General features: G+C 40.5%; 4 protein-coding genes and 1 non-coding gene across 5 annotated transcripts; 1 reads left to right on the forward strand and 4 right to left on the reverse strand.

Annotated features, from left to right (window-relative positions):
- Positions 1-9,017: 9,017 nt before the first annotated feature.
- On the reverse strand, positions 9,018-9,909 carry LOC122668504. Its single transcript, XM_043865060.1, has 2 exons — positions 9,539-9,909; positions 9,018-9,414 (listed from the first exon to the last, which is right to left on the reverse strand). Exons 1-2 carry the CDS (start codon positions 9,907-9,909, stop codon positions 9,018-9,020), a joined length of 768 nt encoding a protein of 255 aa, XP_043720995.1.
- A 2,416-nt stretch (positions 9,910-12,325) lies between these two features.
- On the reverse strand, positions 12,326-14,551 carry LOC122668505 (disease resistance protein RPS5-like). The gene has a single exon (XM_043865061.1). The coding sequence runs from the start codon at positions 14,549-14,551 to the stop codon at positions 12,326-12,328; it is 2,226 nt and encodes a 741-aa protein (XP_043720996.1).
- Positions 14,552-31,357: 16,806 nt separating this feature from the next.
- Positions 31,358-31,439, forward strand: TRNAS-UGA. The gene has a single exon. It is a non-coding gene; the product is annotated as a tRNA-Ser (tRNA).
- A 1,967-nt stretch (positions 31,440-33,406) lies between these two features.
- LOC122668827 (glutathione S-transferase F13-like) lies at positions 33,407-34,293 on the reverse strand. The gene is made up of 2 exons (XM_043865367.1): positions 34,089-34,293; positions 33,407-33,960 (listed from the first exon to the last, which is right to left on the reverse strand). The coding sequence occupies exons 1-2, from the start codon at positions 34,233-34,235 to the stop codon at positions 33,445-33,447; spliced, it is 663 nt and encodes a 220-aa protein (XP_043721302.1). The 5' UTR covers positions 34,236-34,293; the 3' UTR covers positions 33,407-33,444.
- Positions 34,294-39,453: 5,160 nt separating this feature from the next.
- LOC122668828 (autophagy-related protein 18a-like) lies at positions 39,454-59,002 on the reverse strand. The gene is made up of 4 exons (XM_043865368.1): positions 57,727-59,002; positions 40,613-40,820; positions 40,177-40,303; positions 39,454-39,686 (listed from the first exon to the last, which is right to left on the reverse strand). Exons 1-4 carry the CDS (start codon positions 58,945-58,947, stop codon positions 39,596-39,598), a joined length of 1,647 nt encoding a protein of 548 aa, XP_043721303.1. The 5' UTR covers positions 58,948-59,002; the 3' UTR covers positions 39,454-39,595.
- Positions 59,003-72,089: the final 13,087 nt, after the last annotated feature.

A 72,089-nucleotide genomic window follows, 5' to 3' on the forward strand; every position in this document is an offset into this window, starting at 1 on the left:
ACCACGTCATGGCTGCTTGTGTAAGACTTGATAAGTCTTATTGAGGATTAATTACCACCTAAATTGCCCCCTAAATATATGTTAATTAAGTGACCTATTGTGGTGCCAAGATTTACCCTTGATGCCCTCAAAACCCCCCTTATTGTCCTAAGGGACTTGTGACCTCAACCTAGAAATGGGAAAGCCCTAAGGTGATTCCAAACCCTTGAATCCCCAAGACTAATGCCTAGGCTAGGCCATGGTAGCCTTGTTGGACCTTGAAGTGATCCTTTTTGGATCCTATGGTTCCAATACCTTTAAAGATGAAGAATGGAAAAGAGAGGCTTAAGAATTTCTTGTTCAAGCCTGAACGAATCCAGGAATGGACCTAGGCTATTGCCTCCACTCCTTAGTCCATTGGTATTGTGTTTTGCTATACACAATAGTAACACTTGGGGACTGCTAATGGGATCCCTCCACACATATTCTAACACTTGCTCTCGCACCTTTAGGCTGTCAAGCTCGTACGGGAGAGCGGGTACCAAAGCAAACATTAATAGACACCTCGAACATTACACGAATCATTGGTGAGTGGGGGTTGGATTTTGTTTGATCACTGATTTATTCTATGTTTAAATGCTATGTTTTGTTCCAATCAAGTTACTTGTCATACTTTATGCATAACGCATATTTGCATTATTTACTTATGATTATGTTCATATGTATGTTGATTGATAGATATACGTTGTGATTGTGTTGAAAATGGATGAAATGATAATATAGCTGTTTAATGTTCTTATCATTTGTTATATTTGGTCTATCATGTGCCGTGTCATGCTGGTACCCGGGTGATAGATGGAATGGGATGTTGATGCACCCGGAATACCTCTCGATATGATAGATTCATATAGCATTTTGTATATTGGATTTGTAATTTATGTTAAAGGGACATGGGAGGTAGATGTGTAAGTTTCTACACCGTGATCGCCTTATTGATAATCCAACCTGGGGATCGAGGGTGTGTTTCAGTACCGTGGTTGGGATGATCAGAGGTTTGCTAGAAGACTGTTGGTGTGTTCCAGAACCGGTAGGCTTCCACTAACGTAGTTAGGGTTATATCGTTGGGGATTGAGGGTAAGTTCTAGTATCAGAGATATGGCTCTACTATGTCATAGATTAATGATGTTGTATCGTTGGGGATCGAGGGTAAGTTCCGATACCAGGGATACAATTCCATTACTCTACATAGCATAGCATTCATGCATACATTACATCTCATCATCATCATTCATCATTATTCATATTACATATCATACTGTTGTGTATGTTGCATGACTATAAATCGGATCTGATGTGCGAGTCATCATTGGTGGTATAGGATGTCAAGGATGTTCGTTCATCAGGTTTGGCTTGCAGTCTCATATTTGTTGTGTGTGTGTGGTTCAATTTCCTGCTCATTGGGCTAGAGGAAGCTCACTCCTCGGGAAACCCTTCTTTATAGATTGTGATGCAGGTTGTACAGTGCCAGTGGACCATAAAGGACCCGGTACAGGATATGGATGCAAAAGTTGGTCTATGACCGTTGATACTTCTTTTCTTTTTATTATTTTAATATTGTACTTCCATGATGTATGTTTCCTTCCTTTCTCCTTAGTATCCAACAACTTTTATTGTAATAATTTTTAAATTTAAGGATAATCCACCTTATGTATCTGTTATCATCATAGTTATTTTCCTAAATGAGAATCAGCAGTATTTATTACGAGTCTTCCGCTATTTTGATATTAGTTCTGATTCTCATTTGTGGGACTGTGAGGTAAGCCACTGCATCGAGATCTTGGTAGTGGTTAGGATGTTGGAAAGCATCCTAGTCATACCCCTTTTAGAGTATTTTATCCCTTGTTGGGATGGGGGTGTGACACATCATTTTTCTTGGGAAGCGTATCCGAGGTGACCCTTAGCTTCTCCTTGAAGTTTCTCCTTCCACTTCTTACATATAGAGGTGGGGGGCTCTTTCATTCTTCACTTGGAGGTCTTGGGTGCTTTTCTTCTCTGGTACTCTGGTCATCTTTGCTCTGCTCATCCTTATTCTAGTCGACCAAGTTCTGCTCATTTTGTTCTAGTCGGCCAAGCTCTTCTCAGCTGAGTTCTATTTGGCTAAGCTCGGTCTAATTTGCTTTTGCTCCGTCCGGCTAAGTAATAAGTAAATCATATTTTCTTTGCTTATTTTATGGCCTCTAGTAGCTCGTCTCCCTTTGTTCTTCAGGACCCTTAGAGAGTTTGTCCTCTAGTTCTGATTCTAATGACTTGTCTTCGAATGCATCCGATGATTTGGGTTTGTTGTTTGAGCCATCGCCTGCTCCCACTGCCGGTGGGTGTGAAGCGAAAGATTTCAATGAGTCATGTGCTACGGTCGCAGTGTTTACCGACCCTTTATTTGAGGTTGTGGCTAGGGACATCCCTTCTTGCCTCAGGGGAGCTGATTTGGTCAGACTTAGGGATCTGTATGACATCCCCAATTATTTCACTATTAGGGCGGCTAAGGAAGGGGAGAGGGCCAGCTTCAGGAATCGATATGAGATGTGCCTTTATAGGGATCATTTGGAGGCTGGTCTTCGTCTGACTTTTCGTGGCTTCTACACCATGTATTTTCGCTACTACAAGTTAGCTCCTGCCCAGTTTGCTCCCAATGTCTAGCGCCTGGTGATTGCCTTTCTCCTATTCTTCTCCCATCATAGAAGGAGGGTGCACATGAATCTGTTTGTTCATTGTTTCACGTTGTATAGCCTTCCCGAAGGTGATGGTTGGCATTACTTTCGTCAATGGGAGGGGATAAGGATTCTTGGTAAGCTCAAGTCATCTGTCCATGGGTGGAAGAGAAGGTTTTTCATTGTGAGATAAGAGTGGGTTTCCTTTTAGTACTTTGTGGGGCGCCGTGGTCTGTGCCAAGGTGAATGAGAGGAGGTTCCTTGATGCCAAGGACAAAACTTCGCTTGCCTTGGCTAGGGCTGGTGGTGGACAGTGCCTTCGATCATACGAGATTGAGGATGAGTCCCTATTAGTCCTATTTGGGCTGAGCCCCGGTGAGCTTTTTAGGATCTCCTTCGTTGTATACCTTTTTGATATTGGTGTTGTTCTAACCATTTGTTTTTCTAATTCTCGCAGTGGTCCTCGACTCAGACAAGTACCTCAGCATGGTGAATGCCCGTCAAGCGAAGAAAGGTAGGAAGCGGGTACGTATCGATGACCCAGCCATCGAGGAGAGTTCTCTTCCACGTACCCTCTCGCTCCATGCCTCGTCCAACGGTCCTCTCACTTCCTGTTCACTGTTCAACTTCGAGTGGTGGCACGACACAGCTGTCGTGGGCTGAGGCACCTCAATCCATGAGTAACGAGGTGATCTTCACCCTGGGTTGGGTTGTGAAAAATGATGACACCACCTTAGGAGATCCTAGGGTGGCCCGGGAGATCATTCTTGGGAGTCATCTTCCAAGGGACGTCAAAGTTTTGAAGGGCAATACAAACGATACTGCCACTACCTGGGCATATTCTGCAATGGCCGGGGTGAGTTCTCTCCTCTTCGGTTCTGTTTGCACTTTTTTGTCACTTTTCCTAACTTCGCTACTGTGACTGCTTTGCTGCAAGCTTTGTTGCACACCACGGATGTGACCTCCCGCCTTAAGGAGATGATCATTTTGTATGACCGTTCGACTGAGGAGAAACTTACCCTTGCTAAGGAACGGGATGAGCAGGGGAAGAAGAATGGGTCCTTGGAAAAAGAGATGAGGAAGCGATAGAAAGACTTCGAGAGGCAGTTGAGGGAGCTTTCTGGAAAGGCAGTGGAAGACCAAGAAGCTGCAGCGCGAGCAGCGGTTGAAGATTTCAAGAATTCTGAGCGTTTTCCCAGCTGGTCGCGGAGGAAGGGGCCGAAACCTTCTTGCAAGGAGGCACATTCGTACGGGAGTGGACTCTTGCATCCTACCCTAATATTAACTATGACGAGTGTCCGATGTTTCGTGTGCCGGACAATGATCAGGATGAGGTCGAGGATGAAGACCTACCAGCCGCTGGAGATCCCACAGCCGATAACCCTGAGGGTCATGCCCTTCCTCCTACTCCCGGCCAAGGGATGTGAACCACTTCTTGTTTTGAGGCAGTTTTTTTTGTCGTTCTTATTTTTTGTTCTTCTTGTAGGGCCTTGTGCCAAAAATCTTTATGTGGCTATTGACTTTCTGTAGGGCCGAGCGCCCATTATGCTTTCTCTAGGACCAAGCGCCCCTTGTGTTATTGGTAATGGACTTGTTTTATTTTCGCTTGTTGATATCCGTCTTTGGTGTGTGTGGTATGCCTTGGGATGGCGAGGCATATTGGGCCTATGGTATATCTTGCTTTGGGTGTAACCGAGGTAGCCTGCTGGCCAATTCTGCCCGTTCGAGGGCATGGTCGAGGTAACCTACTCGACGTATTCTACCCGTTCGAGGGCATGGACGAGGTAACCTGCTCGGCGTATTCTTCCCATTCAAGGTCATGGACGATGTAACCTACTTGGCATATTCTACCCATTCGAGGGCATGGCCGAGGTAACCTACTCGACGTATTCTGCCCATTTGAGGGCATGGCCGAGGTAACCTGCGCAACGTATTCTGGCCGTTCGAGGATATGGCCGAGGTAACCTACGCGACGTATTCTGCCCGTTTGAGGGCATGGTCGAGTTAACCTCCGCGGCATATTCTTCCCGTTCGAGGGCATGTCCGAGGTAACCTGCTTAGCATATTTTGCCCGTTTGAGGGCATGGCCGAGGTAACCTACACGGCGTATTACTTCTTTAGTTGATTGGAGCACATCTCATCCAAAAAATTTTACTTCACTTCTGATGAAAACAATATGGGCATACAATTGTGTGAGCAGAGTTATGAATCAAATACTTGAAAGGGAAAAAAGCAAAAACATAAGGAGCATGGATGACGCTACTAGTAGTACTTCCCGAGGTTCTCCGAGTTCTAGGAGCGGGGTATTTCCTTTCCCCTAGAGTTTCCAAGTGGTAGGTGCCAGGCCTGACGACTTTGTTAACTCTATAGGGTCCTTCCTAGTTTGGTGCTAGCTTTCCTTGGTGCCTTGGATCTAAAACCTCTGCCTTTCTAAGTACAAGGTCTCCAGGCTGAAACACCTTCTCTTTGATGCGAGAGTAGTAGTACTTGGAAACCCTCTATTGGTATGCTTGCATCTTGAGTTAGGATCTTTCACGTACTTCTTCAATGGTATCCAGGTTCGCTCGCAGATCCTCGTTGTTTACCTCCTTAGCGTAGTTGGTTATTCGGGGCGATGGGAGCCCGATTTCTACGGGTATCACTATTTTTGTGTCATATGTCAGCCTGAACAGGGTCTCTCCCATTGCGGCCCTGACGGTTGTCTTGTAGGCCCATAGAATGCTGAGTAGTTCTTCTGCCCAAAGCCCTTTGGCATTGTCTAATTTCTTTTTTATTCCATCCAGGATGATCCTGTTGGTCACTTCGGTTTGGCCGTTTGCTTGCAGGTACTCAACCGAGGTATTTCTATGTTCGATTTCGTAAGTGCTATAGAAATTATTGAACTCATCGTTGTCAAACTGCTTACCATTGTCCGTGACCAACGCCTGGGGTATGCCAAATCGGTATATTATCGATTCACGAAAGAACTTCTTCGCATTTTTTTCAGTGATGGTGGCCAGGGGTTCGGCCTCCACCCATTTTGTGAAGTAGTCGATGGTGACTATCACAAATTTTCTCTGTCGGGATGCTACAGGAAAGGGGCGGAGGATCATTCCCCAGATTGTGAAGTGTACCGGGCACGTGATCGACCTAAGTTGAGTTGCAGGCTGGTGTGACATTGGCGCATACATTTGGCATTTTGCGCATTTTCTGACGAACTCCATTACGCTCTATAGTAGGTGTGGCCAATGGTAACCATGCCTTATAATCTTCGGTGCCAGGGTTCTGTCCCCCAGACGCTGCCCGTAGATCCCCTCGTGTACTTCTCTCAAGGCATATTCAGCTTCGGATGGCCTCAGGCACCTGAGGTAGGGTAGGGTGTGGCCCCTCTTGTATAAGGTTCCATCTATCAACGTGTAACAGACTACTCAAACCCTGACCCTCTTTGCTTCTTCTCTACTCTCTGGTAGGGTGCCCCCTTGTAGATAGCTGATGATTGGATCCATCCAGCACGGTTCTTCTGGAATTGGCAGAACTTCTGGTACTTCTTCAATGCTTGGATGTGGAAGTAATTTGATGTACACCATTCGACCTAAGTGAGCGAAGTCGGATGTTGCCAGTTTGGATAGAGCATCGGTGCTTCCATTTTCTTCCCTGGAGATTTGGAGGATCTGGAATTCTTCAAAGTCTTCCATTCATTTTTTTGCCATTTTCAAATATTCCTCCATTCTAGGCTCATTGGCCTCATATTTCCCATTCACCTGCCTTACAACGAGCTGGGAGTCGTTGTAGGTAACTAACCTCCTGACCATTAGCGACTTAGCCAGTCTCATTCCCGCGAGCAGTGCCTCGTACTCCGCCTCGTTGGATTCTGAAAAGGCAAATCGCAGGGCGTATTCTACCTTGAACTCTTCTGGGCTGGTCAAAATTAGCCCTGTTCCGCTTCCTAAAGAATTTGATGCCCCGTCGACGAAGAGGGTCCAAGCCGCTATTAGTTCCTCCTCCTCTCCATCTTTCTCTGGTAGAGTGCTTTCGACCAAGAAGTCTGCCAATGCTTGGGCTTTGATGGCGGTCCTTAGTTTGTAGTGGACGTCAAACTCACCCAGCTCAACGGCCCAGTTCACTAGTCTCCCGAAGAGTTCAGGTTTTTATAGGATCTTCTTTAAGGGCTGCTCGGTGAGCACCACGATAGTGTGTGCCTGAAAGTATGTGCAGAGCTTCTGAGCAGCCACGACAAGTGCATATGCAATTTTCTCTATCTTTTGGTACCTGGTTCTTGGTTTCTGCATCCAGCAATACACGACTAACATAGTACACTAGTCTTTGGGTTTTCTTCTCCTCTCGGATGAGAACTGCGCTTACTGCTACTGGGGAGACCGCCAGATATATTTGTAGTTCTTCCCCCATTTCGGGCTTCACCAACATTGGTGGCGACGATAGGTATTCCTTGAGTTGTTGGAAGGCCTCCTCACACTCGTCCGTCCACTCGAACTGCTTGGCATGCTTCAAGGTCTTGAAGAATGGTAGGCTTATCAGCCGACTTGGACATGAATCAGCCCAGCACGGCTATGCGTCCTGTCAGCTTTTGCACCTCTTTGATTATCCGAGGGGAAGTCATTCCTTGGATTGCCTCGATCTTGGAAGGATTTGCTTCAATCCCCCGTTTCGACACCATGAACCTAGGAACTTGCCTGAGGTGACTCCAAAGACACATTTTGTGGGGTTCAATTTCATGCTATATTTTCTCAGGACCTGAAAGGCTTCCTCGAGGTCGCTTATGTGCTTCTCTTGCTCTATGCTCTTCACCAGCATGTCGTCGACGTATACCTCCATGTTCCGCCCGATCTAATCTTTAAAGATGTTGTTCACCAGTCGCTGGTAGGTCGCACCTACGTTCTTCAACTCGAATGGCATAACCCTGTAGCAGTATTGGTTATCGCTGGTACAGAATACCATTTTTGGGATGTCTTGCTCATACATCTTTATCTGGTTGTACCCCGAATAGGCATCCATGAATGACAGCAGCTCATGACCCGTAGTGGCGTCTATCAACTGGTCTGTCCTCGGCAGTAGGTTTGGACAGGCTTTATTAAGGTCGGTGTAGTCAATACATATTCTCCACTTCCCGTTTGCCTTGGGCACCATGACTACATTGGCAAGCCACTCGGGGTAGACGATTTCCTTGATGAACTTGGCTTCCAGCAATTTATCGACCTCCTCCTTGATCTTCAATTGTCGCTCGGGGGGCGAAGTTCCTTCCCTTTTTCCTCATTAGCTTTCTAATTAGATCGACACTTAGCTTGTGTTTGATCACACTCCCGGGGATCCCAGGCCTATCTGCGGTGGACCAGGCAAAGATGTCTGAGTTTGATCGCAGGAAATCAATCATCTCATCACGTTGGGTGCCTTGGATGTGTGACCCAATTTTGACTTGTCTGCTGTCATCTCCCTCTGTAATGTCAATAAGGGCTAGATCCTCAGCTGGTTGGCTTTGGGTATTTTCATCTCTTAGGTCTTCGATGGGGAGTGCTTCTCTTGCTTTCCCCTTCCCTCGCAGTACGATCGCGTAGCAGTTCCACGACACTTGCTGGTCTCCTTTACATTCACCCACTCCCTCGCTGGTGAGGAACTACATCTTGAGGTGGGGCATAGACACCATTGCTCTCAGTGCGTTGAGCCCTACTTATCCGAGAATGGCATTATATACGGAAGGCACGTCGACCACCAGGAAGGTGACAATCACGGTGGTTTGTTGGTCTCCAACTCCTGCCATGAGTAGCAAGTCAATCGAACCTTCTACATTCACGGTTGCCCCTGTGAAACCTTGTAGGGGGTAGACGACCCTCTTCAACCTCTCTCTGCCCTTCATCCGATCGCAGGCTTCTGTGAAAAGAATGTTGGCCGAACTCCCATTATCAATGAGGATCCTTTTCACATCAAAGTTTACCACCCGCATTGTTACTACCAGGGCATCATCGTGTGGAGACTGGATTCCAACTAGGTCATCGTCAAAGAACGAGATGACCTGGCCGGTCTTTGCCTTCTTGCTCAGAATTTCAATTAAGTTGACCCTTCGAGCGTAGGCTTTCACTCGCCTGGATGACTTCAAACTTTCTACCACTGCTGGGCCTCCATATATGGTGGAAATAACTCCTTTTGAAGCATTCCAATTTTCCTGGTCGTTCTGCCTAGGGCGTTCGACCGATGCGGGGCGCCTCTGATTTGTACCACGTCTTCTGCCCTGGTCACTCTCTTCTCGACAACCATGCTATTCATTCCCTGATTCCTTTTACGGTAATTAGGGTGGTCACGGTCTCGTCGGTCATGGATGTAACGCCCTAGGTAGGCCCTCTAGATCAGGCTCTCGATCTCTCCTTTGAGGTACTTGCATTCATCGGTGTGGTGACCGGTCCCATTATGGAAGCGGCAGAACTTGTCACCGTTCTTCTTGTTTGGGTTGTTGCCTATTTTTGCCTGCCATTTGATGTACCTCTCTCTTTGGATCTGCATCAGGATTTTTGAGCAGGATCGATTGAGCGGTGTGTACCGTTCAAAATGCTTTAGAGGGGTTCTGCTCCTGCATCGCCGCTTCTTCCTGTCGTCTTCACAGTCTCGCCTTTCATCTCTCTCGGTTCTCTTTTTCTCTGTCCTACCATCCTGAGCATCCATCTTTGCGTCTAGGGTCTCGACCGTCGTCATGTACTCCTCACATCTAGCCTGGAGTTCCATCAGATTACTGGGATTACTCCTGCAAAGTTCCCAGTTGAGGTCCTTGTCACAGATCCCAGCCAGTAGAGCAGTGTACGTACTCTACCATGGGATCAAGGTCCTCTACTTCCAACTTGACCTGGTTGAACCAAGTTAGGTAGGACCTCAATGTTTCGCCAATTTTCTGCTTCACAGTAGTAAGGCTCACCGGTGTTTTTCTATAACTCCGACTGCTCATGAAAGCAGAGGCGAAGGCCATGCTGAGCTGCTTAAGTTCGTGAATAGAGCCCGGCTCTAGGTGAGTGAAACAAGTCCTGGTGGCTTTCCTCACTGTTGGAGGAAAGGCGCGACACATGATTGCATCAAAGGCCCCACAAAATGCCATTATTGAGTTAAAGCCTTCCAAGTGCTGAGCGGGATCGGTGGTGCCGTCATAGTACTCGAACGCCGACATCTTAAATTCTTTAGGGAAGGGGACTGCTATGACTTCGTCCAAGAGTGCTGTCTTCCCTGAGAAGATAGGTTTTTCGGGCATCGGCTATCTTTCAGCCATCCTCTGGATCTGCTCCCGGAGGACCTTTAATTGCTTGTTAAGATTGTTCTCTGCGGGGGCTTTTTCGAGGGCATCCTTGGGCTATTTCCCACTTGCGTGAGTAGAGCCAGAACTGCTCTTCTGGTTCTCCTAATTGCGAGTCCGCAGAGGAGGGGGAGGTGGAGTGTTCCCATGAGAGGCAGTGTGAATAAGGGCCCTCGAGTTCTGTTCAAGAGCTTGAATCAGCCTCTCAAACTGTTGCTGCAGAGTCATGAACTGACCTTGGGTTATCGGCGCTTGGGGATCTGGTGGGGCAGATCCCATCTCGTTTGACTCTGTTGTTGCTACGTCCTTCGGATTCCGCCCCTGGGGGCCCTCCCGCTGCGGTTCGCGTTCGGCTGCGCTAGGTGTTGATCTTCAGGAGGGGGTGTGTTGGCACGACTAGGGTTACTCTTGTTCGCAGCCTTCTGGTTTGATGTCGTTCGATGGGTGTTTCTAGTATTCACCATTGTGGACTCTACTCTTCCATTTCCCACAGACGGCGCTAATCTGTTGCCGCCGGAATGCCGCTGCCTGACGTGGAGATCTGCAAAGAGAAGTGGACACAGAAGAGGCCCGAAGTGGACTCCGAGGGGGGACTCTTCGATGCTAAAGTCAGTCCGGCAGAATAATAAGAGAAGGGTACTGGAAGAGTCAGAGTTAGAAAAGTGAATGTACCACTTCGTGGTCCCTCGTTGTCTTTATATAGGGTTTACGCTTACCGAGATGATGAAGACTTCTATTTCTGTATGCCTCTCACCTGACCCCTTAGTTGGGTTCCATGCTCCCCACGTTTAGGGGTCGTTCCTAATGCGATAGCATCAGCGATCAGAGTCCCACTTGGAGTGTGGTACATCGCGTTGGGAGTCATGCAGCACAAGTTATTGTCCACGTGTCTGCTTCCCATTAGTGGGCCATTATGTGGTATAACATAGGGGATGCCACATATATGGAGAGAGAGTAGGAGAGGAGAAATAATACAGCCAATAAATCCCCAATAGAAATCCGTACATTTAGATTCCAAATTCCACATAATTAAAAAGCAAGCCATATATTGTCACCAAATCTAATTTACCCAAGTATAGTCATATTCTAGAAAAGAATTTGAATTTACATCTCCGTAACAAATGATTTTCCATAACCAGAAACTTGTGTTGCGTTGCATTCGGGGGGTTCTTAAATGATAATCCTTCTCCAATGAGTGTGTTACTGAAGTCCAATTGCATCTCATACAAGAAAAAGAGCCTATTGGGATCAGAAACTGCAAAGAAAGATATATATATAGTGCTGATTAATAAATAACTAAAATAAAAGTAATGGAGTCATAGGGGTTTCTTTTCCCTCCAAGGGATAGATAGTTCAGTGAGTTTCATAGATCAAATTTTTTTACCTTTCTGTCATACCTAGTCCTAGCACTAAAGATGAAGTTTTTCTTCTTGTTCTTCATTACATTAATTGTCATCTTTTTCCTCATCCTCTTCTTCTTGTTCTTCTTCATTGTCATCATTTTCCTCCTCCTCTAGTCTCTTTCTACGCTCTTCGTCCTGCAAACATTGAACTCTACAATTATAACGTAGAAGGCTGGGGTTTTCATATAACATTAAAAAATAATAATAATAATAATTAGAGAGAGAGTGAGAGACTTTGAAGGAAACGCAGTAACCTAGTGGAGGAGAGCCATGATTCATTAATTATTCTGGGTTTTGAAAAACCATCCTTCATAAACTGATTAACCAAGAAAGGACACTTTTTTATAAAAAAATATTTTAAAGACTTTTTAAAATAATTAATGACTTAGGTAATTACCTCTCTCTTTTGGTCAAGATAGTCTTTTGTCATTTGGCTGTCTTCCATTTCATCATGTAACAATATATCTGCTGCACTTTGGGCTCCAAACAGAGGTCTCCTCAACTTAGGACAACGATAAACATGCGCTGTAGACAGAGATGCCCAATTCATCATCAAATCCAAATCCAAATCCAAATCCAGATGATGGTTGTTGCTGCTGCTGCTGCTGCATATGGCTGTCAATTCCGGTAGCTCACATAACCAAATTCCCTCCAAACTTGGAAATAATGAATTAATGATGGATTCCATTTCCAAGTCTTCCTCCTCATCATCATCTGATACTTCAATAAGGTTCACCAATTGAGGGCATCTATATACAATTAAATATTTCAACTTGTTTAGCAGCCGTGTTACACCAATATTGAAAAGTAGCTTCAGATTGGAGCAATCCATTATTTTTATATTTTGCAGATTAGAAAAGCATCCAGTTGGCTGTTGGGGAACCACCCCATTGCATATTGTCTCCAATTCATCTAATCCATCAACTTCCAACTCATATAACCTTTCAAAACCAATCCCCTTATTATTATTATTATTTCCTTTCATCACCGGCTTCCACCTCTTCTTCCTCCTCCTCTCCGATCACTAGTAGTGTCTTGAGATCTGGACAATCTCGAATAGTTAGCGATCCATAACCATAATGAGTTGGAACATGTGTCGTCGTCAAACCCTCATATGACTCCAACACCACGAATATATCAAGTTTTGGAAAGTCTTCTACAAGTTCCGGCAAAGCTAAAGGATCGATATCACAATTCCACAAGTGTAAACTACATATGCGCTTAGCTAATGGCTTCAACAATTGTGATGACACATTCACTTCCATTAATTCAATGTTAATAGAAGTCAAGCGAGTCAATTGGGACAATTCCATTATGCCATTTTCATTCCATTTCAACCCGCTTCCAACAGTGTCTAGCTCCTCTAGCTTATCCAATACCCCATCTGGTATCCTCTTAAGCTTTTCTGAATCAGAGATGTCCAGACGCCTTAAATTGTTCAACTTTTCAATCTCCACCGGTAGTTTCCTTAAGCTCTCGCAATCTGACAAGTCTAACGATATGAGCTGAACCATCGATCCAATTTCAGGCGGTAATTCTTTTAGGTTCGGCAATTTTTCTATCCCAGTCTCGCTCAAATCTAATACCCGAAGTGCAGACAAGTGCTCCAAGAAGTGCACTTGGGGGATGTCTTTCATACCTTTACATCCTTCAAGTAGCAATGTGTGGAGTAGTGGACATTGATCTCGCAATTCAGGAAGAGATTCTATCCCCTCATTCTCCATCAATGAAATCTTAGTTGCTTTGCACCATTTTGAGGCCTCAGGTGCCTCAGTTATTCTAGCATCTGCCATTGCAATATACTTATGGGACCACTCGTACTTATTCGATGTAGTAGTAAGAGATGCGATCCACAGAGCCATTTCACGCATTACATCATGCATTTTCATTGTTTCATCGTCATCATCATCATCGTACTCAAGCATGGATGAATTCCGAAGCTTTCCAACCAAAACATCAATTTTATTTCTCACATCTTCAAGTTTATGCATTTCAACCCACAGTGTTTCTTCACCAATGGCAAAATCCAAAAATTCTTCTTGGCCAAACCTCCAATCCTCAGGAAATAGACAACAATACAAGAAGAGGGATTGTTGAATTGGTTCCAATTGTTCAAAACTAAAAATGAGTTTTGAAAATACCTCTTCTTCTATGCCGTCAACATTTGAAGTTGAATGTTGTTCCAATTCGCGTACAGCATCTTTCCATTGTCCCTCTGTTTCCTGTGTTGACATTGTACCACCGATAACAACAATGGCCAGCGGCAGTCCATCACACTTTCTAAGAACCTCTTTAGCTAGGGGTTCTATTGTTGGATTGGATGTAATATCCTCACCAACTTTTTGTACAAAAAGAGTCCAAGCTTCATCTGGTGTCAGTTTTTCCACTAGAATTAATTCAAGAGAATGTTTTGCCGCAAAGCGAGTTGCAAACCTCGTAACCACTGATACTGATCGAGATGCCATTAATATTTTGCAGCCGTTATCCTTCTTTGGTGAAGGAATATTGCAGATTTCATGAAGATCAATAATAGGCTCCCACATGTCGTCTAATATCAACATATATTTCCTTCTTTCGAAAAGACGAGACAATTTTTCTTTCAAAACCTCATCATCTTTGAATTTGTCTAGATCCCACCCCAAGCCTTTGGCAATTTGTTTTCGTATTTCTACAAAATTTGGTGTGGCTGACAGAGTGGTGAAAATTACAGATTCGAAGTGCTCGGTATTTATGAAGTGGTTATTGATGTGTCGGAGGAGTGTTGTTTTGCCAACACCACCCATACCGTGCAACCCAACAACAACATACCTATCGTCGAGCACCGCTTCGATGATCTCATCCATCAGTTCATCTGTTGTTGTTTGGTCCTTGATAGAAACGGTGTCCAGCTTCCTCCCTTTCTGCGAGGTATTAGGAGCCACAGTCCAACCAGATTTTGGTTCCTCTTCGTACAACATATCAACATCTTGCTTGAGCTTGAACATTCGTTTGCTCAGCTGAAAACGTGACCAGCAGAACCAGGTTGAACAATGTCCTCTTCTTTGCTCCTCGTACTCGGTTCGTAGACTGTTGGAGTCGGATACGGCTTTGTTGACTCGACTCAACCAAAGATTTGCCTGTGCTGATGCTTCAACCCCTTCCTGCTTCTTTGCTTCTTCTAGTTTTCTTTGTTCGTCCGTTCTCCTCGCATCCAGCATCTCTGTTGTCTTTTCTAATTCTTCAACGATCTCCTTATGTTTTCCCAAGATCCAAAACCTAGCTCTCAAGGGATCGATTATATATTTGGGCATCCATCCTAGTATTGGACTTACAAACTCCATAACTCACACGCCCAAACAGAGAGAGAGAGAGAGCGAGATTTTGCAGGGGCAAGAAGAACTTAAGCTTCGCAATACATTTTGAAGGGTATAGCAATTCTTCAATTTTGAGGAATTCGATTATTCGCCCTTTTATCTTTTATCTTAGATTTTTTTTTGGGGGTAGAATCTTTATCAAAGGTTTTTGAGCTGCAGAGGAGGGTACACTAACACGCTCTTTGTATAATTGTATGAGGAAAAAGTTCTCTGTCCGGGAGTGTTCCCATGAGTTTATCTCTCTCCTCCCCATGTGAAAAGACACCTCTACCCCCTTGTTTTAAGGAGGAGAGAGATAGACACATGAGAGTGCTAGCGTAGGCCACACTCCCGTACAGAAACTACTTCCCAATTATATCTATTTTTCTTCTCTCAAGTCTTAACATGAAATGACTTCATTGTCCTCTCATGTACGATAGTATTGTCTCACCTCATTGATACACTACTCTACACTGCTTGCTCAGAGAACCCTCTCCTCTTGTTAAAAATGATATCAGGCATGGTTCGTGATCTCGGTATCGACTGGATCGGATTGGCCAATATGGATTTGGATCGCCCAAACTCAGGCAAATGACACTTTTGTCCCTGTTTTCTTACAAAAAAAACTAATTTTTTTTACATTTTTACCCGTACAACTGGATTGGATCAGTATCGGGATCGGTCTCGACTGATACCGATCCGATCCGATCCGATACCTCCAACCATGATCTCGGGAGATAGAATATTGCCTGATCACGTTGCCCCCACACCAGCATGGGCCAATAAGGGGACTCCGTAGAGGCATTGTCCCCCCTTGTGTGTGGACGCGAAGGAACGCAACCAAGCAGTCTTTTCTCCAATGCTCTCGTTGCTTTCCTATGTACAAATCCTATATGTTGTTTGTTTAAGGGTTGTCAATCAGTTGGCTCTCCTATGAAAGAAAATCGATTGATTTAATCCGATATCGATCGGATTTAATCGATTTCGATTTGTTATTGGGTCAATCTGAAACCAAGCCACTAACAAAGTTTTAGTTTCGAGCTGGTTTCTTATCAGTTTTTATTATCCAATAAGGGGACTCCGTAGAGGCATTGTCCCCCCTTGTGTGTGGGCACGAAGGAACGCAACCAAGCAGTGATCTTTTCTCCAATGCTCTCGTTGCTTTCCTATGTACAAATCCTATATGTTGTTTGTTTAAGGGTTGTCAATCAGTTGGCTCTCCTATGAAAGAAAATCGATTGATTTAATCCGATATCGATCGGATTTAATCGATTTCGATTTGTTATTGGGTCAATCTGAAACCAAGCCACTAACAAAGTTTTAGTTTCGAGCTGGTTTCTTATCAGTTTTTATTATCCAATAAGGGGACTCCGTAGAGGCATTGTCCCCCCTTGTGTGTGGGCCCGAAGGAACGCAACCAAGCAGTGATCTTTTCTCCAATGCTCTCGTTGCTTTCCTATGTACAAATCCTATATGTTGTTTGTTTAAGGGTTGTCAATCAGTTGGCTCTCCTATGAAAGAAAATCGATTGATTTAATCCGATATCGATCGGATTTAATCGATTTCGATTTGTTATTGGGTCAATCTGAAACCAAGCCACTAACAAAGTTTTAGTTTCGAGCTGGTTTCTTATCAGTTTTTATTATCCAATAAGGGGACTCCGTAGAGGCATTGTCCCCCCTTGTGTGTGGGCGCGAAGGAACGCAACCAAGCAGTGATCTTTTCTCCAATGCTCTCGTTGCTTTCCTATGTACAAATCCTATATGTTGTTTGTTTAAGGGTTGTCAATCAGTTGGCTCTCCTATGAAAGAAAATCGATTGATTTAATCCGATATCGATCGGATTTAATCGATTTCGATTTGTTATTGGGTCAATCTGAAACCAAGCCACTAACAAAGTTTTAGTTTCGAGCTGGTTTCTTATCAGTTTTTATTATCAATTTGTAATCGAATTACCATCGAGTTCAATCTAGTCTAGTTTCAGCTGTATAGGAAAAAACAAGGGAAAATATCATCCCCCTCTCCTCTAAGTTTGCCTAATATCATCCAGTACCCAAATTTTGAAAAATATCTTTCCCCTCCCCTATTTTATAAAGTTACTATCAACCGTACCCTAACTCTGTAACGCTGTTAAAAAAAATATATAAAGGCAAAATTACCCTTTTTAAAAATACTGTAGAACCCTTTAACAAATTTAACAATTCAGTATGCCTCTCGGAACACCAGTGGTTCCTCTGAATGCATCTGTAACTCCGCGCCACCCAGCCCTGTAAACCTGCCCCAAAATCCCACCATCACCACCTATTCCGCCTCCTAACCCCATACCCTCCCTTCCCTGCCAACTGCTCCGCCATTCCTTAGTTCCCTGAACTCTGATATTTCCATCTCAAATTCATCTTTCTTCAATTCTTCTACTCTCTTTCTCTCTCTCCCCTTTTACCTCTCTATTTGTTATTCTCACACTCTCTCTGGTGGGTCATTCAGAAAATTAAAAATCTATTACAAGCGAAAAAAAGGGTTTTTTTGATTCATCAATAATCCTCCGATAGCCCCTGTTACTGTTTGTTTCCTTCGTTTTACACTACTAGTACCGATTAGCTTTTTGTTTTGTTGCTTCCTGAACCTTATCCTTGTTGAAACAGAGACCCATGGCTAAGTACACCCGGAATTTACTATTTCAAGAGCGAAGAACAGATCTAATTTTTTGGAGGATTCGTGTACTGTGAATGCTTCAACGAGAACCCAGATCAGATTTCAGAGCAGAAATTGATATTGAAGATGAAAAAGAAATGGGATGCTGGATACCCCATTGCTTCATCAGTCTGAGACTCAAGAACTGGACCCTGACATCACAGCCAATCGTGGCGGCCGTCGGAGAGATGAAAATAATAAATCAAAAAACAAAAAGATGAATATTTTAGAAAGAAACCAATTTGGGATTCTGATATTGGGATCAAATTTCAGGCACTAAAGTTGATTGTAAAGGAGAGATCAGGAACTGGCACATGAGCACATCGGAGACTTAGAACAGATGCAAAAAAACAAAAAGGGAAAAATTAATGGAAAGTAATTGAAACTACAAGTGAGGGTTTTATTTTAGAACAGGAAGGAAGAGGGGGAGAGAGCGCGAGAGAGAGAGAGAGATGGAAAAGAGGCAAAAGGATTGCAGACTTGCTGTACACAAATGCCACACTGCACCAAACCCGTCAATAATGTACTGTTTACTTCTAGGAAGAAGAAGTGGTGATGATGGTGGTGCTGGCCGAGGAAGAAGACAAAGAAGAAGAAAGAAGCAAAAGGGAAAGTAGGGGAGGGCAAAATTGAAATATACTTATACTAAGGGCATTTTAGGGTTTTATAAATTTTGTATATGCCACATCATCACTTAATGGAGTTTTTTAACGGTTAACGTACGGTTGATAGAATCTTTATAAAGTAAAGGAAGGGGTAGATATTTTTCAAAACTTTGGTACTAGATTGATATTACGTAAACTTAGAGAGGAGGGGGATGATATTTTCCCTGGGGGTGCGGTGTTTGGTTACTTGTTGCCTTATTGGGGTGCTAATGGGCCAATCTCAAATTTATTATTATTTTTAATCAATTTCAATTGATGCATTCAATCAATCCGGATTGGTTTAAGTTCTACTAGTTTCATAAAGATTCAATACGAAACCAAACCAATAAAAGTTTGACTCCGATTCAATCCAATCCAATCAATTTTGATCAATCTGACATATTGAAGCTGAACTTTGACACCCTCCTGCTCGGACATAATTTTGATGCTACAATTGTAGTAGGAATGTTCTTGCTACAAGACTAGCAGCCAAGGAAATAAAATAATTCACTCTCTTTTTTGGGTTCATAAATATCCTCATAGATTTTAGTATTTTCTAAAATATCCTTTAAGATCTCATTTCCTTGGCTGTCAATGAAACATTCCTGTTACAAGTATTGCAGTAAAATTTAAACTTTAAAAACTTTACAGTACAGAATGTGAGAATCACCGTCAGCTTGGAATAGTCAAAAGCAGCGGACCAAAATGATCAATAAAGCAATTTTATCGTGACTTTTTTTTTTTTTTTGTGGGTGCAAAGCACTTTAGAAGACAAACCATGGAATAATAAAAAGGGAAAGGGGGGTGGGTTTAATGACTTCGATCATTGTTATATTATTAAAAGAACAAAAAATTTCAGTTTACGAATTTGATAAAGAAGAATGCCTAAACCTCATTACATCACCACTAAAAAGGATTACCGAATCGACTGTTTATACATTTTTTAAAGTTATTTTACTTATTAGAAATATCCCTTTGTTTACTTCAAATTTTATTTAAATTCCATCACAGGTGTCACCAGAAGTCTCTCATTTAAGCATGGATTTTCATCCTCTCAAATGCGATGCACTGCCTAGTGCACCACACTTAAAAATTCAATTAACCTTTCACCAATACTTGAGAGGATAAAAAGACATCACCGCCCATATTGGATTCTTAAGGGTGGTTCATTGGATGATTCACCACACCACACTTGAGAGGATAAATTTTCCTTAAGTATGGTGTTCTTGTATGTTTGGATCAAATTTGTATATAAGAGAAAAGAAGCTCTCAAAACACTTAGTGCATCACACTTAAGAATTCAAACCCTAAAAACATGTGCAGTGGTGTTTTTTTATTAAAAAAAAAAAAAAAAAAAAAAATCTCACCAAAGTTTGAAAAGGAGAATAAGAACGACCTACGTGAAAGAATGGAATAAAAGGAAAAGTGGGCACGATGCCCTAAGGCTCAATTTAGTTGTAAGGGAAATTAAAGGGAAGGGAAGAGAAATTTTTGTAATCATTACCCCATGTGATTGTATAAATTACTTAAATTTCTTACCATATCTAGTAAAGATACATTTTACATGTAATATTTATTTTACATTTTAAACCAAAGGAAAATAGATGCAAAGTAAAATGAAATTTAATAACCAAATATGTAATGATTTGGAGTTAGATATATTGTCACATGGTGTCACCTGGGGTAATGATTAAAAAAATTCTTTTTTTAAATATGAAAATTTCACTTCATTTTCCTTTAATTTCCCTTGCAACCTAACGGATCCTAAGAGAATTAAAGAAAAGAAAAAGCAAAAGCAAAAGCGACAATCGCCCAGAAGAAGGAAAGGGGTGTGTAATTGTGTATGCTACACTTTTTTTTTCTTCTTTCTTTTCTTAGTAGCCACATGTGTTTTTTGTTTTCTGAGTCAGTTTTGTACCAAAAAAATCTGATTTAAAAGAGTGATATGAAGATTTGATATGAAGATTAAGGCTGCGTTTGGTAATGTTCTTCAAGAATGAAGTGTTTTTTACCAGAAACGTTTTTTGCTATTCTTGACCTGGAACAATGTTCTTTGTTTGTAAAACCGTTTGAGAACTGTTTTGACTATGGCATTTGGTAAAACCTGTGGTTGCACCCTGTGGGGCTTTCTCATGAGACCCATTTGAGTGATTTTTTTATCCAATTAGAGGAGCATTTTGAAGCGTGTTTTTCAGATGAAACCCAACTGAGAAATTTATATGCTTTACTCTTCTACTGAACCGAGAGGTGCTCGGATGAAAACCAGTGGAGACATTAATGGGTTTCAGCGCTGGAAAGGTTCCGGCGGTTTCTTGACAGCAGAAACCAGATAGGCTTCTGAATTTAAATCCATTGAGGCTTTCCAAACGTATTGGGTGAAACCCATTTGAGAGCAATTGGGTTTTCATGCTCTGAAAGTGTTGAAAGTATTGGGGAATCGGGATGAAACCCTAAAAACCAAGGGGAGAGCACGACTCTTTGCAGAATTATATTTTGGAACAGGCATCTAAGAACAGGAAATATAATTTTCAACACGGAAGTGCAATATTTGAAACAAAATCTAAGACAATATTAATATACAATACCTCAATTTGACGACTAAATTGAGGAATTAGACACAAAAACTATGGGAACAAGTTTGGCCTTGTTGGCCCGAATCCGCCTTGGCCCGCCCTGAGTCCGAACAGGGCCTGGGCTAAAGATTTCTACCCCTGAGGGCTGGTTAGGGTTAGAAATGTCTGGCCCTAAGTCAGGGTCGGGTCCGGGTTGAGGCCTTGGGCTCAGCTCGACCCTGATTTTGGCCCTAATGGTTTACCCTAATTTTGGCCTTGATTTTGACCCTGAACTTGGCCCTGAACTTGGCCCTGATCTTGACCCTGATCTGGACCCTGATTTTGAACCTGATTATGTATAATGATAATATGATATTATATTATATAAGAAATTATTAATATAACAAATAACAACTAACAAGGGTTCATAAATTAGACTTTTAAGTACATTATATATATTATATAATCTATAATCAGGATTGGGAAGGATTAATGTGTAAATTCATTGAACAAATAAAAGGTTGAGAGAGTGAGTGACAGAGAGGTATTAGAGGTCTGAGGGGGTCATAAGAAAAAATTTGACCTCTTAAGTACAAATGCCAATCTCCACATTCAAGGGAGTACTCTTTAGTTTTTCCCATTTGAAGAATTGTTGAGTCAAAATTTGGCATCTTTTGTATGCGATCTATCTTGAAATGTTTGTTTATTGTTGGAGATATTACATTGATGGAACTTTTTTAATGTGAAAACTCGATACTTATTAAATGTTGACAAGTAGGTTTGATATTAATTAGCTTTGTCGTGAGTAATGGGATAAATTTTGCAGTTGGAGCAAGTGTCATTGTTAGTATTTGTTATTATGTTGATCATTCATTTGACAACAACAATATTTTTTGTTGGAAATTTTCATTATTTGATTGTTATAGTTATAGTTATAAAAGTATTAGCAGTTGGAGTTTGGTTTACTTTCATTAAATTTGTTTTTCTATACTAGTTAACAGGTAATGCATGTTGTTATTTGATAATGAAAAATTTTTAACTTTATATCATAAAATGAGAGAGTGCTACCTGCTTGTGTGAAAGCATACGTGGGTCATGGCTTATAGATATAGTATGTTTGCACTCTATACAATGAAAGCATATAGTCTATTAGGGTGAGGGTCAGGGTCAGGGCCAGGGTCAGGGCCAATCAGGGCTAGCTTGGGCTGGGCCTGGCCCGCCAGGGTCAGGGTTTTTAGGCCCTGAGTCAGGGTTAGGGAGGGTCTGGGCAGAGCTAAGGGGACTCAGGGTTGGGCTAGGGTTTTAAAAAACCCAACCCAACCCGACCCTGTTGTAGCCCTAAAAAAAACTATCACCATCTACGCATGATGAGGTGTAGGATGAGGAAGCTTCAGACTGATAGTTTGAGTTGTGAGCGACAAGCAGAAATTGTATGGCCTAGAAGAGAGAGAGAGAACCATTTTGTCAAACATCATTTGCCCATTTTTCTGTTCTCATAGAATGAAAGAACGGAAAAACATGTTCCACAGAATATTACCAAACGTAGCCCAAGTATTTTTAAATTTTTTTTACGTTCAGACGTAGTAGAAATGGCAGATTGGCTAGATTCCATTCCATTGGTATAGATTATGTAGGTCATGTAAAAATCAATAGTGATCAAATTCTTTGAATTTGATAGTGGGCACAGGCATAGATCGGGTAAATCATATGCTGGTGAAGGGTTCAAGTTTCTCTATAAAACGCTTCAATGGCCATAATGACTTCACATTAGGGAAAGAACAGGTGAAGAATATCCTTATGTGAGAGGAGATTGTCAAGGCTCTAAAGAAGAAATAAAAAAAGTTGTATTTTATAGATAACACTTTTCATGCGGTCATCAAGTTGGCAAATCTAAAGGAAGTCTGGGCAAAGCTTTAGAGCAAGTACAAGTCCAAATCATTAACAAATCGGATGTTTTTTAAGATATTGTTATATGTCTTTCAGTTGTTAGAGAGAGAGAAATTTGAGGTACATTGGATGAGTTCATCAGGATATTAACGAAATTAGGATCCGGATCCTCTTACTTCCAAAGCTTGTAATTCCATCGTACTTTCATGAGCTCCCAGTGCGCCACCTGGCCTAACATGCATCCAATGGTTGAGATTAAAAAATTCAAATTTTTTTGAAAACCTCATGACATCCTATTTGAACCACCTTAGACCCCACACCAAACCCACCTGATCGGTTCGGCTCATCAATCTAAACCCATTTCACTCAAACTAAACCTAAACCTCTCATCAACCTAGGGTTTCACTTCCATGATCTCTCACCACCGCCACAGCCAAAGTGCAGGTTAATTAATTACAACCAATCACAACTAAAGCCCTAACCTGTTATGCTCTGCTTTGATCCCTCTGTTGTTCATCCTCCTCTACTTCCACTAGCAAAAAGAAAACAGAAGACCAGACCACAAATTAGGTCATTAAATTGTGTTTCAGAAATGACTTTTGGTACAACAGAGAGCAGCGATGTCCTTCCACAAGATTCTGTACTGGATATGAATGAGTTCTTTAATCCTTCCTCACCGAATTCTCAAGAACTACATGTCCTTGTCGTTGACGATAGTCTCGTCGATCGAAAAGTAACCGAACGGTTGCTCAAGATCTCCTCTTATAAAGGTCGATTCCCAATTCTTGTTATTTAATTAGACTCCTAGCAAAGGTCGTTGTTATGTGCCTAGTGGGGCCCATTCTAGTGTATAGGGGCTAAATTGGGCCAGCCTAATATGGGATAGGTTAAAGCGCTTGATGTAATGTGTTCCATCAGCTTCAAAGCTTTTGGCGTATCGGTCAAGTACCTAACAGTCGATTCCCAAATGGGTGGGATTGGTAAGGCTTGATTTAACGTGTTCCATCAGTTTCAGAGTTTTTGGCGTATCAGTCAAGTACCTAATGGTCGATTCCCAAATGGGTGGGTTTGGTTTGAAACTCATCAACCCCAAATCATCTTTTTCTTAATCTCTGCTACAACGGACTCAGACTCAGTCATGTGAGAGGCGAACCACAGTAGCCATGGAGGACAACAGATCATAATTCAGATTTTGGAATAGATTTTCAGAATGAGAGAGATTAAATTATGCCGTAATAGTAAAGAAAATTATGAGATTATGAAATATAGTGTGCCACCCACTTATAATGATCCTTTTCGGTGCCACCGTTGTCGATGATTGCTCCAGTGATATCATCTTCTTCATGGGATTCTAAAACCCTAGGCAGATGAGAGGTTTGGGTTTAGTTTGAGTGAAATGGGTTTGGCTTGAGGAGTCAAACCGGTCGGATGGGATTGGTTTGAGGTTTAAGGTGGTTCAAACAAGATGTCATGAGGTTTTCAAAATATTTTGAATTTTTTAATCCCAACCGTTGGATGCATGTCAGGCCAGGTGGCACACTGTGAGCTCATGAAAGTAGGATGAAAGTACGAGGTTTGGAAGTAGAAGATCCGGATCCATGAAATTATCATCTATAGATGTTAAGATCGAAGAGAAGGACAAGATACTTCTCATGTTGGCTTTACTTGAATGAGTCCAAACGTTTGTTGTTGCGTCCAAACGTTTGTTGTTGCATAGGTTGGAGTTATGGCCATGTTGGCCTCATCCATCCAACGTCTTTTTTAGTGATCCCGTATGGGGAGGGAAGTGGAGAGTTTTAAGGGGACGATTCCTAATGGATAGGAACTCCGTTATTCTCCAACGGAAACATGATGGAGTCTATAAATAGTAGATTCTGGAATAAATCTTTATCCATTACTGTGGAGCCCAAAATCGCCATACTCTTCTAGTCTTTGAACTTCTCTTCTCTTCTCCCTCTCTCTCTCTCTGTGTTATATTTGGTTTGTAGGTGCTTACCTTATCAGCACATCGACTTGCTCATAAAAATCACTGCGCTCCGAGATTGGTATCAGAGCCGGTTGGGGAATTCCACCGTCTTCGAGCTCCCTAAGCTCCTATCATGATCTGCATCAAGGCTTTCTCCATTGTTGATTTGAAAACTCTTGTTGGCGTTTTTTTTTCTTGCCAAACAAACTACAAGCAAGAATCCTCTTTTATTTCTTTACTAATTGCTTTCTACCCATCGTCAGAAGTAAGTAGAATTTTAACTTCTCTATTAAATAATCTTGCCTCATTATTATCCTGAAGAAAGCAATTGAAAAGTCATCGAATGCATTGATTGTAGAGAAAAAACAATTGAAAAGTCATTGAATACATTGATTGTAGAGAAAGCAATTGAAATATTATATATATTTTTAATGATTGCTTATATTCTGACTTATTGAGTAAGTTTTTCACATTGCATAGTTTTCTACATGCTTTAAATAATTTATTTTTGACAACTCACGCTTAGATAGAGTTCTCTAGCCTATTCTATGAGTCTAATTCTGCCATCTATGCTATGCTATTTTTTCTCTTATTGGTAAACGCAATTTGCAATCTATGCTAGCCTATTTTGTAAGCCTAAGCCTATATTGCATTTTATAACTTTACATTGAAAGTAACTTATTAATACTTTTTCCATCCAAAAAAAAAAAAAAACTTATTAATACTTTATTCGTAAAGCACATCTACATTTTTTGAAAAATCAATCAATTATATGGAAAAAGGCTGACTGTGGATATTTTTGAGTTATACAATAACAAGAACAGATCTGATAGTCTTATCATATGCTATTTTTGTTGGTAACATATTGTATGCTATATTCTCAGTGATATCTTAATTGTTGTTCTTGGTGATTTACAAGTTTGTTTATTAATCAAATCTATTATATGTTGTAACTGAAAATACGGTAATTGCATTAATTTTTGGTTTATTATTATTTTTACTGCTTCTTTTAAATATTGAGATAAATTATTTTAATTTAAGCTTGCATCTCTTTAATTATTTTATCCATATGAAAGACAAGTTACTTACCTAGTAGAACTAAACCACATCATACCCTTTATATAGAATTTTTTGCTTGTGACTATTTGAGTTAGATTGAATTGGAATTTGATGCAGAAAGAAGCGTCAGTTTTTTTAAACCTTTGTGGAAACTTAATTAGAATAGAAAAGTAAATTTTTATTTATTCTTGTCAGAACTTCATCATCATGGCTGAAAAACCCGTAGCACATGAAATCAACTATCTTGAGAAACTGAATGGGTCGAATTATGATACATGAAACATGAAAATTAATCATATACTGATATATGAGAAGTTGGACCATGTTCTGAAACCGAAACCTGTGGTTGGGGATAATTCCACCATTGCAGAGATTAAAGCTGTGGAAAAATGGACTGAAGATGACAAGAGAGCCCATAGCATGATCCTCTTGAAGATGAAAGATCATGTGATGAAGGTGATTAACAACCACAAATCGGCCAAAGCAATGTTGGAAGCTGTGAAGGCCAAATATGATGTAAAAACTGAAACTCACACTCAGCTATTGACTCAGAGATACAATAGTTGTAGGATGGCTGAAGGTGAGGATGTTGTGAATCACATCAACAAGATGCTCGTAATGGCTCAAGACTCGGATGCTGCAGGATCAAATGTGTCAAATAACTACCACATATCCACAATCATCAACAGTTTGCCCCCTTCTTGAGTGATGGCTCAAACAACACTAAGATTCCTGGGGAAAATCTCACTCTTGAGAAGCTTCCCCAACAATTGCAGCACTTCCAAGAGTGCATGGTGACTAAATCCATGAATGAACTGCACTTAGCCCAACACAGCCCAGTTGAGTCTGAACCTGAACAGGTGGAAGCGCTGGCACATCAGCACCAGTACCACCCTAGTACCAACCAGCTCCGTCCCAACACCAATCCTAAAAGGTTTAAGGGAAAACGTAAATGGAAGCCCAAGAACTTTCACAAGGTACGACCTGAAGCATGCCACAACTGTGGAAATTTTGGCCATTTTAGGGCTAACTGCCCTAATCCTAAGAAGAAAAACAAAAAAAAATCTTTCACCTAGATCCTCATTCAACACTCAACAGAAAGAGTTCATTGGCACTGTTGAGTGCAATTTGTCTAGAGAACAGTATGAGGGATGGTGGATCGACTCAGGCATAACTCGTTACATAGCAAGGATTACACAAGGACAACAATAGATGAAGCCTCTTGCACCTAGAGACCGCACGATCTTCATGGGAAATAACTCGTATAGCAAAGTGCGAGGTGTTGCAGAATATGTGCTGGACCTTGGGAAAGCCAATTTCTGTCTCAAGGATGTGATTTATGCTCTTGACATGCGTCAGAACTAAATATCTATACCTGCCCTTATTAGGAAGGGTCTTGATGTGCGCTTCACAGGAGTTGAGGTCACTATTGGACGACACGGTCGCATTTTTTACTTCAGGACGATTTTTCCCTGAGCATGATTTATTTTTGCTTTCCACTATAGACAATGTTTATAATGTAACCACCAACATTAATGAAAATGCATCTAGTTCTTTGATTTATATTGACTTTGCAAATGTGGTTGATTCATACATTTGGCATATGAGATTAGGACACCATGGAATTAAGAAAATGAAACAAATAATTAAATTGGGGTTAGTTCCTAGGTTAACTAAAATAGAATGTGATGCATGTGAATATTGTTTATCAGGTAAGATGACTAGGAAACTCTTTTCAGTAGAAGTGAAAGCAAAGAAACTCCTCGGAGTAGTACATTCTGACATTTGTGGACCGCTCAATGTGGGTACCCATACTGGAAAGACTTACTTCATTACGTTTACTGATGATTTCTCCAAATATGGATACATTTATTTACTAAGTAGGAAATCTGAAGCATTTGAATGCAGACGCTATAAAACTGAAGTGCAAAATCAGTTGGGAAGAAACCTTAAGGTTCTAAGAACCGATCGTGGTGGAGAGTACAACTCTACTGAGTTTGAAATGTTTTGTGAGGAACATGGAATTATTAAGCAAAAGACTATGTCTTTTACACCACAACAGAACGGCGTGGCTGAAAGACGGAATAGAACACTACTTAATATAGTACGTTGCATGTTATCTCACTCCACTCTCTCCAAGAAATTCTGGGGAGAGGCCATTTACACAACAAATTATATCTTGAATAGAATTCCCACTAAATCTATGGAGACTACATCCTATGAACTGTGGACAGGTAGGAAACCAAATTTAGAAAATCTAAGTGGGGATCTACAGCCCACATATTAATACCTGAGCCATATAGAAACAAGTTGGATTCTAGAACGATTAGATGCAAGTTCATAGGATATCTAGAAGGATCAAAAGGGTATAGGTTTTATCACCCTGAAAAAGGGGTTATTGAGAGTCGTGATGCAGAATTTCTAGAGAAATTAGAAGAGGAACCACAACAGGAGGATATAGAACTCCTGCATATTATTGATGATGACTATGGTATTGACTCTCAAACAGAAATTTTTTATCAAGGAACCTATGTTCCTGAAAATCAAGTTGATCTTCAAGGACAAGACCCGGAACCTAGGATAAGTGGGAGTAAAAGAACAAGGACACCTCCAACTTACTTAGATGGCTACTACCTTTATCTATGTGAACCATCTATTATACAGTTGACACGGATGTGAAAGAAGTAGTCGATCCTATAACCTATAGCGAAGCAATTAAATCGATAGAATCAGGTGAATGACTAAATGTCATACGGGAGAAAATTGATTTTATTACAAAGAATCAAGCATGGGAACTTTGTGACCGACCAATGGATAGAAATATCATAGGTTGCATATGAATGTTTAAGAAAAAGTACAAAGTAGATGGGTCTGTTGATAAATTCAAGGTCCGTTTAGTCGCAAAAGATTACACCCAAAAGGGAAGAATAGACTACTAAGAAACTTACTCACCGGTAGCCAGATTTGCCTCTATTAGATTGATATTGGCTCTAGTTGCACATCTGGACTTAGAATTGTTTCAGATGGACGTGAAAATCGTCTTTCTAAATGGTGAGTTGGAAGAAACCATATACATGCGACAACCCAAGTGTTTTCAGGTAGTGGGACAGGAAGACAAAGTACGTAGACTTAAAAAGACTTTGTACGATTTAAAACAGTCCTCACGACAGTGGTACCTGATATTGAACAAAATGAAAAATTAGGATTCGTGGCTAACAAGTTGGACAATTGTGTATATAACTTGAAGAGTGGGAGTAGTTTTATCATTCTCTCCTTATATGTTGATGATATACTGTTAGCTGGAAATGATATAGAAATATTGAATAAGACTAAGTATGAACTTAGTAGTAGATTTAAAATGAAAGATATGGGGGAAGCATCATATATCCTAGGAATTCCAATATCTAGAGACAGGACACAATGTAAGTTGTGTTTGAATCAGGAAAAATACTTGAGTTCTGTGTTGAAAAAATTCAGAATGCCGAATAGTAATATCCCTCATCAACTCCAATTGTTATAGGAAAGGCTTTGTCGAAAAACCAATGCCCTCAAGAAGGACAAGAAAAGTTAAATGTACCTTATGCTCAGGCAATAGGTAGTTTGATATACGCCATATTATGTACACGATCAGATTTGGACTTATCCAATCGGATTGATAAGCAAATACCAAAGTAATCCTGGTTCTGCCCATTGGGAAGCAGTGAAGAGGATTATGAAGTACATCAAAGGAACTAAACACTTAAAATTATGTTTTCAAACGAAAAAACTTGAGGTCATTGGATACTCTAACGTTGACTTTGGAGGGGATAGAGATGACTGCAAATCCACCTCTGGTCATGTATTAATACTTGGAGGTGCAGTTGTTTCTTGGGGTAGCAAGAAACAAGGGTGTGTTGCAAGGCACACACAGTAAGCTGAGTACATTGCTTGTAGTATGGTAACTACTCATGCAGTCTGAATAAGACGGTTTTTAATGGAATTTAGGCTGAATCTTGTAAATGAACCAGTTAAAATATTCTGTGATAATCAAGCGGTAATAAGCTTAATACACAGAGTTGCAAATAGCTGGAAGAGAAAACATGTAGAAATACAATACCATTATATACGAGATATAGTAGAAAAAGGTGAAATTAAAGTAACCTATATACCTACGAGCGACATGGTAGTTGATCCCCTCACAAAGGGAATTCATGCGGAAGCCTACATCAAACATGTGAATTTGATGAGACTTAGAGCAATCTAAGTCTAGAATTTGAACTCAAATGTTCAAAATATATATATGGGACCCAGAGCAGTCTAAGTCTGGAATAGGAACTGATTGTTCCTCATCATGACAATAGAAATATTTTTTTTTAATGATTGTTCCTAGAATTGGGAACGAAAATGAAAATGTCATGACGGATGTTTTTGGAAAATGGGAACTGAGAATGTGCATTCAGCCAACATGGCCAAGTGGGAGATGTTGGAGTTATGGTCACGTTGGTCACGTTGGCCTCATCCATCCAACGTCTTTTTTAGTGATCCCGTATAGGGAGGGAAGTTGAGAGTTTTAAGGGGGGCGATTCCTAATGGATAGGAACTCTGTTATTTTTCAACGGAAATATGATGGAGTCTATAAATAGTAGATTCTGGAATACATCACTATCCATTACTGTGGACCCAGAGCAGTCTAAGTCTGGAATAGGAACTGATTGTTCCTCATCATGACAATAGAAATATTTTTTTTTAATGATTGTTCCTAGAATTGGGAACGAAAATGAAAATGTCATGACGGATGTTTTTGGAAAATGGAAACTGAGAATGTGCATTCAGCCAACATGGCCAAGTGGGAGATGTTGGAGTTATGATCACGTTGGTCACGTTGGCCTCATCCATCCAACGTCTTTTTTAGTGATCCCGTATAGGGAGGGAAGTGGAGAGTTTTAAGGGGGGCGATTCCTAATGGATAGGAACTCTGTTATTTTTCAACGGAAATATGATGGAGTCTATAAATAGTAGATTCTGGAATACATCGCTATCCATTACTGTGGAACCCAAAACCGCCATACTCTTCTAGTCTTTGAACTTCTCTTCTCTTCTCCCTCTTTCTCTGTGTGTATTATTTTTGGTCTACAGGTGCTTACCTTATCAGCATATCGACTTGCTCATAAAAATCACTGCGCTCCTAGAGAATAAAGACATGCGAAAGGGATGATCCATAAACGTTCGAATATTTGTTCAAAACGTTCTAAAGAAATAACACTTAGCCAAGTTCTTATATGCCCTTTATCACGCACAACTTTATATGTTAACAAGTGTCAAATGGTAGATTAGATGGGATCCAAGTTTCAGCCCTCTTAGAGTTTGATTCCAAACCAAATAACTTGAACCAATTCGATGTAAAGTGAGAAATGGGTTAGATTATTCAAATAAGGGGATAATTTGGGCATTTAAAGTATGGAGATAGAGAGGTAGATATTTGCTTTTTTTTGGGAATAAGAACAGAAAGTTAGGGTAGGGGAGTTTGAGTATGTATAGGCTAAGTACAAGGGAGTGATAAAAATTTTCTTTAGACATAAATTACTAAAGTTAGGATAGGGGAGTTTGAGTATGTATAGGGTCAGTACAGGGGAGTGATAGAAATTTTCTTTAGATACAAATTACTAAAGTTTCTTTATAGGTTTAAAATTTTTTCAATTATCATCCCTTCAATTTCCCGTGCAACCAAAAGTAAAATCAGGCTCGTTGGATTGCAAGGAAAATGCAAATATTTTGATGGTAAAGTGGAATAAATGTTCCAAGCTTGTAATGTGGATAAGTTAGGACTCCAATCTAGAAACTTTTCGCCAGTTTAGCCTTCCAATATAATAAATATGTGCTAATAAACATAAGTGGTCGATATGTCCGAGTGGTTAAGGAGACAGACTTGAAATCAGTTGGGCTTTGCCCGCGCAGGTTCGAACCCTGCTGTCGACGTTTTCTATTCAACTCAGAATTCATTTTCCGATCTAAATGAAAATGTAAATGGGAAAAATCTGTTTGTTTTGGATGTCCTTTAACGATCAGAATTCCCCCTGATTTATCATTTTCCGGGTCAGTTCTTGAAAGGATTTCAGCGTTGTTGGAAAGTAGGGAAGGAATCTGGAATCCTTAGTGAGAGCTTTATTCTGTGGTTTCTCTGGAAGGTTAGGAATGACCTTAGCTTTGGTCGGAAATCGTGGAGCTCATGAAGAGTTTTTAGCATCTCAAACCCCTCCCAAGCTTTCTTCAAAGGACCAGTCAGCTTCTAGTCAGCACTTTCCTTGAGGGTGGGAATGCCCCCCAAGAGCAACCATTAAGGTTAACTGTTATGCGTCTGGAGACCCGAAATCTGAGAGGTGTGGTATTGGGGTGATCATCTATGGAGGACTAGGGATCCCTTGTTCTGGCGAAGTCCTTTGTGGACTCATTCGGAGATATTTTGGTTGGTGAAGCGCTTGCAGTCCGTTTCAGCCTTTTGGAGGGAATTGCCTTGGTGGCGGATTATCTGATTCGATGATAACAAGGAGGTTAACTCCTTCACCAACGACACTTCAAGAACCCCTCCCTTTGATGTTTTCTCAATTATCATGGATATCACGCATCTGGCCTCTTATCCTCTCTCTTGTAAGTTTGAGTTTATTTCTAGAGAATCCAACGTTGTTGCGGATTCACTAGCTAGGCGGGCCCTGTTGACAGAATGGCCGATTTTCACTCTGTGGCTCAGAGAACTTTGTAATCCTTCAGTCGTGTGTCCCTTAGTTGCTAATAAATAATCCCATTTTCTATCAAAAGAAAAAAAAGGGAAAAAATCCACTGCGGAGCCTTGGGAGCTCGACACATTCAACGGTGCGGCCTTGGGTGCTCGACATGTGGATGATGCGACATCCAATGGTTCGAGCTAGATTGCACTTCTTTTTTTTTTTCTTCTCGAGCTTGACACGGTTGGATGTCGCATCATCCACATGTCGAGTTCCCAAGGCCGCACCGCAGTCCACCGCCAGATTGGTGCATTGTAGAGGACTTTAATCCTATAAATGGAAAGCTGAAAACCCGTGTTCGAATCCGAAATTTTGGTTCTCGAAAAATATCCGAATCCATCCTAAAGATAATCTAATTCGAATTGAATCCGTCTAAAAGATAATCAAATTCTGATTGAATCCGTCCGAAAGATAATCAGATTTAGATAGTTATATTTCGAATTGGATATTATTCGGATAATCTACTATTTGATCTAAAATAACTGATTCTTTCAATTCGATCCAGAATAAATTTGCGAATTTGTAATGTTTTGAATAGGGATGTAAATGGAAAGCCAAAATCTGTGTTCAAATCTGGAATTTTGGTTTCCAACAAATATCTGAATCCGTTCAAAAGATAATCGGATTCAGATTGAATCCATCCAAAAGATAATAGTTTCTTTTCGGATCGGATATTATTCGGATAATTTACGATCGTAAAATGTGATTACTTTAATATTTTTGTAAAAACATATGATACATATATTATTATATTACTCTTATCATAAACACTTTTATAAGGATATTTGATAACCAGAGTCGGTAATCGATATGGGTCAGATTCATTTATTAATCGGATAATTTATTGGATCGGATAATATCCGATAAACTCCCAAATTCGTATATGATATTAGTGTTTAAAATTCTATCAGATAGCGGATCAGATACAAATGTCATTCGGTAAATGGATTTGGATTCGGAGTCCGATCAGTTTACATTTTACATCCCTAGTTATGAACCATAGCCATGAATTGGAAGAACTTAAGATTGTATAGTCTCATCTCAAACACCCAATTTATTATCTCATTAATTTTCCCTATTCATAATAATCATACCCAGAGCAGAGGAATACAGATGAACAAAGATACTACACTACAGTTTTTATTTCATTAATGGATTCTCTGATTCATTCTAATGGTGGTGGTGGTGGTGTTGGTGTTTGTTTATTTCTTATCACCAAAAGTCATGACCTGAGAAACCTTCAGGAAAGCAGGCCTTGAAGAGATATCTTCCCACCAAGCCTTAACATGAGGACGAGAGTTGATGAGAGAAGTCCAAGGAGACTTCATGAAGTAATGGGTGTAAGAGAGATGATGAAGATCTGCAAGACTATAGAAATCCCCAGCCAAGTACTTGCTCTGCGACAATCTCGCCTCGTACACATCCAATACCTTCGTAAACTTTTCAATTCCATCATCGATCGCCTTCTGATCAGGGGTTCTTCCTCGCATAGGAGCCAAGAAGTATTCAGAGATGATAGGTGTAATGGCAGGGGAGTATTGCTGCGATTCCACTTCGATCCATACCCCTACCATGGCTTCTTCCTTCAAATTTCCCCCTTTCAATCTCAGCAAATCCTCACCTTGATCCTTGTATTTCTTCGACAAGTACGCCGTTATCGCTCTAGATTCGAATAGTGTTAGATCTCCGTCTTCCAGTACCGGAATCACACCGAATGGCTGCAACAATCATCAATTTCAATTTCTAATTAGTTCTTCGGATCATCATCAAAATTAAAAAGAGATCAAATTTTAAAATTTTTGAAGAATGGAAGAAATAAAGAGATGATGATGGATATGTACAGTACATTCTTAGAGAGGAAAGGTAGTTGCTTGTGCTCGCCCACGGCGAGGTTAACGGGGATGAGATCAAAATTTACGCATTTCTCGTGAAGACATGCTAAGACACGGGCGGTGCAGGTCGACATGGGAACTCCATAGAGCTTCAACGCCATCGATGATGTATGGATTGTATCTGTTTGCTTAATTCCCTCAAAGAAGCAGACCGACAGAGATTGAGAGAGGTTCACTCCCTTTATATAGAATCACGGGATGGATATTTTAATATGGTAAGCTAAGCCAGATCCATTAATTTCTCCATATCCAGATCTAGACAGTTGCAGAAATGGTCAAGATACAGAGAGTCCAATTTCATAAAGGTGAGTGGTACCCACTCTTTGATTAGATAGAATTGATTTGTTTCAGTGAATTTCTAACTTTACAGAGCATCCCTCATGGTCAGTCAATGGCACTTACGTGCTCTGAGTCGTTATCAGTAAGCATTAGATCACTTTTCTGCAGCATTTCCATGAATGGATCCATGACTTTCATGGGCATTACTTCGTTTTCACATTCAATTTTACTTTTCTCTTCAGATTATGCAAATCTAGACTTTTCTAGTTGGGCAAGTTTGGATTGTTCTTCTAAGATATTTAAGTTGGATTGATGGGTATGCTTGGACTGTTGTTCTACTTTTGAAGTTCGAAATTTGTAAACTACTGGATTAGATTAAGTAGTTGCAAAGTAGAGACTCCCAAGTGCAAATAACTGAATTAATAATCACTAGAATCAGATAGATCATGTCGGTATCAGTTCATTGGATGCTCTAAGTATAATTCATCATTTCTTACCTGATGAACCAAGAAAAAAAAGAGATCTTTAGGATGAACTGTTTATTATGGGAAAAAGGACTTTGTCCGGAAGTGTGGTCTACACCTGCACTCCCATACTATATCTCTCATGAGTCTATCTCTCCTCCTCATATGAGAATACACTTTTGTCCGTCCTCTGGTTTTATGGAGAAGAGAGATCGACATATGGGAGTGCTGGTGTAGGCCACACTCCCGAACAGAAAACTGCTTCCTGCTTATTCAACAGAAACAAAACTGTAAATAAAGAGATTAATTCTTTTTATTAAAAAAAAAACCCTTGTAATATTAACCAAAAAGAAACATAGAAACTTACAACCGTTCGGGGGTTCTAGTTTGTCTAGCAAAAATAGCAAGATCATGAAACATTTCTATCCTTTTGTTAATACAAAATTTAGGATATTTACTCAAAGAGGTTTTATATCCCACAAAATAGTAAAAATCCCCCAGACATTGGTAACTATCTTGATCCATCCAATAAACCAATTCTTCACAACCAGTCCAATTGTCAATACATACACCTTCCAACGATTCTATTATTTGTAGTCCCTGGAGCAATCCTCTTGCTTTGGCCTCTTGTGCTTTTTCTGTGTAACCAAAATCCGCACAGGCAATAATAAAATTATTATTGTGAATAACAACAAAATCTTATCCCACTTCCCTAATCTCTTTACTTAAACTTCCATCACATACAATAGTAACAAAGTCCGCTTTAGCAAGTTCAACATAGTCATTCATTGATAAAGTAGAAATTAGCGAAGAAGCTTTGTCCATATTACATGGAAATTTTAAGAAATTCAGTTCTAAATTTCAACGATTAATGTTACTCAAAATAATATTGGGATCAAGTTTGCAATGGGAAAAATAGACATTGATTTTTAGTAGCAAACCACAAAAAATATCAGGTGATAGATACTACAAAGGAAGAAAATTTTATCCTGTATAGAGGAAAATCTAGAAATTACGAAGTTACAAGAGATCAACAAAAGAAGATGCTTAGAGGTATTCCGGACTTAGACCCAATATTCACTTTTTTTTAAAATTGACAAGATAAAAATAGGTACCTGTTATGTGCCCATTGGAGGGGTCCACTCTAGTGTATGGGCACTAGATTGGACCAGCCTAATATGGGATGAGTTTAAAGGGATTGATTTAACGCGTTCCATCAGCTCTGGAGTTTTTGGCGTATCAGTCAAATACCTAACATTTGGTATTAGAGTTGGGCATCACGTCACCGTCGTCATGGGTTCGAGTCACGAAAATGACTACTTAGGAGAGGGTTATCTGGAGTAGTATGAAAGCCGTCAAGAAAAGGCTATTGCCGCCAGGCAAAAACCTTGGAGCAGAACGAAGCCACTGGGAAAGGGTTATCTACCACCAGAGTGAAAGTTGCCTACAGTGAGAGCCGTCGAGGACAACGGCTGCAGAAGTGTGGTGGTCTGTTATGTCTCCAATGGTACTCACTCTAGTGTATGAGCGTTAGATTGGACCAACCTAGTATAAGATGGATTTAAAGGACTTGATTTAATGCGTTCCACCATCTCTGAAACTTTTGGCATATCGATCAAATAGCTAACAATACCAATCCATTTTCTTTTCTTTTTGATAAAATACACATGCATCATCAATTGACATAATGTTTCTTGCTTTTTAATAGCTGAGATCTTTATATCGACTAGCCAAATCAACATGTATTCTGTCTCCCTTTATCTATCTCTCTGTGTTTGTGGGTGTTTTGAGTGTGAGAAGAAAGAGCATACAAAATTTACCGAGGAGAAAGTTTTAAGAATGGAAAATGAGAGAGAGAGAGAGAGTGTAGACCATTGAACCTACCTAACACGCCCACCAACCCAAAGATATGTCATGTATGGACTATAGACAGATCTTCGTGCCCTTCTTTCATTTCCAGTCGATTTTGTTGACTAACCAAAACTTTCATATCCACAGTGGAGTACAACAGCAGAATCAACAATATCCAATAATATTATATATTCTAAAAAAATTTCCTTATAGCAAGGTTTTAGTAATCGGTATTGGTCTTCGCTGATATTGATACAATATCGATCCGAATTGGTTTGTAGCGGTCCATATTGAATAGTTTTACAAATAAATTTTAATAAAAAAAATTATTTATAATTTTACTTTTGGTCCGTACACTTGGATTGGTATCGTATCAGTCAAGAATCGGTATCGATCTTCACCGATTACCAATACAAATCAACCGATCTGATACTGATTCCTCAAATCGTGGTCTCGACTGATAACGATATTGATAATAGACAGACTGGGTTGTATATAGCCGATATCAAATGGAAATTCAAAAACAGACTATTTTTAGCCATACAACTGATTCATATCAGTATCGTATCAGTATACATGTCGACTGATATGCCGATATGACACCACTTTTTTGGCCATAAAACTGATTCAAACAACAACCCACCCCCCCCCCCCTCCCCAAAACAAAAAAAGTAGTACAGATTCAATATAGTGCTATGGTTTTCAATATCAAACATGTTGATGACTGAACCTCACAGCTCAAGATCACCGATTAAAAAAGAACCTATTGGTGATCAGAGTATGGTCTGTTATGGCCCTCTAACTACTTATAGAACCGTTTTGCTACAACAGACCGGTATCTGAATCTGGTCCAGCCAATTCCGTTCCAGACGGTCCAGAAACAGAAATGATTTGGCCAGAGATTCCACCTTAACCCTAAAAATACTGTAGGCTCCGTTTGGTTGCAAGGGGAATTAAAAAGAAGGGAAGTGCAATTTTCATACTTAAAAAAAAAACATTTTTAATCATTACCCCATGTGATAATATATCTAACTCCAAACGATTCTATATTTGGTTATTAAATTTCACTTTACTTTGCATCCATTTTCCTTTAGTTTAAAATGTTAAATAAATATTACATGTAAAATCTATTTTTACTAGATATGATAAGAAATTTAAGTAGTTTATACAATCACATGGACTAATCATTACAAAAGTTTTTTTTTAAGGTTTGAAAATTTTCTCTTCCCTTCCATTTAATTCCTCTTGCAACCAAATGGAGCCGAATGATTTGCCCGATCCAGAACATTGGGATCGGGCTCAGCGAATTTTGATTCACCCCTAGAACCAGAACTGAAGGAATCAAAATCAGGCTCAGCCAATTTTGATTTGCTCAATCCGATTCCAATTTTTAAATCCGTTACTCTAATACCTCTCGACATGGGACATCGGAAAGGAACCAGCCACAGTATGAGAACGGTACGTAGCTGGGCTGGATATCCCTCCTACTTGGTCATAGCTGAAACGGTCCAAAACTAAACCAAGGATCTCTCAAATATAAAGAAAGAAGCAGTTGCCTATTTCAACTACTAACCAAGGCCTTAAAACTTCTGCAAAACCATATCCTTCCTCTTCTTATTTTGAAATCACTTGATATTTTCAGCAGGCCGAATGCCATATATTTAAGTTCTGGTAATCACACATACTCAGCCTTATCCCAACTTAATGGAGGTAGACTACATGGATCCAAACAAAACAAAATAGGAAAAAATGGGGTCAAGAGAGATGGGGAAATAGATGAGAAAATAAAAATGAAAAATAACAAATGAAAGATTAAATTAAGCGGAAAGAAGCACAGCCCAGCAGGTCAAGGAATTCCAGATCATTCAGATTTTGGGTTCGGGTTCGGGATATGGATGGAATCGAGAGGGAAGAAAGAGCTCGGTTTCAGAGGCTTGATCAACTTTATAATCATGGATCATCAACAAATCCCTAAGAAGTCTGCATTGCCCTTTGAGCTCCCTATTGTTTTCGGGAATTGAACAGCTCGTCTAAGCGCCACAAAGCTTGCTGGACAAGATACCGGTTATCCCAAACGCACGGTTGCGTTATAGGGTGGATGGGCTATGATTGTAAAAGTAAAGTAGCTTGGGAATGTAAATAGGTTTTTCTATTTATTGGCCTAAGATTTTCTATTGTTTTCTGCAAAAATGCTTTTGAAAAATCCGTCATTTATCATCATAAGCCTAATCTCAGTTAAATGAGGTCTGGTACATGTATCATTGCCCTCCAATAAGCTCTATCCAAGTTCATACTTGATACAAGACCTAGACAATGCATGTCCTTCATCACAACTTCTCCTATGGTCATTTAGGCTTGCCCTTAGCTCTTTAGCTTCCTTCAATTGAGATCATATCACTCCTCCTTACTAGGGCATCACTAGACCTCCGTTGAACAAGACCATACCACCCCAAACAACTCTATTGGAGCTTGTCATTAATCAGACCAACTCCCAAGTCAGCCTTAAACCTTAAGTTCTGCTAATCACATTGTACACAAAACCTGGAATAAATTTGAAATTAACCAGCACAAAACTAAGGTAATCTCAGGAAACACAGTATTTGTTTTGGATGGTTACCCGGGTATACAACGTCCAGACATACAACATACAATATGTCCTCTGTAAACAGAAAATGCTTATTTGCATACATTTCTCTTTTTCTTCTCTTTTTTTTTCTTCTGGCAACTATCTACATTCTACAAGCACCCATCTCTACTAAGATATTTACAATTTATTCAGTCCCAAAAAGAGATTTTAGAAAAGATAATATCTCAAAGACACTAAAAGAAGTCAAAATTAGAAATTAAAAACTGCCTTCAGCTCTAGTCTAGGAAGTCTCATCTGGCTTCAGGAAGTTGTAATATTCCAGTTGAGTCATCTCACCACCAGTCACCGGATCAAACTGACACCGATAGAAGCTGCACATCCAACACATGTCGTCAAATTACTCTTCCCACTGCTAGGCAAAAAAAGTACAACTTTAAAGGACAAATGAATTAAGATTTCAATGTTAACTTTCTTTTCTCATTATTTGTCCTTAACTAGCCAAAACTTTAGACCCTATCTGTATTAGGGATCAGGTTGGTCTAGGCTGCTACCAATCTTGGTTGGTCCTGGTCAGATTGATCCTTCAGACCATGAAAAAAGGGCTGGTAACAACCAGTTCCAGAAAAATATACAATCCATTAATACTAATATATGGATAGACAGGACGACACCCTCTGAAGTTTGTCTCAACATATGCCAAATTTTGAGTGCCATCTCTCAGAAGGATCACCACGTTTGGGATTTCCCCAAGTATTTTCAAACATCCAACTAGTTCTCAAAATACTGAGCCTACATGGGTGAGAGCTGCCATGGGGCTTTAGCAACATTTCATTAAAGAATTTCAATAATTTGAAACCTCACCTTCCATCCATGCCGAGAACGAGAATAGTATTCTTCTGATGACCAAAAGCAACAATGTACTGAGAATCTTCATGCAGACGAAATTGTGCCACTGACCATTCTGAGCTAAAATACTTTGGCAACACCCCTGCACACATAAAATGCAACCTGGTTTTAGGAAACCTTTTGGCTTCATTGGCTCACTCAGGTAAATACCAATTAAAAAATATTATAGTTTACAAGCAAAAATCATCCACCAAGGGAACAACAAACCCCCTCCCCCCTCCAAAAAAAATAACAGGAAAGAAATGTCTAAAGCAGTAGAGGGAACATAAAATATACCATGAGTTTCTCAGGCAGGGTCAACTGATCATAATACCATTCCAACTGAAGCATTTCATTACATTGTCTTAATTATTCTATTAAAACAGATAGAGCAAAACTAAAGAGATGATACCTTTAATGAAGGAGAGTGATGAACCAGTTGATGGGGCAGCATTATTGGGACCAGAGACATTTTGTGTATTATCATTTCCTGGAGATCCTGAATTAACCTTGAGGCTGAAGACATGAACTGTGCCCTTGTCACTTGACACGGCTAGCCACTGTGCAGTAGAAGAGAAAGCTAGGCTGTAGATCTCTGCTCTATCAGCACCCCTACGGACCTGCATCATATATCCGTGCTTTCACAGTATAAGGGAAGGTGCAGAGAGAATGAAAAAATGTACCAGCTTATTAAGACCGACTCTAAACTAAAAGCAAAAAAGCTGCCAAAGTTGTCTGTCCAAGTCAATGAGTGCTCCATTTGATGAATTTACTGGTAGATCTATCATCTATTTGATTCCCAGGCTCACCATGTTGCATATGCTCTCCCTCACAGTTCATCGTTAAATTTTATAGATGGAAATTGAAAAGTTTAAATTTTCTACAGACTTATTTTCTTTTTTGGGGGGTGCATTCAACGAGCTTTCCAGATATCTAGTAAGAGTAGGCTCTTGTCTACAAAATTAATCCATTTGGAATCATGTTCTGCACTTCAACAGAAACTTAGCCTAAGGGTGTCAATGACTGAGGATTAACAAATGTTATAATTACAGCAGTAAAAGGCTTATATTTCATGTAATTGATGCAGATAAAACCCAGAAGTAGGTTTATTTTGGTGGAAATAAAACTTTGATTGGGTTATATATACGTTGGGCCTTTGGTTCAATGGGTTTTGTTTGTAATAAGCCCATTTTAATGGGCCTAAAATACGGGTAAGTAGGAATACGAGATTTACTTTATTAGTTAGACTAGTTACAGTCTACTGCTTAATTTGAATTGCTATTAAAGCATTTTAGTTACAGGGAAAAAAAAAAAAAGCTTATGATGAGCATCTATTTGAGTCAACCACTTCTAAGATCTAATTCCAGTTTTTTCTTATGTAGAGGAAACGCTTCACAATCTGCAGTTCTACACTCAAGGGAAGAAATGTTCTTGGTGATTGCAGGACCTTGGACCCCCAGATAGGGCTTTCACGCCTTAGAAAGTTAGAATATTGCCCTGCCACAAAAAGAGATTGCTCGCCAAAGAATCTCTGAGCAGATGAAGGAACCAGCAATGGTGATGCAGTTCAAAGGAAGTCAAGGAAGTTACTGTTCACGCGAAGAGTGGTGTAGGTCCATTGGAGATATTCAAGGGAGGAACCAAGCCCAAACTAAGTTCAGTTGGTTCAAGCCAGACCCTACAGTCCTAAATATTCTAGTCCAAGTTTCAGTGAACTCCGGTCAAAATGGATCAAGAGTAATTAATGCATGTCTGCTGAAAAAAAGATCAATTAATTCCAGTCCAAGACTTATTCAAGAAGTTTCAAGAGCAATATGTGCTCAAACAGAAAAGTATTAATTAGTTAGCTGTAACTAGTATCTAAGGTAGTGAAGTCTTATTTCAGCAATAGGTCAGTTTCCTTGTTGTGAAAGACCTTGAAAATGTAAAGCTCATTAATTGGTCAAAAAGCCTAGGAGGAAGTCACATAAGAGCATAGAACCCTCCCAGCCACTCTACATAAGGAGCTGCCTGTAAACTAATGGAACAACAGAATTTGAATGAAATCTTGGTTCTGGTTTTTGCCACTGGCTGTGGGAAACAGTTTAGGAGAGAGTCCTATGAGAGGTGAGAGGCCTAGGCGTGAGTGAGAGACTCTTCCATATATCCCATCTTCTTCCCCTATTCTCCTAATCGATACCCCTGTTTTATTTACTGTTCAAACTTCTCTATGATCCTATCTAGTAAGGATTCTGATTCTATTGCCAGGATCTCGTTATTTTCGTATCAGAGACCATGGAGGGAAGTTCAAATAACCCCAGTCCAGCACCTCGAAATCTTCAACTTGCTGACCTCATTAAGGTGATGAAAACACAGTTCAAGGAACTGTAGGACCGCATGACTGCTATCGAGAACAAGGTTGAAGCCAAATATGGGCACTTTGCTAAGTTCTGGCTCCAAAGCCCAAAGAATGCTATCATGGCAACAATCCGGAGAATTCTATGATGTAATTCTTCCTGAGGAGGAGATTGAGGAACAGCCTACTAATGAAGAGGATGGTATGGTGACCCGTGGCACTAATGTCTTATGTTTGGTTCCATAAACAGAGATTAATAAGGACGACCATGATGAGGAATCTAAGGTGTCTACTACTATAATGAAAGCTGAAGCAGAGGGTGAAGAAGTTAACAATACCGTTACAGAAGACCACGTGGGTACATCCTTAACTCTTGATGATGATTGCAACGTTGCACACATCGAGTTTGTTATTCCACCCGAACTCTGAAGAGAGAGCTCCTAAGGTAGAAGACTTTATTTTGAAGAGAAATCTTCTAAGTTAGAAGACTTAAATCCTAAAGTTCCTACAATACCAGAGTTTTGTTTGGGATTGGTCAAAGTTGTTATTCACATGCTGCTACTCCGTCGTCTCTACAAAACTCGAGGTCAAGTTTTTTTCAAGCCAATGAGAACTGAAGCAATTCAAGGAAGTCAAGGAAGAAATACAGAAATAGGGCACTGTTAACCTATCCTACAGTTATGATCAATAGGCTGACCAACAGTAACTTTCAGCGGTAGCAACAAGCCTTCAAATTCTTCTCAGGAATAGGTTGAATCACAGATAATAAAATAGAACAGAAGAATAAACAACAAATAGAGAAGAGGGAAAGAAGGGATAGAGACGGGTCTCTCACCACACTCTCACAGAGCAACTGTCTCTCACAGCACACAAAGTACAAAGCTATGTTTTCTCCAAACTCCAAAATCATATGGGGATAGTCCCTTTTCTTGTATTTATAATATAAGTAAATCAATATCCTTTTCTTGTATTTATAATATAAGTAAATCAATACAAACAAAACTCCCCATTAGTGGGAAGGCTGGGAAGGCTGGACAAAACAGCCCTTGCCAATAACGATTTAGATCCCGTCCCCCTTACAAAATAGAAAGTAAGGAACTAGAAACCCACACAAATAGAAACTCCAAGACTGCTATTACAATAAATAAAAAAAAAGGTCAGCATTCTCTGTGGGGGAGCGTGGCCCCTGCAGGGTAAATAATTTAAGAAGGGCACCACGAAATCTGATAAAATGTCTTCTTTAACCAATCTGTAAGATGGCTATTTGGGTCAGAATCTGGTTTGGACTTTGGGCCTAATAACTCCATCACATAAGCCCAAACATGACTTCCATAAATCAACATATGAGCCCACGAACAGTGTTGTGGTCCTCTTCTTCTTCAACCTTCGATCTACATCAACTTGCCGTGTCTTAAAAAAACTCGACCTCGAATTTTGTATAGTTTAGGGACAATATTGACATGGTGCACATCCAGTTTCAGACCGAAAAATTATTCTGGTAGATCACGAACATAGGAAAACAAGTATTCAAGACGTGGCCCTTTCTCCTCGTAAATTCAGGTGGCATGATGAACTCGACGTGATCGACTTCAACAACAGGTGTGCACTTGACTGTCATGTTCATTGAGCCTTCTACAATTGTGTCGTCGACCACCTCCTCAAACTCAAGCTCTTTAGTTTCTTCTTCCTTATTCTCAGTCACCTCAGTTGTTTCTTCAACCACTACTTCAGTTGTAGTGTAGTCTCTCATCGTCCACTGCTTCAGTTTTCTCTATTTTGATTCCACGTAGACCTCTTCGGTAGGACACTCTACTTGTTGCTCTTCCACCTTCAAAACTTCGACAGCTACCATGGTAGCATTCCTTGGAAGTGGAGGGCATAGGTGACCAAAGTTGGCTTCAAAATTTTGCTCAACAGTAGTCATGCGGTCTAATAAATGCTTCAACTCTCTATAAACATAATCATGAGCCTCTGGGTTTTGTTGGCCAGGTCAGAGAGATGCCATTCATTGCTGAACATGGTTGGCTCCGATACCAAATAATGTAGGAATAGGGCATTGTTAACCTATCCTACAGTCAGGATCAATAGGCTGCCCAACAGTAACTTCCAAGGGTAGCAACTAGCAACAGGCCTTCGATTGCTTCTCAGGAATAGGTTGAATCACAGAAAATAAAATAGAACAGAAGAATAAACTGCACATAGAGAAGAGGGAAAGAAGGGATATGGATGGGTCTCTCACCCATGACCTCACCGTATTTTGGTCTCTCTCCGATGGCCTCTCACCACACTCTCTCGCAGAGCAACTCTCTCTCACAGCAACATGGTTGCAAAACAACACTCTCTTTTTTCTATTCATTCAAACTGTTGGTGGCTGAAAATACAGCCCCATCCTTTTATTTATAATCTTGCAATTAAAAAGAGAAGAATTATTGTGGGCTTCAATGGACTTCCAAAATCGTGATTGGATTCCTCCCCCCTTACAAATTCGAAACCCAAATCAAATAGAACTCCTAAATCCAAGTTTCTAAAACTGAAAGTAGGAAAAAAACTGAAAGTAGAAACTATCTAACCAACTAGTTATTACAATGAAGGGAGAATGTTTTCTGCGTGGGACGCAGGGGCCACGCCCACGCACAACAGGGGCCGGAATGACCGCCAAGCCCCCCATGTATCACAGAAATTCCGCCCCCTTTTATGCCACCGCGAGCACTCTCATTGGCTGGCACACGCGGCATGACCCGTGTCCCACCCAGAAAACAGCACCCCTACAATGAATAGAAAGTAGCAAAAATCTCAGCAGCCAATCTTCTATGCCAGCTGTCCAGGTGGGGCCCATGCGACAGTTGAAAAATCTTTTAATATCCCTCTCCAAGCAAAAGCAGCAACCTACCCCTAAAAATCCTCCACCTTATGGCCATCCATTCCAGAAAATACCCAAGACACAAGGCTGGAATGGGACCCACCAAATCATGTCACATATTCTCCACAATCTTCTCAAGTTCTTCTCTTTGCAAGCTGTCAATGGCCCCACAGAAAACTCCTTAAATCATTCCCACACAACTGCATCTTGACTCCAGAATAAATCTGGAAAATCACCCGTGATTATTCTCAATATGGGGCCCACGGAATCTACCAAGAATCTCCACCAACCTGTGTCGTTCATATCTCCAAAGAAGGCCCAGGTAATCTTCTAGAAACTACAGATCGCAGGCCATGTTATGGGGGAGAATATGTATTTGATATCCCAAAACTCACTGCTGGCTCTATCTCTTCTTTGGACATAATCGATGGGCTGAATGTGGTCCAAATCATGAGCCAGGTGTACGCTTATGACACAAATTCCTAAGCTCTTCCACATCTCTATTGGAATACCATCTGAACATATTGCTTTATCTATTTTCATCTTCATTAAAGCTTCCTTTACTTCAGACACCCTAGTTTTTCATATATATCAACGACTTGTAGTTTGGTGATGACTATTAAAAACCTTTTAAAACACTATCACTTGTATTGCTTTCATTTAATAAGTTGTAGAAATAGTTTTCCCGTCTCTCTTTAATATCTTCACTTTGAATGCATCTAATATGGTTGAAATCTCTAATCTTCCTTTTCCTCATTTTAGCTAGTTTATAGATATTCTTCATCGCACATACTGAGGAAACAACTCTATCCTCAAACACCATCACTTCGTTCCTCCAACATACTCTAACTAGTGCCATTACCTAACGATGGTCCCGCCTATGCACGGTCTTAAGAGGGGTGAGCTTGGAGAGAGTCCTAATCTTTGGCATTTTTTTGCAAAGTGGCCTCTCTTAAGACTCGAACCCAAGTATTTTCCATGGAAGCCCAAACCTTTTACCATTGCTCCAAGCAATGGCCCCTCTCCCAAATACTCTTAACTGATAGCCTGTAAAGCCATCCTCCAAAGAATACTAGCAGCATAGCAAAAGCACCATTGAATGCGATCAACAAATATCCATTGTAGAAAAAGAAGATTCGTAGAATCATTGCATTACTCATTCAGGTAGGGGATGCTGAAGAGAGGTATTGGGGTTGTAGAATCTAGAGAAAGGGAACACAGTTGCTAATGTAAGACTAGAACCAGAATAGGTACACTATCCATAACTTCCACTATCCACGATCACTTGTGATGTCTAAGGTCCACTAACCATTAAAGTATAAAAAATACAATGTCAGCGCCAATCGTCACCTTTTGCTTCTGTAACCAAAATTCTATTCACCACATTGACTTTGTAGATTTCTTCAGTATCATCATCCAAGAGGTCATCATCATTGTCACCATTAAGGGCTGCAGTGACTGCCTAATCATCATCGATCTGAGGCTCGCAAATCTGTACATCAGGGTTGGCTTCTATACCCGCAATGACTGAATTTAGTGTCTTCATGGCTGGACACGGTCGACTCTGATACCAAATAATGAATGACTAGAACCAGAATAGGTCAAATCCCAAGCAAGATCAAATAGAAAACCTCCAGAGATTTGGGAGAAAGAGGCAAGAACCATATATCTCAGAGAGGTCATATTTCTTTCGGTTGGTAGAAATGGAACGGTTTCATTATCTGTTGAAGTTGTTGAAGCTGCAGTGGTAACAGATCTTGGACTTGGCAGAAACTTGAAATTGATAAGAATACCCAATAGATTGATGTGAACAACCTGCAGAGAATTTCCAGCAAACTTGAACGGCTTATTGAGATAGGCTAGGGCAGAATTAGGGTTTAATGATAAAAATCAATAGAAGGGATGGGGGAATGGAATGGGCATCTCACCCTAGACCTCTCACCTATCCTATCTCAGGATTTCAACATTGCATAAGCAACTTTTCTATTCATTCAAATTCGTGTACAATGCTGGCCTCCCTTACAAACTTATGTAGAAGACTCAAAAATAGACTTAGACACTAAAAAGGAAAGGCCTAACCAAATTCTTAACTTTTAAGGTAACCAAAATTGACTAGGAAAGTCAAATAATAAAGAAAACAGACTCAAAATAAGACTCTAACTAAACTAATGAAACAAATCCCATTTTCCTACTTTCTACCCATATTTTAGGCTCATTAAATTGGCCAATTACAAAGAAAACCCATGAGATCAAAGGCCCAACACATATATAACCCAACCCAAAGCTTATTTCCAATAAAATAAACCCCTTAGATAACTTATCTGCATCAGTTGCACAGCGATGGAAAGGAGTGATCGATCAAAGTTTAGAATCGGGATATTAAACAAGACAAGTTAATTAAATCGGGAAAAATGTCATTTTACAACAATGTGATTCCCTTAATTGTCCAAAAAGATTTTGCCATGCGGCAAAATTTCAAGCAATTCCAACCACGACTATGCACTCTTCCATAGTCCTGGATTTTCATAGTTCTATTTTGCTACTTGGCAAACTCCCTTCGTGCTGAAACTTGACATGTGAGCAGGGACCTAGGAGCATAGTTCAAAATCTCGCAAAATCTCGATCGAGATTTCGAGAATTTCGACCCCCTCGAAACAAAAAAATACTAAATTTCGACCGAAATTCTCGAGATTTCGTGATATTTCGAGATTTTGAAAATCTCGAGAAAATGCTTTATATAAAATACCATGTTTCGATAGTCTCGGTCGAAATTTCGACCGAGACTGAGAAACAGAGCATTTTTCCTCTTTTGCTTGGTTTTTGAAGGTTTTTGCTTATTTCTTCTTCAATCTTCCACTTCCCACTTGAATCCTTGCCACATCTACACCGGAATCACTTGGAGAACAAACTTCTTAGCACATCTGTGAAGCCTTTCCACTATTTCAGGTAAAACCATATTCTCAAAATTGATTTTTTTTAGGGAAATGCTTGATCAACATGTTTGTTTGTGATGAAATAAATATATGTTAGACACCGGAAGCCGATCTACGACTTCACGGTGTCGAAATTTTTTTTTGGTATATATATTATTTATTTATTTTTCTACTTCAAAAATTGGATTTATTTACAACAAAAATAAAAAAATAATAGGGGTTATGTATATTGTATGGTGATGAATTAAATATATGTTAGACACCATTGGCCGATCTATGGCCTCATGGTGTCAAAAATATTTTTCTGCCAATAATTAATTATTTTAATTTTTGAAAATTATAAAAAATATTTAAAAAATTCAAAAAAATAGCAAAAAATAAGAAATAATATGAGGTTTTTGTTTTAAAATTATTGAAAAATGTAAAAGTAAATTGTACATACTTCTTATTTGTTACCCATTTACATATCTTTTTGATTTTGTTGTGCTAGGCCAATATTTATTTGAAAAATATTTTTAAAAATTGTTTTTAAATATGAGAAAAATATGAGGGTTAGGGGAAAAATACTAAATTGTCATATACTTATATACTTGTGTTAGTGCTCTTAAATCTTAATTCTTAAACATTTAAAATTTTAAACTAAAAGAATTGATGTGCTTCAGTGATTAATGAATTGTCTTTTATTCATGCAACAGTAAACTAGTCTGATTATGACAAACCGTGGTAAACGACAGAGCCAGAGTCAAGAGGGGCAGAGGCAGCCGGCCCAGACCCAGGAGGAGGAGAGCACACCCAGGCGCACTAGGGGTGACATTGCATGGTTGCATGGCACTCCAATTGATGGGGATAAAAGAAAATCCCAATGCAACTATTGTCACATGCAGTTTTTGGGAGGTGGTGCCACTAGACTCCAACAACATCTAGCTGGGAATTCTCCTGAAGTGGTCGCATGTCATATGGTCCCTGTGGAGGTATCTAGGGTTGTCATTGATTACATGAAGGGAGGGAGTAAGAGGAAGGCTCAGAGGGAGAAGGCAAAAGTAGATCTTGAGGAAGCAGTGAGGTATACAGCGGGAGGCCAATCAAGCCATCGTGATGATGATGATGATGACAGTGATGATGTCTATGTTCCTGATGATATAGAGACTGAGCAAGAGGCTAGGGATTGGAGACGAGCACAGATGATGAGCAGAGCCAGTTATCATGAGGATCAGGAGAGAGTCGAGAGACAGAGAGTAGGTGGTAGTGGAGGAGCTAGTACCTCTAGAGCTGGTGCTAGTGGTAGTGGAGGAGCAGGTACAAGTGGAGGAGGTGGGTTGCCTAATCCCTTTAGGAGATCACAGAGTACGAGGGCAGCTCCCCCTTCGCCTCCACCACCACAAGATGACCCAGCACTTCACCAAGCACCTGGTGTTTATAGAAAGAAAGGCAACAAACAACCAAAAATCAAAGGAGCATGGAAAAATCTGAAGGGGATGGTGAAGGAATCTATAGCTAAGTGGATGTTATACCATACCATCCCAGCAAACACAGCACAAGGCCCCTTTTATCAGACTATGATAGATTCCGTTGCTGAGGCTGGCCCAGGGTATAAGGGGCCCACCCCATATGAGATTATGAATGTGTATTTGCCCCAACAGAAGAGAGAGCTTGAAGACTACATCAATGAAATGAGGGGGCTATGGGAGAACTATGGGGTGACCATAATGTGTGATGGTTGGACTGGTCCTACAAGAAAGTCCATCATCAACTTTATGGTGTATTGTGATGGGAGGACAGTCTTTCCGAAGTCTGTTGATGCATCCAAGGAGAAAAATGATGCAAAGTATATCTACAAATTGCTTAAGGAAGTGGTAGAAGATGTAGGAGTGGGGAACGTTGTCCAAATTGTAACGGACAACGAAAGCAACTACAAGAGTGCCGGTGAGAGGTTGATGCAAAACAATAAGTACCGGTTGTTTTGGACTCCATGTGCTGCCCATTGTATAGACCTCATGTTGAAGGACATGGGAAAGATCAAATTGGTACAACATGTCGTGGAAAAGGCAAGGCAAATGACCAACTTTGTCTACAACCATGGGTTTGCACTAAACCTCTAGAGGGAGAAGTGTGGGGGTGACTTAGTGAGGCCAGGCATAACTAGATTCGCCACCAACTACATTGCACTCAAGAGTATAGAAACCAAGAAGTCAGGACTGAGATCAATGTTTGCTTCTGAAGACTGGTTCAACTAGAATGGGTCCAATACCCATGGTGGTAGGGAAGCACAAGCTACAATTTCATCGGATGACTTTTGGTCTAAGTTGCATAAAGTGGTACAACTTTGGACCGAGTGGTCAAGGTTTTGCATATAGTTGATTCTCGCTATCAAGGGACCAACCATGCCACATCTATATCTTGTCATAGACTTGATGAATGAAGGTGTTTACAATGCAAATCCACGAGGTAGCAAACACTTTCTCAAAATTATCAAGGAGCGCTGGGAAAATCAACTTATGCATCCACTGCATAAGGCTGGTGAGTGTACACTCTTTGTTTTTTTATGCAATTACATCTTTTAAAGTTAATTTGAAGGATATATTACTAACTAGTCAATATGTAATGTCAATTTCAGCATATTATTTGAACCCCAAGTACCAATACATCATAGGCTTGGGTTGAATAATAGTCTTATTGACGTGATCAAAGAAGTAGTTGCCAAGTTGGAGCCGAATAGTAAATTACAGACGATATGCAACAATGAGGGAGTCTTATAAGTTATAATTCATTTGGAATTACTCAATTCAATACTAAATAGTAACGAGTCATTACTAATTTTAAATATTTTCCAAATGATTATAGTTGAAGACTTTTAAGGATGCATTGGGAAGTTTTGGAACCGAAGCTGCACAGCAAGGCCGGACACGCGGTGATGCCGGTACTCATTAGTCATTACTCAATTCAATATCTTATTCTTTTGAAATGAAGGTGACATGTTTCTTTTGTTGTAATGCAGCTGAATGGTGGGTGTTGTATGGGGGTTCGGCAAACAATTTAAGAAAAATAGCAATCAAGGTTCTCTCCCAAACATGTTCAGCATCTGGCTGTGAACAGAATTGGAGTACATTTTCTCTCATCCACTCCAAGAAGAGAAATAGATTGGGTTCTGAACGTTTCTCTGACTTAGTGTATGTGCATTATAATTTGAGGTTGAAGATGCAACACATACGCATGGGACAAGAGGGTATCAGGAAAAATATCGATCTCGCCGACATTTTCCAGGTGGAGTCAGATGATGATCCTATTGTTGATTGGGTGAGGGATAGAGGTGAGCCAGTGTTAGATCAGCCTGGAGGTAGACCTGACCCCATGATAGCTGAACACATAGAAGCTGATGTGGATGACTTCATGGCTGCAGAGGGTGAGGTACATGCACGGGACGCGTCACCCATACCATTCCAGTCTATTGGTGGTGTTGATGAGGAGGATGAAGATTGGTCTATGTCATCTGGTGGAGATGGTGGTGGTAGAGATGGTGATGGTGGAGATGGTGGTGGTGGTCCTGGTGGAGATGGTGATGATGGAGGTGATGATGAAGGTAATGATGGACGTGATGATGATGGTGAAGGTGGTCAAGCATATGAGGGAACTCGAGTCCCGTTTGTGGTACAAGAGCAGAAGAGGCAATCCGTGCCCCCACCGCCCCACACGCACCACACGGCCCACATCGTCCACCTCGACCTACTCGAGAAAGCGGCGTGGCCAATCCCGCCCGGTGGTCGTGGTAGTGGTACTAGTAGGCGGTGAGCTTATGGACATTGATGCCATATCGGCTCTGTTGGTGGATCGAGTATTGGCGATAGAGACGATGAGATCGAGTGGGCATTTCCGTGCCCCATCTTTTCATGTAGACAGCAGTCCATCTCAAGACAATCGAGCATGGTTCATCTCATTCACATCCATGTGGCGAAGGGCATTCAGGCGAGTACCCTTGGAGGCGCAGCCTATATCTTCTCCATCCATTCCCAGTTTTGAGTATGACTCCCACTCACAAGGATATAGTGGATCGTCTTTTGTGCATGACTTCTTTTCCTACACGGCTACCCAACCCACACTGCAGCCGACAACCCGTACATGCTCCCGGAGCCGTCATATGACTCATATCATAGTGGATCAGTGGGTAGTACTTCTTCACAGTTTGGTGACCTATATCCTAGGATAGGTTACCTTCAGCATGTTGATGATGCAGTTTACATGGTCACTGTGGATGACTACACCTCGCTTCTTCTCCCAGACTATGACGTGGCATGCATTTGTCCTACAGTCGGAGAGCAATATACGTCAGCTCCAGCGGACCATGAGTGGGGTTGATCCTGGACGGCGGAGTAGTTATTATTAGCAAATTTGTAAACATTTGAGATGAATGATGACTAGTTGACTACTTGACTTGTAGCCTTGTAGGGGACAATTGGGGATATTGACATATTGTGATTTGGAATGTTTGATATCATCTTCTTAAATCTTAACTCTTAAGTTGTTATTTGTTAACTTGTTATTGACTTGATGTCTTATGTACTTAATATTATGATTTATGACTTAACTTATGAGTCATTATGTTTCCAACTTAATTCCAAGTCAATTTACTTGTTTAATGTACAATGTGTATGTGTAAATGTGTAATTAACTAAGTTATACACTTATACATTAGGGTTCGACCGTACGTTGCCAATCAATGGTGCACATCCAAAACACCATTTTGGGTGACTATTTTTGCAATTTGAACATTTAAATGTGTTTATATAGCCTAAAATAGGGTTTCCATGAAGTTTCAGGCCTTAACTTGGCCTAAAACCCACCGAAATGACCAATCAAAACATACCAGAAAAAATACAATATTTCGACCGAAATATCTGAAATTTCGAATATTTCGGATATTTCGATCAGCTCGAAATACCGAAACGAAACGAGTTCTCGAACTATGCCTAGGAGTCTACTTGTCCTAGTTGGATAGGAGTGTCAAATTATAATCTATTTTGGCTACTCCAAGTAGTAGTTTGACTTCCAAGTCAGTTTAGGATTGTTAGCCCGATAGTTTATGAATTCTATATATAGATTTGCTGGCCTATGGACTAACCCACGAATTTATGAAGAATATTAAAGTTTTGTTCCAGATTTGGCATTGCAGATTCATGATGTGTTGGATGAATTTCCAGAAGTGCGAAGGTGGAATCCGAGTGGAAGAGTAAATTCTCTTCATGGATTAGGTGGATAATGGATTCCTGATTTATCCTCTCTTTTAGTTTCTAATTCTTCCTGCTCAATTTTTCAGGTTAGCTTTCTCCTCTTTTTTTAAACCAGCAGCGCCCCTGTTTTCCCTCAAGTTTCTGTTTGCTTTCTACTTCCACATCTCGCGGAATTCTATTTAGAATTGGTTCAAACTTCAGATTTAAGCTTTTGGTTACAGGCTCTCATGATAGAGGGCGGACCTTGGTGCAACGGTAAGGTTGGTCCATTGTGACCAGGTGATCATGGGTTCGAGTCTGGAAACAGCCTCTCTGGGAAAGCAGGGGTAAGGCTGGATACATTATGACCCTCCCCAGACCCCGCAATGGCAGGAGACTCGAGCCCTGGGTACACCCTTACCAGCTCTCATGATATATGTGATGAAAATCTGAATATTATTGTTTAACTTTCCAGCTCCAGCAAACCTGCTCTGGTATCCTAGTCCCAGTAGGAGAACCCTTTGCACCACTGGTTTGCTGTCAGATCTCTGAGATCTTTGGAGGGCTGACAGTACTCTCAGCATAGAGTACTCGACCAGAGCATATCTGATAGCTCTATTCTCTGCTATAAAATTTCTCTATAAATTGTTCAGTTTACTCTGTTCTGGTGATACTGAGTTTCTGCAACTCACGCTCTAGTTCTAGTTTGGGACTGGTTATTGCATTAGCCTACGACCTTTTCAAAGGGTAGATACTGATATTTTAAAACAGGATTGGATCCAAAGAATAATGGGTTGCCATTTGATAAGAAAAATCAAGGATTTATTAATCTACTCCATGCAGAGTTGCAAACTGTGTTTATGACATTACAATAAATATGCATTACCTAAATGTACTATCCCTTTGTGAGTATTAACAGTTAAACACTTAACAATCTGAATTATTACAATGGGAGTCAAGACTTATAACCTCAAAACTTAGAGAAAGAGCATACTACACACAAAGAAAACTGAAATGAAAATTACAGGATCAAACTAAATGAAAACGAGTAACAGAACTTTTAGGTTTAAAATGGAACAATTAAAGAACCCACAGCATTACTACCTAAGGCAATGAATTGTTGATTCTCCTAAAGGCCATGAAAGTTGCAGTATAAAGCACAAAAGCCAGGCATGGAAGAGATGTAACAGCAGATGAGATTGAGCCTTACACTGACATTGGAAGTAGTGGTGCAGACCTAAAAGGACTACAAGCCAAGATCGAAAACTGATAAAGAATAGGGTTTTGAACTGAGCTTGGTTTGATGAGGCTAGGGTTGATTAGGGTGGTTGATTGCTGGGTCTAATGGAAGGTAAGATAGGCCACGACTAAAAGGGTTATGGATGGGATTTTAAAGGCAGAAAGGGTTTGCAAATGGAAGAGGGTGCAGGGACTGATTAAAGGATAGCTTAAAGAACTTACTTGAAGATGGACTGCCGTACTTGATAGCCTTAAGACTGAAATAGTAGAAGGATAAATAAATCAAACAACTAGAGTTTCACTAGTGTCCCATCATAAGCTACTATTAAGCCTAATCCCGTATGCCTTCCTTGTACCCACATTTTAGGCCCATTAAAATGACCCATTACAAAGAAAACACATGGAATCAAAGGTCCAATGTATGCATAACCCCACCAAGGCTTATTTCCAATAAAATAAGCCCATTTATGTGACTTATCTGCATCAAGTAGTACCTAGAAAGTAACTGGTGGATGGCCGGTAGGGAGTGGGAAGAAATCTGAGAGGGGGTCTCAGAGTTGCAGGGGAGGAGAGGAAAACGCATAAGAAGAAGGGGGGAGAAGAGTGCACACGAACAGCCACACTGGCTCCAAACCATAACTCAACCATTCCATATTCAATCTGAAATTTCATCCTAATACAAGCTATTTAAAACAAGAAAATACAACTAACAAAGGAAACCTAGTACCCACTTGATAACCTTACAGGTGTTTCTGTTCTGGTTATGTGCTGAGAAACAGCATAACCATTTTTTCATTTTCTGTGCTGAGAAACCCTTTTTGACTTGGTAAACCTGTTCTGGAGAACTGTTCTCCTTTCTTTTTCCTTTTTTTTTTTTTTTTAGCCAAGGACTCTGTATGCTGATTATAACAGCTGGTACATGAGCTTTGCTCTGGAGAAATCTGAAGATGATACGCCCTTCAATCCTCAAATCCATCTGCTCAAAACCCAGTTCCAGTTACTTAACTCAGTTACTATTCTGATTTCTTAGTTTAGTCAAGTTCCAGTTCTTGTTTTCAAAACCCAGAATCCTTAATTGATTTTTGAAATCCTGATTTAACTCTAATTCTTAAAATCTGGGTTTCTGAATCTAATTTTCTACTTCTGTTTTCTGATTTTCTGTTGCTAACTAATCCCTGATTACTGCCCTAACTGAACCCTGAATCCAGGTCTCTAAACTCTGCTATCGATTCTGCAAGTTGAGCAATCCTACTTACAGAGGGATTCCTTATTACTTAGAATCTGTCCATTAGAGTCAAACCCAACTTGCAGGATCATTCACCCTTCTAAAATAAACTTTTGACCTAATTTTCAGGCAGACCAGAATTCGTTTCATTAAATTCTCTTCTAATCTGAATATTGTTTCTTCACTACAGAGAGAGCGAGAGAGCGAGAGAGAAAATACATAGAGAGTGAGAGAGCGAGAGAGAAAGACAGGAGAAACACCCCTAATTGGGAGATTATGATCAATGATGATGGATGCGAGTACTAGACTTGCAATTAATCAACCAGGAATCGAGCAAATCATAAATGGAATAGAAAGAAACAAATGATTGAAATGATTTTAAATATTTTTACTTTGTCCTCCTCTATAATCAAACCAATGTTCTCTGGAGTGGAGAGATTTGGAGCTCCTCAATTGGGACCCCAACAACTCAAGTACATTACTTTTCTGAAAGATTCTTTCGATTGCTTCATCTTTTCATCGCTCGGACCCACCTTCTTAGACATCGCCATTGCAGAAGAGGAAGAAGAGGAAAATCTGTTGGCTTGAGAGAGAGAGAGAGCGAGAGTACCTGGATGAGACTCTTCGACCTGGTTCTACAGCAGTCGTGGAAGGAGACGATGAGAAGAAGCGGTTATGGCTGGCCATGAGGACGAAGAGAGCATATGAGAAGGCTGTCCTTTTTTCCTTTCACTCACGATTTTATCGAGCACACTTTTTCAATTTTGAGCCCAGAAATGACAGAACATGTTGGACATGTTCTGTCAAAAGTCTTCCAGGGAGCATAAATTTTGATTTATGTTTCCAAAAACAATCACAAAAAACACTTCGTTATCAAGCGGTTTTTGGGTGTTTTTCTGTTTCTCAGAATGGAAAAACACAAGAAACTGTTTCTCGTAAGGTTATCAAGCGGGCTTCTAGTAAACTTAGAAACATACTTTAACAAGGAAACAATCTCCTAAGATTCCTAACCAACTCTAACACTTGCACATGTATCCCACTTTCTAAAATTGACTGAATAATAAATTTATCTACCTAAATAAAATAAATTCTTAATATCCTACTAGACCCAAGACTCAAACTGGACCCGGTTCATCTCCATCTGGATACCCAACTGGGTTTGGGTCGGTCCAAGGCAGTGTATCTGCATCAGTAACTCTCAAAGAGAAACAGCATGACCTTAGATGCTTTAACATTCAGACAGCAGGGTTTTTTTTTATCAAATCAAAGGATTTGCTCAAGTCAGTAGAGGTCTATTCCGTTTAATCACGTGAATCAGCTGGAGACTGCTCATTCAATTTCCTTCTCCTGTGAGTTCAGGTTACATTTTCTTCTTCTCTCTTTATCCCTCTAATCAAATTCCCTCCCCCCCCCCCGCCTCCCCTTCCCTCCCAAAAAAAAATGGGGGGCTGCCATTAGCATCTCAAGTTTTCTTCGAAATGATGCCTGATAATCGTTTCCCAATTCGTGCAACTAGATTTTACACTTCTGAAAGAAATTGCACTCTCCTAAAGGAAATAACGGATAAGAACTCAACATGATTCCATAGCAGAACCCAAAAACCAGTGGAAACAAAACGACTTATGGGAAGAAGAAACAAGTAATACCACATCTCGAATGATTCTCTCCAGCAATCAGAATACAAAATATAGGGAAAACCAATGAATAGAAGAAACAGTTGAACTTCCACATACCTCTTGAATAAGAGTCCCATCAGAAGTATCATATATCCGAACTAGCGTGCCCTTGGTGCTAGCGGTAGCGAGCAATTTGCCATCCTGGGTAAGTGCGAAACACGCAATCCTCGAGTCATGAGCCATTATGAACTTTGTTCGCTTTGATCCATAATGCTCAACCCTAATCTGACCCTTCAGCAGTCCTGGGCAAACCAAAACAAGTGAACCCGCCACCTGTGACACAGCGCACAGCCCCTTGGGATTGGCAATCGTCTCAATTTGGTGCAATAGCTTCAAGTCCGCAAAATTGTACACGAATATTTTCTGCTCCAAAACCACAACAATACGATCACGCCGAAGCCGGACAGCACGCACCTCAGATCTAAATGACAACTCGCCGATGCACCGGCTCTGGTGATCGTCCCAAATCATGACCTTGTTGATCGGGTACTGCGGATCAGGTCCACCCCCTACAAGTGCAAGAATATTGCACCTAAAGAGCATTTCTACAACACCGATACCACCTCCATGATCAAAGTCTCTCCGGAAAATTTCGCGAAAGGGATCGCAGTTGTAGATCCGGAATCCATTATCTGTTCCAGCCGCAAAGCAGCCATGGTCCTGATTGAAGGAGAGGTGAAGGAGCGTGGGGACGGAAGACAGATTATTATGGAGATTGGGGTTGTCGCTAGGAAATTGAACGATAGAATAGGTGGGAGAAGGGTTATTGAAATTGGAAACAGTTTCTGAATCTCCATCTCCGCTAGGGTTTTCAGGGAAAGAATAGGTGGGGTTGGCGCCAAGGTTTTCAAGGAACGAATAGGTGTGGGGAGGGACATCGAAACTGGATTGAGCTTCTGAATCTCCATCTCCACTAGGGTTGTCAAGGAAAGCATAGTTGGGGTTGGCACTAGGATTCTGAACGAAAGAATAGGGAGGAGAAGGGGTATTGAAATTGAAATGAGCTTCAGAATCTCCATTTTCGCTAGGGTTGTCAAGAAAAGCATAGGTGAGAGAAGAAACATTGAAAGAACCTTCTTCATCTTCATCTCCATCTCCATCATATCCATCTACATCTTCATCTTTGACGTGCTTGTCAGCTTCAGCTCTTGGTTGTTGGTCAGAGATGGTGGCGATTTCATCCGGAGGAACGGTTGGAAAATTCGAATTAGGGTTAGAACTAGGATTAGGCTCAGGGAGAGGCCATGAAGGAGAAGAGCAGGCGGAGAGAGCCGCCATGGAGGAATTGGACTATGAATTACTATATCAAAAGTTCTCGTTGGAGTAAATCCAAATCATCGAGCAAAATGGCAGGTATAGGGAACCATGGTTTCAGAGTTCGGATGCCTTCTACCAAAAAAAAAGAGTTCAGATGCCTCGAACAAGGCAAAATTACCGTTGCATCCTCTACGCCAATGGTCAATGTGTCAGCATTCTTTCAATCACAGTTTCTCCTCTCCTCTCCTCTCCTCTCTCTCTCTTATCTTATTCGTGCACTCCCATGCACAACAGACTGAGAACAGTAGACCAGAAAAAAGGTCTGGATCTCAGTTACATGGAAATTGTCATCATTATAGAGCTAGCTATGTTTGGATGTCAAGAAAATAAAAGAAATTTTTCTAAAAAAATTTGTATTTTATTGGGAAGCAGTTTTCGGGAGTGGCCTACGCCAACACTTCAATGTGTCTATCTCTCTCCTCCTTAAAACAAGGGGGTAGAGGTGTCTTTTCACATGGAAGGAGAGAGATAGACTCATAGAAATGCTGACGTAGGCCACACTTCCGGACAAAGATCTTTTTCCCTTTATTTTTTTGAGACAAAGAGAATTTATTGACATTAGAACAATATCCCAACGAATCAGAATACAAGAGAACACTTAAACAATGGGGGAGGGGCGTGAGATGATGTCAAACAAGATCTTGTCGAGTCAAAGCTCCCAAAGAAGCTAAGCAGTCCACTACAGAATTGCCCTCCTTGAGGGTGTGACTAAACTGGTTGTCTTCGAATTGAAGTGCAAGACGAGAGCAGTCTACGACGATAAGAGCAATCTTCCAACGCACAACAACATAAAGTTTATTGAGGATGTTGATGACTAGAAGGTTGATATAAAAAAAGGAAAAGAAAATTTTCAAAAAAAAATTTGAATTTGAGGAGAAAGAAACATAGAAATCAATCATTGCATCTCAGTATTTTTGTCTCATAATATTTTTTTCCTCTTTTCTTAGCAACTAAACAGAGCCTAAAACTATTGAATCTATTTTTAACTGATCTGGTTAAAAGGTTGGTTTTGTATCAGGTTATGGTCTGAGCAAAGTGTTAGGTATTTTGATTCATTTGGTTAAACCGGACTTCAATCCTTAAGAATATTAAACATGTCAAACCATATGAATAATGATACTATGCAAAATAATGTACAAGAAATAAAGAGGAAAAATAAGAGTTATCTTACCTCTGTATCCAATCACAATACTAATATTAGTATCCAATACCGATAGGATATCAATACCAGTGCGGAGTATCGGTCCATATTGAGGGTAAGAGAATTTAGCTCATCTCCAAGGAGCCCAGCACGCCCAGGGTGTTGCCAGCCGCTGGGTTATGCTGCACACATCCCTAGGCATGCGTCGAGATGTGTGCGTCATAGCTCAACCACTGGATGCCCCGTGGGCGCTGCGCTCCTTGGAGACAATCCTTATCCAAGGGTAAGATGGTTCAAAAGTTTTTTTTTTTTTTTTCAAAAAAAGAGGGTAGAATCGTCTAATATGAGCTACATCAACCAATCCGTATCAATCCCCAATACCATGATTTAAATCTTGGGCACAATCAATCGACTATTATAGCCTATTATAGTCCGTTTTTGCCCATTTAGCCCTATTATTGTTTGTTTATGGCCTTTTTAAAACCCATTTATAGCCCATTTAACCTATTAGCGAGTTCTATCAAACAAAAAAAAAAACCTATTAACGATTTTAAAGCCTGATTACCATGAGCTCAATTATGGATGATTGCCAACTAACCTAATAAAAGCATGTCCCTGCTAACTTCTACGTCTTTTAAAACCTGCATGCATACTAAACATTCCATTACTGATTCCCCCCCCCCACCCCTCAATTTTTATCCTATGAGGTAACTGCATAGTGTTGTACTGTATCGTGCGGTGGTTGTAGAGGCCATGTGCACCATATGGGGCCCGCTGTACCACATGGCCTCTGCAACGCCGCACGATACGAATTTGTATCCTCTCAATTACACTGCCCATACTTGACGTCAAGTACATCTAATAGAGGGAGGTGGACCCCACCTCGACAGCATGTTCGGGTAAGGGGTAGGATAGTCATTTCTGCCTCCTCTATTAGATGAACTTGAAATCAAGTACGGATAATGTAATTGAGAGAATAAAGATCCCGCACGATACAATACAGCACCGTGCTGTAACAGGAGAGGATAATGACCCTCCCCTTTCCCCTCCCATGTTATAGTACTTTTGTGATTCAAGAGTGTGGAATGACTAGAATTCCATAATGATGCCTCTAATTGATAAATTTTATGTATTTAATCAAATATAATATCCCAAAAATTTATAAGAGAGAACAAAGGTTCCACTTTTACAGGGAAATTCGAACATTTTATTTTTTGGTGAAAAGAAAATTCAAATATAGAAAATGATATATCATTATATCATTATCAAAAGATGTCATTGTTATACATATTTTCTGAGTATACATATCAAATGTCATTAATTTTGTCATACTAAAAGGGCAAAAAAATAAAATTATAAATTGTTTGACATCTTGAGGGATGTCAATAAGAAAATTCAAAACTTATAAGACAAATTTTTTAAAAAAATTAAGAAGAGAAACATTCCATTCCCTAATAAAGATAAAGATGAAGTACTTAACGTTATCGGAAAAAAAAAAACAAAAAAGGAGATACCCATGGCATGAAGATGATAAATAGAATTCAGACAATTTAAGAATGCATGAGTCTTCCCAAAATTTGGTAGTAACCCATCACCCATGTGAATGCAAACCATTTGTTTGAAATTTGAAGAGGACACACTCACAAAGACTGCTCCACGCACATGAATTTTTTTTTAAATTTAATAGATAAATAAGGATTTATTATATAAGTAATTAGCAACTAAACCAATCCTTCAAACACATATAAAATTCCTCTCCTTTGACCAAAAATATATATTTTGATAACATTGACCCAAAAAATAAATCATAGTCATAGATGTCAATAAATTTTGGGTTCCATCTATTCTAGGGTGCCACCTTGTCACAGTTTTATTTATTGGGAACTTTCTTTGTCTCCTCATGTATTAAGTCCATGGTTTTAGGTATTGGGATCGTTTGGCCATCTAAATGATGACATATCATGATACCCGAACAGGGGAGGGCAAAATGGTTAGATAAAAATCCTGTTTGATACGATAGAATGGATGATCTGCATTAATATCGGTGATGACTGATACTGATGTCGATACCGTGCAAACGTGAATTCAAATCCTGGCAGTATGGAGTTTTATTTAAAGAAAAAAGAACTTTGTCGGAAATGTGGCCTACGCCAGCACTCCCATGAGTCTATTTCTCTCCTCCCCCATATAAAAGACACATATGCCCCCTTATTTTGAGGAGGAGAGAGAGCTGTCGTAGGCCATACTTCCGGACAGAAAACTGCTTACCTTTATTTAATTTTTCTTTTCAATTCAAATAAAACAGAAAATGAAAGAAGATCCAAAACTTTAATTTCTTAGGAAGGAAATCCTTGTGCCTGGTGCCTCATGCCTTACACTGAAATTTCTGTATAAATTGGGGTGAGACCTGATGATGTTTGGTAAGATTTATAACTTTTTCTTTTATGGATCGCTATGGGACATGGAGTGGTGAAGCTGCAAACTAGGTTAATTGAAAGGGAACAGGAAAATAGAAGATAACTGTATGGAAAGTGATTCGTTAGGGTTGTTTTTTTTCCCTATTGGTTCATATATGGTGCAGCCGGTTTTTTATAAATGGTTTCTATTCGATTAGCACCGGTGGTTTTTTGGTTTCAAACCGAATCAAAACCGAAAAGAGAACATATGAAATCAAAACCACACCATTTCTTTGTGGTCCGACTCAATTTGCTCATAAATAGTCGATTCCATTTTGACACCCTTATTTCTGGTGCCAAACTCTTCACTGTTTTCTATGTGGTTTGTAAATAATCCTTATTCCTGTGAAATATTTTCCATGGAATGATCCATGAATAATCAAATGTCTTGTAGGAAGTGGTGGTTAAAGGAATAGGATTTGATTCAATCTACTCTTGCCGCCATTGTTATAGAAACGAAACATGTGATAAGAATTTTTTTTGGCCGATACCTTAGCTGTTACCAAAATGGTATGCCGAATCAACGGATTGGCCGATACCAGGCCTAAAAAGAAAGAGCTTGTTCTTCCAACCCAACCGGATTTTGACCGTGCTATTCCTTCCGCCATGGTTCAGGGCTAGTTTAAATAAAGCACTAGCCCGAGGCTTACGAAGTGACCCAGGAAACTAGCTCTTCTCCTCAACCGGTTCAATTGTTCAATTGGAGCTAGCTATAGAGCGCACTGCTGATATGACCAATCCATATCCGTTACTAAATCGGTTTCTGCCTTGACCGATATCGTGAACTTAAACCATGGGTTGAATAAAGTGAGTTGACTTGAGAAGCCCATAAGCCCATAAGGTCATTAAGAGGTTGGATTACCAAAGAAAGAGGTTTTTAAGAGGATGCCAATTCTTCCATTCAAATATGGTGCTCCCTGTGGCTGGGTGCTGGATTTAGATTTGGTATGCCCACACTGTAACCCATGCCAACATGCCCTTGATGATCACCATCCCTCCATTGTCAAAAATTTTCAAATCAATTTGGCACACGTATCATTATCATTTTACAAGTTCAAAAAGGGTTTGAAAAGTCTAGGAAAAGGACTCCATTGACAATGGGCCATATTAGTTAAGCCAGCGCTCCAAAAATTTGAAAGACAGCTATCAAAGGCTCTTAAATCTATATAATATTTAATTTGTCAAATCATTGAGTCAATCACTTGATCTCCTAAGGACATGCACTCTAACCAGTAAGTCACCAACCAATTGACCAACTAGTTGTTTGCAAATCTTTAATTCACATAGCTAAAAAATGGTAAGGACCAAACATATGTGTGGATCTGTGAGATCTGACTTCAGAGAGGATCCTCACTAGATGATTGGTATGGATTATATACCTTTCCATCCAACCCAGATTGTCGAAAAGGAAGAACTTATATCAACAGCTCACCTGGTCCTTTCCCTTTCGCCTCCCCCAAGGATGTCAATCGGTACAATTTCGGGATATTGGTATGCTTTCAATACGGTACACTACACATATATCCCATACCGATATTGTATAGCAATTTGTTACGGTATCGGTATGAGATACCTAAATCGAATCGATTTAGTATTATTCAATACAATTATTTGGTATTATATTGGTACGATATGATATATTTTCAGTATTATGTCCATATCAATACCATACGTACCGAATACCAACTCAGTACAAGTATCTCATACCTATATCATACCGAATTTAGATAATTTGGTACAGAAACGGTATCAGTATGCAATACTTGGTACACATTGACACCCTTACGCCACCCCCCCTTCCCTTGCACTTTTTTTATAAAAAAAAAAAACGAAAGATAATCTAGGCTTTTCTCAGTTAGTTTGTATGTATGATAACCGATTTTTTCATAAAAAGGAAAAGTTTTCCTTCACTGCACAGTGAAAGTTCAGCTACCATCCTAGGGTTCACAAACCCCTATAGGGTTTTAGTATGTTCCCTAAAATAACCTCCTGCACACATATGAAGCCTGTGGTGAATGACTTCTCATTTGCAGTGGTTTAAGGAAAACGCGGTCCTTTCATAGAAGTTGCAAGGATAACAAACGCATCTAAGAGAAGGCAAAGACGAGTATGTGGAACCAAGGTTCAAGAGTATGGGATCGATTTCAATTCCAGTTGGAATGGAATAGGCTAGAATCAGTCAAATCCTTAGAAATGAAATCAAGAAGATGAAACAAATATTTAACAAAATCCGTGAATTGATGCTTCCACGTCCACTCATGTTGACCCCCGCACATAGAGAACTCTCTCCTTTTTCTTTCTTTCAATTATACTTAACAAAGGAACATATTTAATCCCACATCGGGTGTGGGTGTGTGTGTGGGCGTGTGTGTGTGTGGTGTGTTGTGTATATCCGCCATTCCACGGTCCTAAAAGTCGGTCAACTTTTTGGGATTGGTGTGTGGTTTGTGTGATTACACTTTCATCTAAAAAAAAAAAACATATTTAGCATGATTGAATGGACAAAAAGAATCTTCAGCCAAACAAATAAAGAAAATAAATTCTTCAACAATGAAAGTGGGGTCCTCCATAACTGGCAATTAGATGGGCTGACTAAAGCAATTTTTTTTCTAGGAAATAAAACCTACATATTTAAAATGAATTTTATTTTGTATAGAAACTTTATTAGAGGGTAAGAAGAAATAGGCCACCAAAATTTTGAATTGTATTTTTGAAAAATAAATTTTATTCACTTTTCTTCCTCTATTTGGGGGTTGGGCTTTGTTAGGTAAGGGGAGATGATGTTATTAAAGGGATTTTCTTACTGACATCTCTTAAGTAGGCATGTAAACAGATCGGATTCGGCTTGGATACAGATTGGATGTGATCGGATCCAGATATTCCCTGGCCGAACACGGATATCTCTAAATGGATTCGGATGGATGCAGATACGGATCGAATTTGGATTTTCGACCATCCGTTTACATCTCTGCCTTGTGTAATTTGGACCTTCCTCAACCTAGCGGATACAAGTCACTCTCAATCCATATCTTTTAGATCATGATTCTCTTTACCTCATATTCTAGAACCTATTGAATCTTCAAAAACCCTCAAGATCATTATTTACTTAAATTTTTTATAATTAAATAATCGGATTTTTATCGGAGTATTTGAATTTTTTTCCGAATATCTCTAAATAAATTCCTAAGTCCCTAAACGGATACGAATGCGGATCGAATTCGGATTTTCGATTATCCATTTAGATCCCTACTTTTAAGGTGTTAAATAATTTATGGGAGCGGGTTCCTACACTGCCTATGTGCTGACATATTACACCCTCACATTAATAGTGATATGTGTGGGGATGTGCAATTCCATTTTTGAGCTGGCGTTATGCACAACTTTTTCTCATAATTTATAATTAAAATTTTTTTTAATCCTTTTTAATACAACACACCTTTTTTTTTTCAACTAAGGTAAATCCTATCATTTCACATTGGTAGTATTTGAGACTTTAAAAAATGCACAAAACAATGTCAACTTTTGATAATGGCATGCATGGTAATAGTCACTTTTAAAGTATTTTAAAATTTATTTTTCTCCTAATTTAATTAACTTTTGAGAATGAGACAAGTGGCAATCAAAAAAGGCTTTCAAGTTCTTTTGATCGTTTATTTATAAAAACCCAACTTGAAGTCATTGTTATGATCTTTACATGATAAAAATCATAAAATGATAGGAGAAAGTTCCCCACTATGCTAGTGTGTGAAAGAATCTATGCACCACACCAATGGCTGTCAAAAAAAAAAAAAAAAAGATAGCATCTATGTAAAGTCCACATATTAAGGGAAACAACGAGAAAAAAAAAATTCTATGTGAGAAAAACTGTACTCTACATTATGGGAAAGTATTTTTCCCAACATGATTTATGTAGGTCACATTTGGTTGCACGGAAAATTAAAGGGAGGGAAAAAAAAAAAAAAACTCTTGTAATCACTACCTGATTGTAATGTTTAAACTACTTAAATTTCTATCTATATTTGGTAATGACACATTTTACATATAATTTTTATTTTACTTTTTAAACCAAAAAAATAAAGATGCAAAGTTAAGTGAAATTTCACTTCAATGCCCTTTAATTGATTGCAACCAAACAGAACCGCAGAGTGTAGTAACGATGCCTCTAAATGCCTCTAACCTTTCTTTTTTTTTGGGTAAAAACTAATCTATTGATAAGCACGTGAAGAACACACGGAAGATGAGCTACAAGTTTCAATCTACCACGGAGTGGAAAGAGGCCAAGCTGTCGTACACAGCACCGACAGGGCCTTCCAAGCTAGGGAGTCGGCCAAACCATTTGCCTCCCTAGAAATCCAAGAAAAGGAACAATTAAAAACAGTAGAAGACCAGAACTTGATGTCAGAAATAACTGGTTCCATGTTCTGCGGCACTCCTCTGGCATTATCAAGAAGGTAGGAGATAACATCTTTGTTGTCCGATTCGACGATGATATACTCAGTAGCCAACTCAATCCCTGTTAGAATATCGCTTTGAATGGCAAGAGCTTCCCCAACAGTAATCTCGTCAAAGTGGGCCAGCTCAGATTTTGCCACCTTGATCCTTCCTAAATGGTCCCTTATCACCACACCGATTCCACATTTGTTACCAAATGGAGCGAGGGGAAGCGTCAACATTGATCTTTATGAAAGGGCTAGCCGGGGGAACCCATTGCTGACCATCCGAATTTGGTGGAGGGGGTCTCGTGTTGATCTTGTTTGGAGGCTTCTTTGTCTTCCCAAATTCCTAGTTGACATTCAAAGTTGCCCCGACTACCTCAAGGGGATCCCAATTACGGCTACCGAAAGAAAATTCATTTTGAGCCCTCCAAAGGTACCAACCAACCCAACTAACAAGGCCTTCATTTAATTTACCTTCAACTTTACTCTCCTTGAAGAAGTCTTTCCATTGGACGATCCATTTGGAGAACTTGCTTGTTGGGCAGCAAGGGGGTTTGAGGGAGAGGGGACAACCAAACCATGCCGCTTGAGCAAATGGACAGTGCAAAAGAATGTGATCGATAGATTCCGATGGGGCTCCACATCTCATACATTGGGGATCTAAAGGCATTTTCCTCTTAACACATCCTTCTCCCTTTGCAAGACCATCCGTTGTTGCCCTCCACAAGAAAGAACTCACTTTGGGAAGAGTCTCACACCCCCAAATACGTTTCCAAACTTCAGGGGGCGTGGAGGCCCAATTACCTCCGGCTGATGAAGAAGGGCGATGGATAGCCTCCCTATCCTCTTTTTGCGAAGTACATGATAGGCTAATTTCACCAAGAATTTGCCATTCTTGGTCCCTCCCCATACAATCTCATCCTCCTTTGGAAACAAGGGGAGTTGGATTCGCATGATTGCTTCTTTGGTGTCAGTGCTGAATAGGGTATTAAGAATTTTCGGGTTCCACTTGATGTCCTCCTGAGAGATAAGGTCAGAAACCAATTGGAGATGGTTGTTGTTGGCTTGAGGGAAGGGGATACTAAAGTTAGGTAATGATGGAACCCATTTATCTTTCCATATGTTGATCCTATACCCAACACCCACCTTCCAATATAAACCTTCCTCAAGCGCTTTCCGGCCCTCCAACATGCTTCTCCAAGCCCATGAGGGGCTACTGCCCAGCCTTGCCTCCAAGAATCCACAGTTTGGAAAGTACACAGCTTTTGGAATGACATAGCTTATCCCATGAAAGCCAATGAGTTTTTGTGGTGTCCTCATCCCCGCCCCAAAAGAAGTATGAAGCCATCTTGCAGACCCGGGTATGATGCGAACTTGGGAGCTGAAAATGGGAGGTGGCATAACTTGCAATGGGCATAGCTGCTGCAAAATCTCCCTCCCTATATGAGAAAGGAAACGCTTGGACCATCCACCCAACCTGCTAGCCGTTCGGTCGTTGATCTCATGAAATAGGTCTTTTTTGCTTACTCCAATGACTGAGGGAAGCCCCAAGTACTTGGATGGACCATCAACATAGGGGTGCCTGAGGATCCTAGAAAACCATCTCTTCAGGCGGGGCACGGTATTAAGGCTGAAGCAAAGACTAGATTTCTTGGCATTGAGGGCTTGACCACTAGCTCTGCAGTAGACTTCAATTAAATCCCTAACATTATGGAGTTCTTGTAACTTAACCTCCGAAAAGACAAGGCAATCATCTGCAAATAGGAGGTGGGATGTCGGCCTACTTTTATTCCTCACACGGATACCGTGAATCTGCCCTTGAGCTTCCCCTTATTCCAGTAAACTGCTCATGGCTTGGGCACATAAAACAAACAAAGCCGAGGAGAGTGGGTCCCCCCTATCTGATCCCACACGAGGGTTCAAAAGATCCTCTAACTACCCCATTGATAATAAGAAAGTAGCGTACTGAAGTGACATAAGCCATAATCAACCCCACAAATCTGGCAGAGAAACTAAAACAGTTAAGGAGTCTCTGGAGGAATGGCCATTCCACCCTATCATATGCCCTTCGCATATCCAACTTTAGAATTGCCAACTTCTTCTTGCCCTTCTTCTTCTTGTTCACATAATGAAAAACCTCATGTGCTATGAACACATTATCAGATATCTGTCGGTCAGGAACAAAAGCCGATTGGGACGGCGAGATCATTTGAGGGAGGACCATCTTCAATCTAGATGCTAGAATTTTTGTGATTACCTTGACCACCATCCCGCACAAACTGATAAGCCTAAAATGATCAAGCTCCTCCGGAAGGGCTGACTTGGTGATAAGACATATAAGGGTCTCATTGTAACTTGGGAGAAGAGAACCTGTAGAGAAGAAACTCACAACAAATGCATACAAGTCCACATGGGTTAGGTCCCAAAATTTTTGGAAAAACAAGGGGGGGTGGAAGCCGTCCACACCTAGGGCCTTAAGGGAACCCATTACAAAAAGAGCTTGTTTTACCTCCTCCATTGTAGGCAAAGCACACAACCATTCATTGTCCTCTTCTCTTACGCTTGGATCCATCGATCAAAGGACTACCTCGATAGCTTCCTCATCAATTCCTTTGGATTTGAAGAGGCTTTCGTAATAGGCCTCTAAGCTCTTGTAGATGGCTGATTCCGATGAGGACCATTCACCGGAAGGGAGTTTAATCTTGAGGATTCGGTTTTATTGTCGCCGCTGGATGGTAGTAGCATGGAAGAACGCCGTATTCTTGTCTCCCCCTTGAAGCCACTCAATTCTGGACTATTGGCGCCAAAATTCCTCCTCACACGCCAAAGCATCTTCGAGCCTTTTAGAAAGCTCATTCTCCTTAAACTAAGATGCTACCCATGTTGGAAGATTCTGGAGATCAGCCAGTTCTTGCTTCATCTTCTGAATAGAAGATTGGAGGTGGCCAAAAGTCTCTTTGTTCCATGCCCTCAGATTTTCTTCACATAAAGCTAACTTCTTCTGCAACACAAGGGAAGGAACCCCTTGCAAAGGGCTTTCCCAACTTGTGGTAATAATCCTCTCACAATCCAAGTGACGGAGCCACATCGATTGGAAGCGAAATGGATGAGGACCCTTTGGCGGTTGCCCCTGTGTGTCAATCAGAATTGGGGAATGATCCGAACCAAGAGCTGCCCAGGTAAAACCATAGATTCGGGGAAACTCATCCACCATTCAACATTTGATAAGGCACGGTCCAGCCGGATCCTAATGTTCGCAGCTCCTAGTCTCTTGTTACTCCAAGTAAATACGGGCCCTTGAGCTCCCAAGTCCATTAACTAACACCCTTCCACCATGTTTCGGATTTGAAAAACATCTGTACTTCCTTTGCAGTTGCCGCCATCCTTCTTGTGCCAGGCCAAAAACGAATTAAAATCTCCAAGGCAAATCCACTTTTCACTTCTCCCTTGGCTCAGACCCAATATAGTGTCCCAAACTTATTGTCTATGTGTTACACTCGCACCCCAGATATACCCCTATACCCCGGGGCAGTTTAGACCTTTACCTAAGGGGCAATGCCACTGTGGCACTGGACAACACCTGTAACCTTAGACTTAAAATATTACTAAAAGTATCCCCTCGAAGACTTGGAAGTATGGGTCAAAGCCCCGTAACTTTTCTTGAAGTTTGGGCCCTAACAGCAGCACCGAAGTCACGAACGGACTCACTCGTACTGAATCCGCTCGAGGATCCGCCCGTGCTGTCATCTACTTTTTTGGTTCCTTTTTTCGTGGGACCCACATCCCCGTATCCCGGACACTATAATCAGACCTTTGGACCATATGGATCCCTACCATTGCCATTAGATGGTTAGTTGAACCATGAAAATGGGCCCATAAAGCATAACTTAAATGAATAATGGGTTTTATATACCCTAACCTAAACCAAGCAGACCTTAGTGGACAATTAAGTCCCATGGACTTAGGGTACACCCCAAACATGACCTAATAGACCTAATGGTCATAACTAAGGCCAAACAAACCCTAAGACCTAACTAAAACCCATTTAAAGACCTAAGGGCCACTAAGTGTTTGGGGGGTGCCTAAACCAAACATGGCCTAATGCCCATTTGACCCTTAAAAGGATAAGAGAATCCTTATTCTCTTATCTCTCCCCCTCCTAACTAAACCGTGGAGGAGAAGAGACAAGAGAAAAGGAGAAGAAGAAGTAGAAGTAGGAGAGGAATAGGAGGGGAAGGGAAGAAGATGGAAGCCATGCCAAGATGGCTGGCTGCCCCACATCTCCTCCCCAAACTGGCCGGACCCAAGGGAGAAGAGATGGAGATGATGGATGGAAGGAAAATCTCACTAAGGTAAGACTCCAAGCTTGGAATCTCTCTCTCCATTTCCATTTTTGTATTTTGATGAGTTCTTGAGCCTGAGCTAACCTAGGGTTCCATTTGGGACTCAAGGTAATGCTTGACCCTAATTGGGAGCTCTAATGGAGCTAATCTAGACCTCTAAGTGCTACAATTGCAGCCATTATTGGTGAATCCTTGGACCTAAGCCATGAAACCCAACCCTTGGACTAATTTGAGACCAAACCTTATAGGATCTTGGATCCTTGAGGTGAGCCTAGGACCTAGTGACCCTAGGAAGGCTTAGACACCCCTCCCTTGTCCCTGAGAGCTTGGGGCACTCCAAGCTTCAAGCTAGAGCAAAAGCCCTCTGGAATCTCGGAAGAGACTATCGGCGGATGGACGATCGGATCCACCAATCGTGGTACCGTCTGTCAGTCCGCCCAGTATAACCCCTATGTGTTGAACTGCCTGGATGAAGGAACGGACTAAAGTCTGTTGCATCCGCCCGAGGCCAGTTGCTTTCGGGTATGTCTCAGGGATTGAACGGATGCAGGGGCGAACCCAAGAAGCACATCCGCCCATTGATCCGCTCCCTTTTAGGTGTGGCTCAGGTGTCGAACGGATGCACGACTGGATTCAAGTGAAATGTTCTGCTCGTGGGTCCGCTCGCTCTGTTTTACTTTTTAGCCTGAACGGAGTCAGGGATGGACTCACCTCTGCTAAAACCGTC

This window comes from Telopea speciosissima, chromosome 7 (assembly GCF_018873765.1).
Source record: "Telopea speciosissima isolate NSW1024214 ecotype Mountain lineage chromosome 7, Tspe_v1, whole genome shotgun sequence".
Taxonomy (NCBI): Eukaryota; Viridiplantae; Streptophyta; class Magnoliopsida; order Proteales; family Proteaceae; genus Telopea; species Telopea speciosissima.

Excerpts from the sequence above, each read along its gene's own strand:
- LOC122668504 (XM_043865060.1), bottom strand. The coding sequence starts at position 9,909 with ATGCCCGAAAAACCTATCTTCTCAGGGAAGACAGCACTCTTGGACGAA. Across the intron at positions 9,415-9,538 it reads AAAATTGGCGAAACATTGAG|GAGTAATCCCAGTAATCTGA; the intron begins GTCCTACCTAAC and ends GGAACTTTGCAG.
- LOC122668505 (XM_043865061.1), bottom strand. The coding sequence starts at position 14,551 with ATGCTGGATGCGAGGAGAACGGACGAACAAAGAAAACTAGAAGAAGCA.
- LOC122668827 (XM_043865367.1), bottom strand. The coding sequence starts at position 34,235 with ATGGCGTTGAAGCTCTATGGAGTTCCCATGTCGACCTGCACCGCCCGT. Across the intron at positions 33,961-34,088 it reads TACCTTTCCTCTCTAAGAAT|CCATTCGGTGTGATTCCGGT; the intron begins GTACTGTACATA and ends TGATTGTTGCAG.
- LOC122668828 (XM_043865368.1), bottom strand. The coding sequence starts at position 58,947 with ATGGCGGCTCTCTCCGCCTGCTCTTCTCCTTCATGGCCTCTCCCTGAG. Across the intron at positions 40,821-57,726 it reads ATGGGACTCTTATTCAAGAG|GTCCGTAGGGGTGCTGATAG; the intron begins GTATGTGGAAGT and ends TATATGATGCAG. Across the intron at positions 39,687-40,176 it reads GTTCTCGGCATGGATGGAAG|CTTCTATCGGTGTCAGTTTG; the intron begins GTGAGGTTTCAA and ends TTGGATGTGCAG.